The following is a 72,089-nucleotide window of genomic DNA, read 5'->3' as shown; positions in this document are numbered from 1 at the left end:
ACATATTTGTTTGCAACAGAGGGGAACTATTCCGATTGTTTTGACTATCTTGCATGTTTGTTATTTTCTTAAGTAAACCCTATATTAAGTTCAACTTGGGCAGATGAACTAGTCAGCAAGCTTTCGTTTGAGTGTTAACGGTGTTTTCTCGACAGACAGAGTGAGACATCTGGTGCCCATATGATCAATGAGCGAACTTTCAACTCTTATCTCCTAATTTTAAAATTGTACATCAATTAGCTTAGTATATGAAGATTTGTTTTTAACAACTAAGAATACTTAGGCATCGATTATTATTTCTCATATATTGTGCAGTTATCAACTCTCGTCATAACCAGGTAAAGCCCGACAAAAGTTAATATCATGATAAGGAGACTGATTCTCACAAACAGTAGTCAAATGTCCGCGAATAACATCCTTACACACTGTCGGAACTTCTAAGTCTGGTACTACCATCATTAGTACTTTATGCATAATGTATATAAAATTGTTACTTAAGCCATGTGTGGCTTGAGTACTATATTGCTTGAGTCATAAGTGACTTCTATTTTTTTCTCTCTAGTAATTAGTTCATGGGTTACGGTAGTTGGGATAGAGGGTGTGTCACATGGTGCTCGACGATCAGTTACATAATACTAGTTTTGAGGTTTCCCTTCGTTTTCGTGAAATGTTGCATTTAGAATAGCTTGTTTCGAATAGTATACTTGCACGTATGCACTGATAGAATTGTGGTGAGTCTACCCTGCAAGATGCATACGTGAATAAGAAACACAAAATCTGCTTCATAAAATCTCGGTCATTTCAGAGATTTAGCTGTTTTCCGTCACTCTTGTCACCTTTATGAAAACCATATGTTGACGCCATTTTATCTAACCAACAAGTTCAACTGATCCATAGATGTCTACAGATGGAGTAGCTCTCATCAATAAGATATTAGATTATTTTCTAGCGTTCTTCGGCAAAGGCTTAAGAAAAAGACCCAGATGAGCTGGGCCATTTAAACAGTTAAATATTAAAAAATATGGAATGCGATTGTATGTGCACCCTAAGAATTATAGATTTAAGAATTGTTATATTGTATATTCGAAATAAACAAGTTGCTGCTTTTAAAAACATCCCTGCTATAAGTCTCTTCATATTTGATTTAAGATTATTGACAATAATTCAATTAACTTGAAAATACCTATTGTTAGCGTTTTTGTGGCCGCTCTTTGAGAGAGAGAGAGAGAGAGAGAGAGAGAGAGAGAGAGAGAGAGAGAGAGAGAGAGAAGTGGAAAGGGAGCTTTTATTTCTGATAAATGGCCATAAAGTCCATACTGTTACAAAGACTCATAAGCTCGCCGAGTAAAAGGACAGTAGTTTTTTATCGGAGTAGTGGCAAGGTAAACAGAACGATAAGGTCTGAAAATCTAGCCTTGCGTTCCTGTTTTGATATATTTATGTTTTTCACATCCTTTCATCCGTGGCTGACCTTACTAACTTTTCTATACATGAAATAACCGTTGTGTAGCCGGGGAAAAATAATTCCTGCACTGCAATGGCAATACGATACTTAACAAAATATATACTAAGATGATTGGAAGTGATAGCCAAAAAGACCATGATAAAAGGCAGAGTGCAGTACATGTATACCCCTTCATGTATCTTGACGGTTCGGGAGCAGTTTGTGAAGCATAATATTAAAGATTAGTGCGTCAACGTTTACTGCGTGTGTCACTTTTTAAAATGAATAAAACTTGTAATTATAATCATTTTTCATATATCATTGAGGACAATGACTTGGCCCACTCTTGCTTTAAATGTATAATCTAAATTAGGAACCAGCACCTGCTCGATGTACTAGTACTACTGCCAGTCAAAATAAAATCGTCGCCGATATCGATGAATTCGTTAAAAGTTAACCTTTAACTTCCGTTCAGATATATTTTTTCTGCCCTCGCTTGGCAGGGCACAACAACCTTTTAAGACCAAGATGCCGACAATGCTGTGAACAAATTAAAGTCACCTAATATAAATGTCTCTAAACCTTTAATCAATCAATCAATCAATAAAAGTGTCTTATATATGGTCAACCAGACCATTCTTGTATTGAATTGTCTTAGTAATATACAGGTGCAGCGGTCGTTGTGTATGATGGCGTTGAAAGAGTAAATTGACGAAATGCTGTTTGAGATCATTCTATTTTCTACTCAAGTGAACAAAAATACAACTCAGTAATGCTGTCAAACAAAACACACACTGAATAACAGTGCGGAATGGCAAAGATATCGTTAATTTTTACTGTATCGCATTCCAAAAATTTTAACTTTCTTTCATATCATTGTTTAATAATGTAAAGTTTTGTACATTTTTAAAGTTTTCCAGATAATCCTAGCCTTGTTTGAGAGATTATTCTCACATCGGCTCATAATATGAAGCATAGAGAGTGAATGACATAAACACTCGCATAAGTTCAGCAATGGCTGAAATGAAAGAAAATTCTGCTCAGACAAGTGTATGTAAACTTCGTAGAATAAGACTTCAACTCGAGGGAATGTTTGTTGTTCTCCCAACACATTAACTCCCAAGATGACCTTTAACTTTAGGCACTAGATATAAATGTCTCGTCACCGTAAATTATTGACTGAAAATTTGTTGTATCAGGGTCAACCTGTCCACGGCAGTCTAGGCTTTTCTAAGTAGTGTCAGGTGTTGTGGTCGTTTTATAGGAGGGCCTCACAGGAGTAATTTAACGCTATATTTTTTCTATTTCAATGCACAACATAAACATTAGAGTATATATTGTCAAATAGTGCACCTATTGCAGAACAGTGCGAACGGGTAACAATATTTTGCCTTATTAACATCGCATTTAAATAGTTTCTATTCAACTCTTATTACATTATCAATTCTTTATCTAATTCAAGTCTTGCAGACTGTTTGTAAGATATAGTTTTGTCAATGAACGGAAATCCGGCATTATAGCATAACGATTCGACCAGAAAATTTAATCAAACTTAAAACAATGACTGAAACGAAAGTAAGTATATGCAGATAATCAATGTCCACTTCGTGCAATTGTGGCGTCAATTAAAGGAAATGCTTGTTTTTCTGGTATCACGTGAAACTCCCATGATCCGATAGATATGTTTGTTGCTCAGTGCACCTAATTATCCATAAGTTCCATCTTCAGTCGAGTATCCAATCGGCAGAAGAATCCCACAAGCTACAAGAGATTAGTATCAGTCGCCGTGTTTTTTTCTTTTCCGACCATCTATGGTTTGTACACGTTGCAGATTAATAAGTTTTAAATCATCACCAATTTATTGTAATGAATTTCCTCAGCTCATGGAATTTCCCACTGTTTGTAAGGTCATGATAACGTTGATATAGAAACCGACAAACAAACACCCATTAATATTAGTCAAGCATTTGTAAGAATGGTCAATATGCACAACCCTTGAGTGACCTATCGTTCTCTTAGTAATGGTTAGTATATCAACAGATCAAATATGTCGCTATATATTGAGTACCATGTCATAGTATTGAAAGACAACGAAACCGGAATTTCAATCATGCTGCGGTAGTTCTTCCTCCAGGGCTCTACAATATATCTGTTAATTAACATATAAAACAGGGAACTTGATGCAAAATTATAGTTCATCCTTAGGATCGTTTTAATTAGGTCATTACGTAGTTGAGAAAAATTGGCATGTTGTGTTAAATTCTGTAGCCCCTTCGCTGTGGAATGAATATTAACAGCATGAATTGACATAGCATTCTGTGTGCCCACCGCTTTATCAGGCGAGCGTACCGCTTACAGGAAATTGGTATCTGCTCGGTCATCGAAACACGGACTGTAACTATCACCAAAATGTAATTCCTTACATGGTATGTTTATCTATTGACAGCATTGTCGGTAGAAGATGATAGCGCGCTATCCACCTTCAGCTGATAAATTATGGCCATTAACGTTGGATAATTTTGGCATTTGTTATGGTTCATTTTAATGTATCGAGAAAGTCGACAGTAGTCGAAAAAGTGACCCTCCCTATTTATCTAATTCCAGATCGGAGGTACAAAGTTCTATGCGAACGAGAACAAATGTCCCCATTTTGCATGCGCACCATCCGTAAATCTCCCATGGGTGTCACATCCAACATCAATAATATTTTATTTGACATATGTTGAATGAGGTTCAGGACATGACGCCATCAGATGCTCCATCCCTCTCCATCGACACTTGTGTTTAAAAATGTATATAGACATGTTCGTGAATTTGAGGTCGAAGGTCAATCTTGGTCAAGTGACATTATAGCTGAAAACGTTGCTCATGTAATCATTCCTGTCTACCACAGATTCAGACCTCTAGCTCTATTGACTAGCGTATAATTATATATCTGCATTTTTCATGAGGTACAGGATGATATGAGGGTCTAAGGTCCGTGGCAACCCCGAAATATAGGTGTGCATTTTGATTTTAGGATAAGATATAGCTATAGCTTAGCAGCAGAGGTATAGGGCAGGTCAAAGGTTATAGAATTTTCGAAAAATAATGCTTTAAAAATCTTCACCTCAAAATAGAAGTGTTTGTTACGCATGAAAATTGGGTAGGGTCACTTTTTCTTTCGCAAACACTTTTGATGGGTCTTATTTTTACGTGCAGCGTCATTTGAAAAACACCGTACTCCCTCCCTGTAGTTTCTTCCAAGTCCCTTGGCCACGTCATAGAGACACTGTAATAAAGGGACAATGGTGAAAGCGAGTAATACATCGAATCGACCGTCTGTTTTGCTGTTCGTCTGATATATTTCTTTCTATATATTTCAGTTAAGTATCTTTATTTCTTTATTAATGTATATGGATTTCTCTATTTTCCGGTTTCTTTATTTCTTCATTTCACCATTGCGCCATTTTACAGTTTCTCGATTACATCAGTTATAATGAGCCCTAAAACGAAATCAAAGTCTGCTCAGATAAATATATGTAGATTTCGTAGAATTGGACTTCAGTTTGATGGAATGTTCGTTTTGTTTTGCCTACACATGACACTCCAATGACCTTTAACGTTTGGCCACTAAAGATCAGTGTCTCGTCATCTTAAATCATTTCCGCAACTGAAACGTGTGGTATCTGGGTCAACCATTCCCCGACTGTCCTGACTTGCCTAACTCGCGTACAGGCGTTGTGATCATTGTGTATGATGGCCTCACAACAGCAAATCGACGCCACATTGTTCGATATTTTTTTATATCTAAAATGCATAACATAAACATATGTATGATAATATAAAGCACCTATTGCATAGCGCTGAGAATATATATCGCATGGAATTTTGGTCAGTTAAAGGAAATGTTTGATTTTCTCTCACACCTACATAGCATACAGCAAGTGAAAGTTCAGACCTGTACAGATTCACCAATGACTGAAACCATAGAGAAAGGAAAGGAAAATGAGTTTTACCGTTTTAAAAATTCCTCTTATATTTTTATGAATATATAATGAGTGTATTTGAACCAAATTTGAAAGTCTTTTATCGATACTGTCTGGTTTTACTCAATGGTTTACGGTCAGTCATACCGTCTTTTACACGTGCGTCAAGGAAGGACATGTTTATGAAACTGCTGGCGTGTTATGTTTTGATTGGCGTGAAGCAGTGTTTCTGGCCTGAGAGCTCACAAAGTAACTATGGTTGCTACGCCACTGGCAGTACGATGCCATCTCGTCGTATTTTTCGCATAATCTCGTGTAATTATCAACCACAAACAAAGCCTATGGATTTTTAATACAAGGTATTTATTTGATACTTACTATAACATCAATGTGATACTTACTATAACATCAATGTGAGTGAAAATTCATTCATAAAATTATTGAACGTGCAAGCGCTAGGAGCGGGACGTGGCGACACTCAGCCGCAGCTACCGAGAACGGGTTATTTTTGTCAATATTCGAACATCGTTCAAAGAATTCAGTTTTGCAAAGTTTATATGAAACTTTCAAAATTACCAATTATTATGTTTTACGAAATTATCTATTATATGTTTAATATTTTACGAATAAAATGAGCTTGTTTAAATATAATGAAGAACAGTGTTCGGCTCCGACTCAATCGGTAAGACTGCGAGCAACGAGTCTTCTGAGCTCAGACGCAAGACGACGGAAGTTCAACAGCACGGTACAATACAATGCGATGCACAATATGCATACACAAAGCAATAGCTTGCACCTTTAAATGCACTGATAACCTCCTGAACTCGTCGCTCTTGAAAAATAAAATAGCGTTTCTTCTGATGAGTCTCAAGTCCGGAGTATCGTCATTGATGTCAGAAATGATGAACGCCCTTCTCTTCCTCGGCTTGACCCGGGGGCTCGACTCGTTGACTGCCGCGGCAGCATTGAACGTGATGTTGAACTTGAAACCCGTCAATGTTGCTTCAGAAAACAGTCTTACTGCTGCAGGGATGATTGGTATGTGTCTTGGATTATCGGCTATGTTTTTTTATGTTGTTTGATGGACATCGACAGGGGCTCTTTTGACGAGGTAGACAACACATAATGCCGGTAACATATGGTGTAGAAATCAAATGTTTCAATTGCAAATCATAATAATTCTAGTATCGACGGTATTTTGTATTTAACACATGTATTTTAAATAACTCCATATTTCCTTATGCTTCATTACTCTCCCACGTTTGCATTTCAGGGATTTGAAAATAAGTTCTGAACGGCTGATTTTTTGTTTACGTTTTAAAAGTAGTCCGGGTCCCATATCCACCACATGTGGAATATAGATTCATCGTAGTCATATACCTATAGTGTGACGTCATACTATAGGAATAACTGGGTCTATGTATGTGATAAGACGCGGTATCGCCCAAACTTCGTGTAATAACCCCTTTATCAAACATGCATGCTTTGGTTATGACTGTTTTCCTATGGACGTTCCGAAATTAACGACGAAATCCACTGAAATCGACCTTGCTTGCTCATCGCTGTACTGATAAAAAGTTGGTTGCTAAGGAGTGATGACAACCGTATCAGTTCTTGATATTATTCCGCTGTTAGGCCATTCCACTTCAAAAGGAGGGTTTATGGCACACTTTTGAAGCGAACAATTTAAATATTAAGATGTCGACACAGGTTTTCACACTTTAAAGAAGATTTATTTTTAGCTTGAAATGGCGGTTGAAGTAAAAAAATAGGCTGGAGTGTGTAAAATGAGTGTGTTTTCGTGTTTTGAAACACACACTCATCCCTTCGCGAAAGTTATGAGGCCGGCCAAAATCGGGTCAAAATACTCGCGCCACGCCAACGTTCGATTTCAAACTCGATCGAGCAGCTGATCAGCATAAAGCGAGCAGCTCTGCGACATCTATGAATGCACAGTGGATGTTATAGCCGTACAAGTCAGTTATCTCCAAGAATTATACATGTCCTCAGTCGTAAAATATGCCGAATTTACCATCTTAGAAAGGAATTTGTTAGCGGATTAGGGAAAACGTGAAGTAAGTACACTGTAAGCTGTAGCGTCGTAACTCGTTCGTGATTTTGTTGCTGTACGAATAAAATATTTCAAAGGTATTTTCATCGTCTGCTCGTATATTCTCGTTACTAGCTTGCCTAAATAGAACTAATTTTCTTTAGCGACAATGTAAACGAAAGTTTTACTTTCCCTAGTATCTTACATTGTCTCCGAAACCCACACCGGTGTCACCGGGCACAATCATGACCTGTGAATTTCACTGACAGACCTGTAAAAATCGGCAATATAATATGTGCACATCGATTGTCGCGAGTATATGCAGTGGGGTTGGATTTTTGTGGCTCATTTATGGCAGTAAACGATGTAATTTACCACTCAGATACTTAAAATCGTCAACAGGAAACTTTTCATATAGCGGTTCTGTCAACCAAGATCGTAATCTTCGGCAGCACAGAGTAGACGACATGAAAACACCACCGTACGGGACTGGCCGTGAAAGATGACAGGTGTCGGGTCGGCAAAATATACACATTTTCAATGCGTTCGTTTGTATGTTTTTGGTACAACTGTACTTGTACCTAAGTGCAATAACCATGAACTGACTGCAAACAACAAAATTGTGATCATAATCACATTCACAATGACGTTTCGGACTGTCACAAGTTTATTCGCTCAGCAGTTTTACATGTATGTGAACATCCCAGTGAAGGTCACGCGTACGCGTAGCTGTAAGTAGTTCGGTTACAGTGAAAATATAATTCGTATTTTCACTAGTTAAAATACGGGTTCATATTAGTACCGTCTAAACAATAGAAAAATGGCAATACAGGCATAGCATGTATGATAAGTATTGCAAAATAATATCTATATTGCACAACAGTTCGAGCTGGTAAAAATACTTTTTGCTTTTATGAGTATCTCATTTTCATAGTTTTTACTCAATTCTTCTTGTAAATATCAATTCAAGAATATTACTTAACTCAAGAATGACTGGAACAAAAACAAAATCTATATAGACTATTAATGTGTACTACGTGGCATTGTTGGTCAAACTCTCATGATATACTAACTTTATCCTCTAAATATTATTACTTTGTAACCTTTAACCCGATATGCATCAATCAGGCTTGTTTGTGTCAGTAGCTTATAGGTGCAGTAGCCGTCTATGAAGGACTTATCAGACTGAACGGACGCCATATTTTTAGATACCTTTCGTTTTATTAAACTATTTTTCGACACAAAGGTATTGTCAATCATTGCTTCTATTGACAAATAATGCAAGCTTGTTAACATAATATTGACTTTGCTATATTACAGTTTGAAAATATTAAAGTCAATGCTTATTTTATGTTCAATCAAATAATGTATATATCAAAATTTTAGTACAATCAAATCACGCAATATTACCTATATTAAAAACTTAAAAATTAACGCTGCCTTTGCGTTTATATCGTACAGGGAAAAATGCGTTTATATCGTACAGGGAAAAATAAATTATTTCAATGATTTAAAAAACAACAAAATTCAGCAATATTACAAAACTCAACTACTTGTAATTTTCGAATAAAGAGATGCTCATAATCCATATTTACAGCAAGGATATTTATATTCAAAGCATTTTTTACTTTTTTGTGTAGTAATATTTCTTAGTTATTCCAATTTTGTTGCTGACTAATGGCTGATTGTATTTGAAATGACTTCTTATTTTGAGTTTTGTTTTCCATTGACATAATGTGTGTACTCAATGAGTTGTCATATGAGCCGACAACAGGTGGTAGACGTAAAATAAAAGGTAAAATTTTAAGAGCCTTCATATTATGTATGTGAGACGTATACTGGAATGAGAAAAAAGTGCATTCAGAACTCGAGCGTACGGTCCCTCAATTTCTTCATATGGTACTGACTGAGTACACAGGTGCAAGGAAATGTGATCAATTTGCCGAGGTATCAAGTATAGCCTCCTGTAACCTCTTACAGATCTCATCCTTTTCTATTGATTAAAACAGCAAACAAGTACACAAGTAATTAATAGAAATAAATAAATAAATGAATAAATAAATAAATAAATAAATAAATAAATAATAGTAAATAAATAGAAAATATTGGTAAATCGGTATCATTATGTATGTATGTATGTATGTATGTATGTATGTATGTATGTATGTATGTATGTATGTATGTATGTATCTATCTATCTATCTATCTATATATGTTAGGATACGGGACATTTGAGTGAAAGACAGACAGGTAAAAGTCAAATTAGAGTTTGATCGGTACTTCGGAAGGGAGAGAGAGAGAGAGAGAGAGAGAGAGAGAGAGAGAGAGAGAGAGAGAGAGAGAGAGAGAGAGAGAGAGAGAGAGATTACTTACGGTCAGAAAATGATTGCAGGTTCTCTCCATCGTCTTCCGCGTGCCTTATAGAAGCAAACGCTAAAATGTGCATAGAGAAACATTACAAAAACTAGTTTAAAAACATTAAGAGTATGATGTCAGAAAAAAACATGTTTTGCATTCATACGTGCAACATTTAATAAGCGAAACAAGAATAAGATGCTTGTTCGGCATAACTTAACAAACAGTGATAATGTTTACTCTCATATTCCGAGCAAGTTTGATGATGCTGGCATTAGACAGCAGTGTGTTCGCTTATTTCAGAAATATTTTTGATTGTACTTTTTTATTTTAAAAGTCTTTTGCCATGTTTATGATATGAAGGAAACTATATTTGACGTATTGCCGGTTGAAAAGTGACAGACGGTAAAATTTTTGAAATTCATATATATCTTCGTGTTAAATATTTTGTTACGTGCAGAGAAAACGAACAAAAGGGTGAACTCAGCAGTTAACGTTTAAACAAAATTTATTACGAAAATAAAACTAATTGCTAAGTCAGGGATAGAGTACAAGCTTTAAAAGTGTACAGACTACTTATCTCAGCTGGGACGGCAAAGCTCCAGTCTCAGAGTTGTAACAGTCAGTCGGATGAATGAACAGTCCTTGCAGGCTTGCAGCTGCATAAAGTCCACAGTATAAATCCAGCGTTGACAGTGAAGGTCTTGAAAAGTCTTGAGAATGACTACTGCTGGAGTTTAGTAACACACAAGAGACACGATCCCAAAGTCTGACTGGAAGCTGTGCACGTCCCTTTTATAAAGGCATATAAGAACAATCTAGAACTTTTATTGACATGCTAATTACTGTTCTAAAATTATCTCCCTTACACAACTAATCAACTTTCCAGAACATTCCAAACATGACTAATTGAATTCAAGGTTGTGAGGTCACTGAGGGTAGTGACCTTGAGAATGTTCTAGACTAATTGAACTCAGGTCATGATGAGTGTGGGGGAAATGACCTACATAACACACCCCCTCTTCAAAAAAAGAAAATTTTTCAAAGAAAAATCTTTCTTTTACAAATGTAGTCTTGAAAAGGATTTAAGTACTCAAATTTTGTTTTACTCTAAAGTAAAATTTCTTGAAAGTGAACAACAATAAACTCTAAATACGAGAGAGACAGTCTGCAATTAAATTGTCTCTGCCTTGATATGTCTAATGTCAAGATTAAACTCCTGTAACATTAAACTCCATCTTAGCAATCTCTGATTTTGCCTTTAATTTCTGCAGAAAAACAAGAGGGTTGTGATCAATATAAACCACTATTGGCTGATTTGAAGAAGTAACATAAACTTCAAAATGCTGTAAAGCTAATATCAAAGATAAACACTCTTTTTCAATTGTAGAGTAGTTTCTCTGGGATTTGTTAAATTTGCGTGAAAAATAGCAAACAGGATGATCTACACCATGACTATCCTCTTGCAATAAAACAGCACCAGCAGCCGTATCACTAGCATCCACAGCTAATTTGAATGGCAAAGTGAAATCTGGTGCAGACAACACTGGAGCACTTTGCAGTATGGCTTTAAGTGTATCAAATGCCTGTTGGCATTGCTCTGACCAAACAAACTTTACTTTCTTTTAAGTAAGTTAGTCAAAGGCTCAGTAATTGTGGAGAAATTTGGACAGAATTTTCTGTAGTAACCAGCCATACCGAGAAAGCGCATCAGTTGTCGTTTGCAGTTTGGTATGGGAAAACTTGAAATGGCACTGATTTTGGCATCAACAGGTTTTACCTCACCCTGTCCTACAGTATGTCCGAGGTAAGTTACCCTAGCCCAACCAAACTCAGATTTGGCAAGGTTGACAGTCAACATTGCTTTGCTCAGTCTCTCAAAGAACTTCCGCATGAGCTTGATGTGTTCCTCCCAGGTATCAGTATACAGGACGACGTCGTCAACGTAGGCTGCACACCCGTCTAGCCCGGATATGACGTCGTTGATCATCCGTTGGAACGTTGCCGGAGAGTTCTTCATTCGAATGGCATCACCTTGTACTGGAACAATCCGTCTGGTGTAACAAAGGCGGATATTTCACGAGCACGATCCGTCAGAGGGACTTGCCAAAATCCCTTCAGTAGGTCAAATTTCGTCACATACTTGGCTTTTCCCACTCGGTCGATGCAGTCATCAATCCTCGGGATTGGGAAAGTGTCTGTCTTTGTTAAAGTGTTGACCTTCCTAAAGTCCGTGCACATACGATAACTGTGATCTGATTTGGGAACAAGTATGCACGGCGAACTCCAGTTACTTTTACTGGGTTCAATAAAGTCATTGTCCAGCAGGTATTTGACTTCTTCCTGGAGATATTTCGCTTTTGTTGGATTCAGTCTGTATGGATGTTGTTTTACAGGCTTACTGTCCCCAACATCAACGTCGTGATAGATGACGTTTGTCCTCGTTGGAACATCTTTAAACAGGTGTTTATATTCATGGAGCAGTTCTTTCACCTGTTGTTGTTGTTCTGGCTGGAGGTGTGCCAACTTTGTAGACTCCAGCTTCTCCAGGATTTCTGAGTTCTGAAGCTTGACCGAGCCCAGCTTTGAGTTTAGAGTATTTTCACTCAAGTCAGTTTCAGTATCACTATCTTCATAATGGTTTGAACTGACTGCACTGACAGGCTGAGTTATAGTAGGATTATCCCTATCCAAATATGGCTTAAGCATATTTATGTGACATAGCTGTTTTTGTTTTCGCCTGTCAGGTGTTGTTATGATGTAATTTAAATCACTCAATTTCTTATCAATTAGATATGGCCCAAAGTAACGAGCATGGAGTGGTTTGCCAGGAACGGAAGTAGAACAAGAACTTTTTGACCTGGTTCAAACTTCCGTTTTGAGGTGATTTTATCGTATTTGGTTTTCATTGACTGCTGAGATGACTCAAGATTTTCTCTGGCTAATTCACATGCTTTAGAGAGTTTTGTACGAAAATCTGACACATATTGCAAAATATTCAGACAATCATCATCGTCTGATAGGAATTTCTCTTTAACGAGCTTAAGTGGGCCACGGACTGTATGTCCAAATACAAGCTCAAATGGGCTAAAACCAAGAGACTCCTGAATTGACTCTCTAACAGCAAAGAGCAGAAAATGAATTCCTTCATCCCACTGCTTCTCTGTGTCAAAACAGTAGGTCCTAATCATGTTTTTCAAAGTTTGATGAAATCGCTCAAGAGCACCCTGACTTTCTGGATGATAGGCGGAGGACCTATACTGTTTAATGCCTAGCTGATCCATTACTTGTTGAAAAATACCAGACATAAAGTTGGAGCCTTGATCGGACTGGACACATTTAGGGAGGCCAAATAAAGTGAAAAATTTGACTAAAGCTCTCACTATAGTCTTTGTCTTTATGTTTCTCAGTGGTATGGCTTCTGGGAACCGGGTTGATGTACACATAATTGTCAACATATACTCATTTCCTGATCTTGTTTTTGGTAGGGGCCCAACACAGTCTATTAGTATCCTACTAAATGGTTCTTGAAATGCAGGAATTGGTTGAAGGGGCCTTTGGAATGGTCTGATTTGGCTTTCCTACCATTTGACATGTGTGAAAAGTTTTACAGAAATGTGCTACATCCTGCCTGAGATTAGGCCAATAAAAGTGACTGAGAATTTTATGATAAGTTTTCCTGACTCCTAAGTGACCAGCCCAGGGGGTTTCATGGGCCAGGCGCAATATTTCAGCACGGTAGGGCTTTGGAACCACAATTTGATGTTTTATAGCCCAATCGTCATCAACCAAGACATCTGGAGGTCTCCATTTACGCATGAGAATACCAGATTTTGTATAATAGGAAACAGAGCTATCTGAAGTTTTATCTTCATCATCTACCCTGTCAAACAAGCACAAAATATCTGGGTCTTTGTGTTGTTCTGCAATGAGATTTGATCTAGAAAATGTCTGACTTTGGTCAGCAGAAGTTTTACTGGAAGTTTCAAATCCACGAGGGATAACGGAATGATCCGTGTCAAACACCTGACTGAGAAAGGTGTCATTTAAGTCAACATCTGTGACATTATTTTGAGAGTATTTTGATTCTCGGAAGTTTTCTTTGACATGGCTCGAGTAATGGCACATGAAGGAAATAAATCGGGTATCTCTTGTTCAATTGGCTCTGGATCCTGATCTAAACTAGGATTATCAGTCACAAGTGGATTAGTAATGACCTTGTCCCCAGCAAGGTCGTTTCCAAGAAGAAGGTGAATCCCTTCAAAAGGCAAAAAAGGCCTAATACCTAAAGTCACAGGCCAGAACAAAGTCCGAAGACAAATAGACATTATGGAGAGGAACAGGAATGTAGTCATTACAATCTACCCCTTAATAAGAACTTTAGAACCTGAAAATGACTTTTCAGAAAACGGCAGGGTATCTGCCAACAAAAGAGACTGGGAAGCCCCGGTATCTCTTAAAATTTTGACAGGGGTAGCGGAAGAGAAATCACTAGAAAGTGATATAAAACCATTATGAATAAATGGCTCGAAAATACCCATAATGCTATCTTGAGAAGAATTGACCTTGACCTCATTAATTGGGGATAAGAGGGGTTTAACCTCAGAAAATGTGTTGCACACATTATTAGACTCTAATTGAGTTGATGAAGAAATAAAGCCGGTTGGCTTAGATCCACTTTGACCACTTTGACCTTCACGTTTTCTTTTCAATTTGAAACAATCTGACATTAAATGGCCGTCTTTCTTACAATAATTACAAGAAAGTGTACCAAACTGTTTGTCAGAAGGAGATTGAGACTTGGGATCTGATGATGTGGAAGTGTTACTTGAAATTTTGTGAACTGTTGTCATTTGATTTCCTACTCTCCTTTGAAAATTCTTGGATGAAAAGGAGGTTAAATTTACCTGCATTGTTTCTGTAGGAAAAGGACTGGGATGGTTTGCTGAGAAATGAAGATTTGTGGGTCAATGAATAATCATCGGCCAACGTGCAGCAACCTCCAATGTATCTGCCTTTTGTTCATTGATAAATGTCTTGATGTCACTCCGGATGCACCTTTTAAATTCCTCAATCAAAACAGAGCTGTCGTAATTGTCATAATTCTGACTGACCTTTTCAGAAGAACACCAACGATCAAACAGTTGTTCTTTTGTTCAAGCAAATTCAACATAAGTTGATCCTTCACCTTCTCACAATCCCTAAATTTCTGACGGTGAGCCTAAGGCACCAACTCATAGCCCTTGAGAATTAATTCCTTCACAGAATCATAATTTGAAGCCTGCTCTACTGACAACTGAATGTAAATTTCTCTGGCTTTACCCACCAAAGCACTCTGCAAAAGCATAGACCAGGACTCCTTAGGCCAATCCAGACTCTGAGCAATTTCTCAAAATGAAGGAAATATTATCAACATCCTTTTCTTGGAAAGGGGGAACTAACCTGAAATGCTTAGTGATGTCAAAACTGTCTGAAGGGAAGAATTTTCCTGACTTTCTAAGCTCTAAACGTCTCATTTCTAACTGCAGTCGGTGTTCTGCTAATTCTCTTTCTTTTTCTTTTTCCTCTCTTTCTTTCTCCCTTTGTCTTTCTTCCATTTGCAATTCTTTTTCTTTCATTTCCAATTCCCTCTCTTTCTGTCTTTCTCCATTTCTAATCTTTCCTGCCTATCTTTCTCTCTCTGTCTTTCTTCCATTTGTAATTGCATTTGTATTTTTCTTTTTCTAATGCCTGTCTCTCTTTTTCCATTGTAATTCTAGTTTCTTGATCTCCAAATTTGTCTGCATTTCTAATTCTAATTTTCTTAGTTCAAAGGTAGACTCGGGCTCATAATCTTTCAAGGTGGATTCCTCAATTGGCCTAAATTAACTAAATGTTTTGCAATGTGGTACTGTATTTCCCGCTTGCGCATAGATCTTTTGACATCTACTTTAAGGAAATGGCCAGTGCAATGAGGTTGTCTTTTTTGAGGGAATCAAATGCGTCCTGATCAAGGTCATCCATAAATTCGTCTGGCTTGAATTCCGCCATGATTGAATTTTGCTGAGTTCACAGTATACAGTAGTTTTGAAAAGGCAGGCAAAATGTTGTCAAACGGCTCAAAATATTCGGCTCCGGACGAGCCCCCAATTTGTTACGTGCAGAGAAAACGAACAAAAGGGTGAACTCAGCAGTTAACGTTTAAACAAAATTTATTACGAAAATAAAACTAATGCTAAGTCAGGGATAGAGTACAAGCTTTAAAAGTGTACAGACTACTTATCTCAGCTGGGACGGCAAAGCTCCAGTCTCAGAGTTGTAACAGTCAGTCGGATGAATGAACAGTCCTTGCAGGCTTGCAGCTGCATAAAGTCCACAGTATAAATCCAGCGTTGACAGTGAAGGTCTTGAAAAGTCTTGAGAATGACTACTGCTGGAGTTAGTAACACACAAGAGACACGATCCCAAAAGTCTGACTGGAAGCTGTGCACGTCCCTTTTATAAAGGCATATAAGAACAATCTAGAACTTTTATTGACATGCTAATTACTGTTCTAAAATTATCTCCCTTACACAACTAATCAACTTTCCAGAACATTCCAAACATGACTAATTGAATTCAAGGTTGTGAGGTCACTGAGGGTAGTGACCTTGAGAATGTTCTAGACTAATTGAACTCAGGTCATGATGAGTGTGGGAGAAATGACCTACATAACAATTTGATAAACCAAATGTCTAGAAATATCAACAATATAGTGTGATTGAGAGATTTAAATATCATAAAACGTTATGACAAAACGTGATGGGAATGCCATTCTTATGAATTATCATCGAGAAGATACATAATGATGAACACTTAAATGAAAATCCAAACTTTGGGATTATAAGATCATATCCCTGTGTGGTTTCTAGGGATCTCCATAAGAAACAATTTATCATGCGGTCTTACACAGAATTTATATGCCTCCTACCTACAGAAATCCCATGTCTTTTTTTAGCCCTGCTACAGTATGTCTCAGTGTTGAGAAGGTCGTATCGATGTCATGACGGCTATCAAAACTTGCATACAACTCTGACGGTGAAACCAGTTGTCAATAGTTCACCAAATTTTTAAGTATCACTAGCGACCATTATACATCTTTCCTTTGGTATTAAAGGCGTGCAATATTCACATCAAATGACTAGAAAATTTTCCCTGGTAGTCCCAAGTGGACTACCAGGGGAAAAAGTTAATTTAGAGCCCTACATTTGTGAAACAGAATATTTCTAGCGTATGTACTCGATGATAAGGTACGCGCTGAAACGTCGCACTGTATTCTAGGACGCAATAGCGGGCTATATCAGTGCATGCGACCCAGCATCAGTGCGCGCGACAGGGCTATCACACAAAGAATTAACGGGCGACGCGCTGACCATTAACGTTTATTTATTGGCAAGGGCGAGAGGAAAGCCAAAAATTAACGGGCGAGGCTTGCTGATCCCGTTAATTTTGGCTTTCCTGGAGTTCGCGCCCATTTAATAGTCAGTGTGGAGTCTATTATTTCAATTATAATATCAACGAATCCAACTGTCAAATGTTACGAAAATTCCCATGCGAACGACACCGGGGCCCCTGACGACACTGACGATGTGGACTGTGGCACTGTGAACGTCGTATTAGGTTAATGGTTGCAAAATTTATCGAAGGAGAACGTTGGTAATGAATGCAGGTGGCGTCACTTTCTTTCACCAGAAACGTTTTTTCTTATCACCCAAGCACGTTGTAATTCCAAGCTATTTTGAAATTCACTGTAAAATGCGATGGACAGGGCATGGTAATATAATGTTTTGTAACTTTTTGGTCGATATCAGGGACTAAAACTCAGCCAATCACAGTATTTGAATAATACGTGAGGAGTAATAAATGTGACAGCGACATTATTATGCATCCATAGTAACTATAAAGAACGTACAGTGAGATATAACTGCCGACCGTGATACTGACAAATTGTGATTATTTAAAACGTTATAACAACTCAATTAATTCCGAATAAACAAATGAGGCGAGGCAGTGTTTGTTGAGCCAACGTCAAAGGCAAGTTTTTACCACAACTGCTTTCCAAACTTCTCCCCAACCGTTACCACAACAACGTATATTGAATAAATAAATAAATAAATAAATAAATAAATAAATAAATAAATAAATAAATAAATAAATAAATACCTTGTTGATAGCCTGCATGGCAAAGATGCATAATGTACATATGCAGGAACCATTTATCATCAGTTTTGTGACATTCGAGTATGTCTGCTAAGTCATCATAATATTCTCGATTATCACGTTTAATGAATTTTTTCATGATCGCTATCATAGAAATTTTGTCTTCCTCCGTTTGAGGTTTATCTCCAGCAAGTACTGGTAGCACTTCAAAGGGCATGTTTGTGCTCTTGGAATCTGTAACGATAAATACCACCTTGCTTATAGAACATTCCTAAAAATCAACTCAACATTGCTACATATCATGAAATGTAAAATACTGCATTGTATATATCTCTTATTATCTCTTATTATCTATTTTTTATCTATCTATTTTGAAAAGCTTTCCTTCCAATCGTCCACTTCAGTACGTATATTTAACAAATTTAAGAAATTTAAGCTCTCTAGAAGACATATTAAATAATTCTTACCAATACTGAACTGTTGCACTATATGAAAACGCAGTGTTTCCTGATGACTGTATATTTCTTGAAAGCTAGAACCTTCTTCACAGAGGAGGAGGATACGATCGAATTTCGGCAAAGTGCTGCCAGACCAATATTTGCCTAAATCGGAAAGTTTATTGGAGAAATAGCGCTTGACACCAGAAAATATCCCCCATGGTGTCCATTTACCAGGAGGCTCGTTCCCAGTCTTTTCTTTGACTCCTTGTCTGATAATTGAAGAAGTATCTTCGTTTAAGTAATGAAGACTCATTAAAAATGTTCCACTAGTCGGTTCTTGATGCGCAGGCCGGAATAACTCGTCTACGGAAACCTTCCTGCTGGTTATGCTGAACTGAGATCGCAGGTGAAGGAAAGGGTGGCGATTGAGATCTGCACGAAATCTCTGTATATGCTTATCGTTTCCAACGACGAGTACATTATGGCTCGAGTTAAGAGTCGGAAAGAATGCAATTTCATTCATGTAGTTTCTCAATGTTCTCTTCTGTAGGTCATTGAACTTTCTACTCAAAGAAAAACACCGGTCTTGTAATAGTGGATACTCTGCGTGCTTATCATTGAATTTGAAGACTCTGTGCCATTTCTCATGAAGGACTTTGTCTTCCTCGATATCACTTGAAGTATCGTCTCCGTATATCACGACAATAATTGATCCTAAAATGAACGTAAAACATAAAAATTAATTTTCCTAATGATGCACTCTCTGACTCAGACGTCTTTGCAGAATATTGAACACATTAGGCGAAAGGAGCAAAGCTGTGAAATGATATTGAGTAATAAATACAAATTGCATGCTCCGTAATAATTAATCACGTTCTGTTTGAAAAGTATGAATTTTATGATTAAAATTAATATTTACATTATCATAATGTGTACAAAAGAGTTGAACTTTCACATTATTGGTAGAGATAACTTAGTAAGAAATAAGTAAAATGATCGCATTAATTACACGCACCCTTAGGCTTCGTATACTTGAACAGCTTTTGTATTTTAGCCCATAGATTCACAGCATCATCTTGTTGTGTCGGAAGATGGAGCTCAGAAATTTGTGCTGAAGTGAACACAAGCACCGCAGTTTCAGTTTGATAATGAACTCGGGGCCCTTTTGTGTCTGTCCATTTCTCGATTGATACATGTCCATTGTCTACTTGAGTCTTGAAAACACCACGCAACAGCTTTTCGACCTCACCAGGCGCTTGGCTGTAGGAATCTGTCTCTGAAAAGATCTTGATTAACTGCTTCATGGCGAAACAAAACGATCTGAGATAGAATCGGAAACGTTACAATTACACAAGTAAACTACATGGTTTTTATATGTCTGTACGTTTTTAAACTTCTGACGGCGATACGCTATGCGCGCTAAGGTATTACAGTGACAAATGTAAACACCACCTGTTTACATGACCGCCCTTAGCAGGGCGAAAGGCCGTACTTTCTGTGACGCAGTCGTAAATGCTGACAGAGGTTTCGACAAAAGTAGTTGCTCGCCACTGAATTTCAGATTTGTATATCTAAAATATTCAAGGTGAACCATTACGTTTACCTGACTGTTGCGCAGAAACCAAATTTCTTATCTTAAATCAATCTTAATTCCAGTTTTATTTTCCAATCAAGGTATCAACAATACGCTATAAATTCACATGACTTAACGTTCAGTGAAACGGTGTAAACATTATCTATCATTGGCTGGCACTTAAATATTTGATTTCAGTTATAGTCAAGTGTGTAATTGGACAAAGTCCAGTCGCCCAGGCTGAAATGCAATATTCAACACTTTGCAGTTAATAAAAGAGAATGCTGACAAATGGATAAAGCCATTAAAAGAAAATTCTTTGTTTGCCGTCCTTCTTGAAAACATATCAGCTTGCCAGCAAAAATAAAACACAAATAAACAAACACAGGAACAACATAGATATATCCCATAAACCTTTACTTTCCAATCGGTTAATTGGTTAAAAGTGTGAAAACTGAAGTATTATATTTACAATGCAGTTTTTATTGTGCACTTCAAGAAGCAAGTTTAAAGCAATGCTTTGAAACACAAGTTGAACTTGTGTACGAACAACAAGCATAGTTATGGTTAGGTGACTGTGACTCGGAGTCTGAATAAAATTTCCATAATAAACAATGGCAATAAGCAACATACCAGTGGATACCAGTGTGACAGTCCACAACTGGTTGTTTTGTCAAACTCTACACTATGCATTTCAAAATGTTAGGTAGTACAAAAGGTGTTCTTTCAAACACTAAAAATGTCAAATGTTACACTGTGAAAGTAACTGAGTTATGTTGAAAGTATGTAGTCGACACTCAGAATACAAATGCCAAACATATTGGTAAAAGTTGAAAGTACTATCTCTTTCATACAATTGCAATTATTGCAGTAAGGAGAGAGGATAGCTGAACAAATGATAACAGCCATGGGTGCAAATCCTCGTTAATATTGTAAGTGTCTCGAGAGTCAAATAGTTCTACTCCTGAGAACAGTGTCTGTTAAGTTAAATGCTCCATTAGCTGTAACGTTTGGCTAAGAGTGAATTATGAATTCTGCGTATCGACAAGTTTGTTATCCTTCTTCCCGTTGGTTGGATACCATAAACGTATAAAAGTATCCTGTTTGTCAAGACAGCCTGTGCATGTGTAATGGCCATTGATATTTTAACATCTGAATTCTAATCCAGACTTATAAATGACCCGATCGTTTGGCAGCAGAAAAAATGTTCAAAGTAAGAGCAACTTAAACTTCGTACGAACTGTTTGGAGCATTCAACAACGAACATTTCACTGTACCTGCTTTCCCTGCTGCAGATCCAATATCGTGATTAGTCGCGGATACTGACAACGCGGATTTTGGTATCCAAAGGGATTGCCAAAAGTGTCTTTAAGCAATTTTTATTGAAGCGATTGTAAGACATTTGCGTTGCTTTTGGTTTTTTGCGACATTTCAGTTAACTGCTAAGTGATGGCTCTCTCAATGTGTCATCGCGAACAGAGAAAGGGCACAAAGTTCCACATTATCCAACATAGGATTTGTGGTTTTTTTCAGATTTCGCCTGAAAACCAACTAGCACGCGGACGGCAAACAAAAACATTTTTTAAGGTTATCATCTAAAGATCGAGTTTTGAAATTCCGTCATCATGATTAGCCGGAAAATAGTCACATGATTTAAAAGCCTAGTGATAGCACAAGGCTGTGTAAACTCATGCCTTTTGATTACTAATCGAGTTAAGAGCGTCTCTGAGCATAATAAATTATCGCCATTTAGTCACACTGGTTGTTGTACATGTACAGTCGTGCAGTCACAGATACTATTTAATTAGATAAGATCAGCAAGATAAGATCAGAAAAGCATGTCTAGGGCTAGTTACAATAACAGCTGTTTTTTCAGAAAGATTTCAGATGGCAATTTATGGCATAGTTTTAACGTTTAATTCGCCAGCCCAACTTGATTGCACTTAGTAAATTGTATTTAAATGGTTACCTATTGTTAAACGTGAACTCTCATTAGAGCTACCTACCAGTTTGGTACTACGAAATAAAATGTGTTGATTACATTATCAACTGTCTTACATTTTAGCGCATCTCATACTTCGGTTTTCCTTTCAACAATACTATTGTAGTGATAATCATTGTGAAAATAGCCCTTGCCTTAGCACACAAGCAAAGATGTCATGTTCGGTCTAATATCTTATTGATGTAATTAGTTAATATGTTCTATGATTCTTAGGAAGTGACTTAATGCTGTAAGAATCCCGACAAATGAATAGCAAGGAAAGGGATAGCAATTTGGAAACAAGTTACCCACAAATGCACGTAACATAAGCCATTCCGAGACCTTTGAAATGTAACATGTGGTCTCAAGCTGATCACAGAATATATTTTAGGGCTTACCTCAGTAGTTCTGTACAGTAACTTGTTTTTCACAATAGAACAGCAATTTACTTGAATTACCCAACAGACGAATGCGTCATCTGTAGCACGTGATATGTGATCATGTCAACCAGTATGGCAGCTTTACATGTAAATGATTAACTCAATGATCACTTGCATGGTTATCACATGAGGCCATGCATAAATGAGATAAGGAGTACACTGAATTGTTCGGATAAAAGTATATATAAATTCCTTATTCCAAAGTTTGACATGAGCAAAAACATATGCGACAACGCACGGGGTCATTTGTTTTCTATTTGGCATTATGGAGCTTGAGTGAGAGATACGTAATAAATCTATTCTAGGCATACTTCGTAGAAACAGAACAACTCATCGCTTCCAAAATCATATTAAGGACTACTCAGCCTCTGTCGCACAAACATACACTAGTAGCCACGTTAAGGCTTTTTAAGTGAGCATACTTTGAATGTCTACTCTGAGACAGGTAATTTAGAATAGTTTATAAGCTGTACAGGCATTTTCACTTTGAATTCCTCGAATTCAGTTATCACCTAACATCAACCAATTTTTAATCCTGGTGTTTTATGCGCATGTGTATTGTGTAAACCCTGTCAGTTATTTGCTGGCTATCTTTTGTATCCTTCGGAATATTCTCAATCTCTCGTGAGCCGACCTAGGTTTTTTGTACCATTCATTGCATAGACCATTCAACACAGACATTCAAGCTATGACTAGAAAAAATAAAATTTACGTGCATCACGCTCGAGTCATGGGAAATATCCTGCCATTGCAATGCCTAAAGATCGACACCGTCCATGAGCTAGTAGTCCGTGGGCTGGAGGGGCCCACCGTGCACCCCCCCAATAAACCTACTACATGGGTATTTTTTTGTTCTTTGGGATCTGCTGAACTAGAAAAAAGATGTTAACATTGGATATTTTGGGATGCACTACCTGTCTGCACTGGTTTTTGATTTGTATGTACTGCAAAAAATGGCGAAAAATGGGTAGGGGTAGGGGGTACTATATCCTCCCCTAAATTGAGTAAACTAGCATGAAATAGCACAAACCTTACATTTTGGAAAGCTCAGATACTGCTCTTTCTGAGGAACACCAACTTTAGCAAAATTAATTTGTGTACATAGAATAGGACGACTTTAAAATGAATTTTTTTGACAATTTTGAAATTTTTTACCCAAAATACCATGTAACAATTGTGATTTACTTTTTATTAAGCAAAATTTTCACAACCTTAAAAATATTTAAAAAGTAAATTATAAAAATAGACAGTCATCAACAATCTATTTACTTTAAGGAGAAAATGGCAATATGACTATGTGTGCGCATTTTAAAGTCTTCTTTTTAAGGCTTTGCATTAGTTCATTGCATAACAATAAAATGCCCATTCACGATATACCAATGTAGCAAAACTTGCAATTTTAGTGAGTAGAGACAATAATGCATTGTAAATACCCAATTTTAACATTCATTTTCTTCTTCAGCACATTGCAATTAGTAAATAACATCCATAAATCTGTTCGATTTGCTTCATTGGGAGAAAACAATAGTAATCGTATTTTCTTCCGGTGAAAAATGCTGAATTACCAGAAAAAATCGATTTAAAGTTATCCAATTCTATGACGTCATATTTTTACTAAAACCTTATGCATTTTAGAAAGACCAGTATCTAAGCTTTCTAAAACTATAAGGTATATGGCATTTCAAGCCAGTTTACTTCATCAAGGAAAGAATGTTGTACCCCTACCCCCAGCTTTTCCACATCCCATACAGATACACGCAATTCAAAGTTGACTCTAGATAAGTATAGTTAAATATCTGATGTTAACACTTTTTTTTTCTTGTTTAATATGTCAGAATAAATAATTTAAACACAAAAAGTTGTGAAAATTTTGCTTAATAAAAAGTAAATCACAATTGTTACATGGTATTTTGGGTAAAAAATTTCAAAATTGTCAAAAAAATTCATTTTAAAGTCGTCCTATTCTATGTACACAAATTAATTTTGCTAAAGTTGGTGTTCCTCAGAAAGAGCAGTATCTGAGCTTTCCAAAAATGTAAGGTTTGTGCTATTTCATGCTAGTTTACTCAATTTAGGGGAGGATATAGTACCCCCTACCCCTACCCATTTTTCGCCATTTTTTGCAGTACATACAAATCAAAAACCAGTGCAGACAGGTAGTGCATCCCAAAATATCCAATGTTAACATCTTTTTTCTAGTTCAGCAGATCCCAAAGAACAAAAAAATACCCATGTAGTAGGTTTATGGCGGGGGGGGGGGGTGCACGGTGGGCCCCTCCAGCCCACGGACTATAGCACAAGCCGTAAAAGACAGCGCTGAATTATTCCACCTCAAGAGTGAGGGCATCAATATAAACGGAACTCGCCTCTTCTTAAGAGATGATATAGATGGGCCTAGTATAGATCAAAGGGGAAGTCCTGTTGATATTGTACCAGTTTAAGAACAAATGCCATTAATAAAAAAATCTTGCTTTTGTTCTTGGAGTACCATGATTGAAATCAACAGCCATTGCTGTCATCAAGACAGGCATGATCAACGGTATCAAACGCTTTGCGTTAATCAAGAGCCACTATGCCAACCATCCTACCTGAATGAAGCGCAGCATGAACTCAGTCTTTGTAGATAAGATTGAGTAGAATGATTGTTTTCTAAATCGTAATTGGTAAGGATAAAGTATATGATTATTTTTTCATACCATAGTCATATACGTGGTTGTGAACATAGCGTTCTAGAAGCTTACAGATCACGGGCAATACCGATATTTGGCGATAATTTCAAAGTGTCTGTCTTAAGCCTTTCTGCAAGATTGCAGAAATTCTTGCAGATTTCTATTTCTAATTACACGGAATGTCGGCGATCGCTAGAGAAAGGATAAAAAATAGGTAATAATGTTCGAAATGGCAGGAGTTGATATTTGTGCCCGATAGCTGTCTCGACCGGAAGCCTTATTCATATTTAACAGACGCAAAATGTCTTTGTCATATGGTGAGAGAGTTTCAAAACAGAACCAGGTCACTGGGCTTGTAATATACCCATCCAGATAGTTCATATCAAATTTTGAAGGGGATTGGGGAGCAGCTGCTAGGTTTACACCTATTCTTGTAAAAAATTTATGAAACTCATGAGCAATATCAGAAGCAGTGGTGTGTATGTTGATGTTTATTTCAATGCTTGGGATGACAGTATTTTGAATTGCACCAGGAACAAACTCATTAGTAACATTTGACATTGATCGAGAGTCCCAAGCATATTGACTTATGTTTGAATGAATGTGATTTTTCTTCTGTTTTTCCGATAAGTGATATCGATGTCGCCTTCTTTTAAAGTTTTATGTCCACTGCTCAAGTGATTGTGTCATCTATTTCAAACGATATTTGATATTTGGAATTTCTGCAATCTTTGAGAAAGGCTAGACACAGGAACTTGGAAATTATCGCCCAACTAAATTGCTTCAACTTAGCAATCTCTTCACTATACCATTTACATTGCTTGTTTGGAGCTCTAAATATATCACTGATGCATGCATATTAAATTATATCATTATAAGACACTTCCATACTTGCCAAGCATCATCAATGTTGTCAATGGCCTCAATGACATGCCATGGAACTAGGTTTAGATATTCAACTATTTTTTCAGCATTTACTTTCTTTAATTTTTGTTTAGTTATATATTTGTGGCTATGCTTTGATGGGCGTTCGTCCTAAATTACCACTACTACGCCACTCAATGTTGATCAAATAGTGTTCGTGAAGGTGAGTCAATAATAGTACTAGAGTTTTTGTTACATGTGTTGAAAGCTTGATTATTTGAGAAAAAAAAATAAAATATAATAATAATAATGATAATCATCATCATCATCATCATCATCATCATCATCATCATCATCCTGATGACAATCACTTCAAAACCAGGGGACGAGGTCGGGTTTTGAATAGCTCAAACAAGGTCATCGATATAGACCCAAGAAGATTCGAGTTTTCTGATACAAACAAAATAAATGGGAATCATAACACTTGGTTGGTGAACACGTTGTTTTCATTGAAATTGTTATTATTACACAACATTGTCAAATTCTAAATGTTGGTCTCCTGATCAAATGCTATTCGTTCATGTGTCTTCTTATTTTAATGTTCTAATTTCGATGTCAAGTGATGTTGCTGACTTTATATTTAAGTTAAATATTCGCTGTCGTGTTTATTCAGCTTAAAGGTTACAGATTTTGTTTGAAATTGTTACTACCGAAGCTATTATGTTATTTGTAAGTTACTGTTATCGCTTTTATTTTCAGATGACATCAAAGAAAAGTGTGACGATGTGAACATTGCTTTCATCGGAGCGCCTCGACACGGTAAATCATCGACAATCAATATACCATTGTAAAAGTAAGTCAAACTGCATTCATTATCAGTATTATTGATTCTTATTTTATGTCACCAGTTACTGTGAAGAAGGCATCGTATATCACATACCATGATCTGGATGCCCAGTCTATGCACAGAATTTAAATAGTGGCATATGTCGGTAAAATTAGTATTGTACCTCCAGCCCGCTGCCAATGGTCACCAGGATGATTACGCTGTACTTCATTTGTCATTTACTGGGAGAGTAATTTAGTTCACTATTTCCATAAAGGAGTCAAAGAAGAGTAAATCAAATTTTGAAATTCGAAATAATATGAGTTCGTACTTTACGACCATAGGACATAAAATTCATTTCACAGCAATGTTGCATGGCTGCATCAATATATTTTGAAATTAAAAAAATGTGAAATATCAGCATGCATCTTGCAGTTTATGTTTTCTGTTTATTTCTGCCTTTTTATGAATATCAAACATAAATGAAGAATCTTTGCTCTTTTGCATTACTTTGCAGACTTCATTGATAATCAATTGTACACTATAACAACAATACTTTTGTCTGCATACACGGGTAATGAACTACGGTGGCCAGGGGCTAGCATGAGAGCATTTGCATCCCTTATAGGCTCTTTATCGATACATGTCCATTTGTTTTCAGGAGCGGCTACCCTCTTACTGTAACGTCAACATAAGGTTATTTTTCCTGTATATTCATTTCCACCATATCGACCATTATGTATCTTCTTCACAAATGCACAAGTAACTGTCGTAAATACTGAAAGAAACAATGGCACAAAACACAGTAAGTTGATATGACGTAGTTTGTCTGCTCTAGGCTTGTCTCGTCTTCACGAGCATTTGGCTTCAAGGTGGAAAGGAGCAGCGACAGATACAGCCGCCTTCAAATTAAAATTGATGTCAACGGAAAGAGTTTCACGTGCATCGATGTTTCCATCGTTGGTTAACCAAAGTTTCAACGTAAAGTCTCGGACAGGTAATTGAAAATAGTTTCAAATGCAGGTAGTCCTGGCATTTAAGTTTGGAATTCCCCGAAGTCAGTAATCAACTCGCATCAGTCAATGATTAATATGGCGTTTTTATGAGCATCCTAATGTATTAACCAAGCCAGTCGTTTGCTGGCTGTCGCTTATATTGTTTTGAATGTTGTCTAGCCCTACTGGATGACGTGGTTTTTTTGCAGCACCGCGATAACGGTGAAACATAGACACAGCTATGAGCGGAAAAAAGAAAATATATGTACGTCACGCTCGAGTCAAGGGAAATCTGCTGCCATTGCATTGTCTAGAGACTGACACCATCCATGAGTTGGCACAAACCGTGAAAGACAATGCTGAATTATTTGACCTTAAGAGTGACGACATAAAGATCAACACGATTTGCCTGGTACTAAAAGACGACAGGGGAACTTCTCGAAAATTAGAGTTCTTTGAGCCGATATCAGTCATAAAGGAGAATGACAGGGTTGAATTAAACGAGGAACAAGAAGGTAGTAAGTCCGCTAACTCAAAATGCTGGATTTTCATGAATGTCACACAGTCATATATGCCGAATTGTATGCTATTGCACCAGCAGCAAGTCAGTCAATCCAATACCCTACAGTGAGAGAAATTATGTTTCTAATTTAGTAAGATATACACACAAGAACACACATCAGACTTACCAAAGAGGTCACTGAAAGGGCATAACAAGATGGAAGTGAAGTGCAGATAGTTGACGAAAATGAATCAAATTTAAATTCAAATATAACAGTCCGTAGCTTTGAAGGCTCAGGTTTCGCTTTCAAAATGAATTTAGATCTTGATGCACGGGCGAATATAATGCATCGATAAAAATATTGGAATGGTTTTCGCTATCTCTATGACGTATTTCTATTTCACGCCGTGCAAAGTTGATACTGCTTTCATACAGGAGAGGACACATGGTCAACAGTTTATATTAATAACAGACAACCCTGGTATTCCGAGTGCTTTTGGTAGCTAAGAACAACTTTCAAAAATTCAAAACTTTTTAAATAGTTCTGTGATTTTATAGTACAGCAAAAACTTATTTCAACACGCCTTTCCTAAACTCACATGATTAAAATCAACTACATGCCAACCGTTTCTCAGTCAACTGTCGAAGGTCCAACCAATTTTTATACATTTTCTTATGTGCTTGCCTCACTGATAACTCTGTGTACATACGTCCTTTACCGAAGCACTGTACAATAATCATTTCAAATTTGGCTCCTTGAACTATTCATACGAAGGATCGAAATGAGGCTAAGTTGATTTTGTGCTTTGACACTATTATATGCAATGGTTTAGTAAACGGTTTAGGGTCAAGTTCTGATCATTACTCTTTATCTAATACAACAGGAGGTAGTTTAGCAATGTTTTATATGTCTAAGACACAAATGTCACTCGATTCTTTTCATCAAAACTCCATAAATAATTCTAATCTACATGAACAGGAATCGAAGTTTTCATCAAACACAGACAGACGGCCGCGCGTGTTCGATTCAAGTGCTCTGATAACGATAGAGTCTCTGATGTCCCTGATAAGATACGACAGCGATTGGAGGATTTCCGTCTGATCCAAGATCACGTCGAAGAGATCAAGAAGGCAGACAATTATATCATCCTGAAGCCTATAGCCAAGAAAAAAGGCGACTCGAGTAAAGTTGTAGATCCGTCCGTAAAGATCATCGATATAGAGGAAAGAGAGTTTGAATTTGCAGTGCAAAGGAGAGTAACACTCGGTAGGAGACATAGACAACTTTAACTTCTTAGGTTACCGTTAGGGTAGAACGCGCCTTGCGGATAGATATTCGGACTCCAAATCTTTTATTATCTACCGCTTGTGGGGGCTTTATGAAAATCAAAAGTTTTATGACTCCCTTTAGAGTTAACATAATTATGGCGGCCATTTTGAATTTCAAATATCTCGAAATTTTAAGAAACTTGTCTCTCTGGAAACAAATTTCGTACGGTGACCCTAACTTCTATTTTTGAGTTGGTAAAACAATGGCCGAAAGCTTCGTTGAGGAACGTTTGATCAAACGTTTAAGTCTTTCACTTTCGAAGTGCATACTACCTTAATCAAACAAAGTCACGTTATTTCACTTTTGAACTGTTGTTGCTATGCCAGTATATTTATATCAGAGTAAGAACGCAAAGGAGTTTAATGTGTAAAGTTGGACTTCAAAAATTACACTTCTACTCATAATCAGTGTGTATATGTTTTTCTCTACCTTTCATTTTAATTCACATCTTCACTGTTAAATGAACTTTCATTTGCTTTCAGATAATATAAAGGCCAAATGTCATGGTATTAACATAGCCTTTATCGGGACACCTGGACATGGAAAGTCATCTACAATTAATACTATCATGAGAGTAAGCGCGGTATAATGTTTGAAGTGTTTGTTCCGTATATTTGAGCTTATGTTACTGTCTTCGTAAAGTAAATCAGACATACTATTTGTTTCTTTCCCTAATAACTTGATGCTTTTAGGATTTATCATAAAATCCTCACCGAGCATTTGTCGATCTAGGTGAATTTATTCTGCACAACAACTCTGAAGCGGACTTGTCATATGTATTTAAGAAGAAATCAATAGTGTTTTTACACAATCAAATATGGCCGCCATGTCATGTGACAAATCGACGTGTCAATTACAAATATAACGTACTCTCTCACGATCGGCGTTAAGGCGCTCTGATTGTCAAGTGGGCTTGGGCCTACATAATTAAAATGCGTTACACATTAACAAACAGAAAGGTGAAAGCTCAGCACAGAAAAATGAATAGATTTAAGAATTTGACGGAGGCCGGGTTTTGAGGGTTCTACCACCTGCTGTTAATATTTCTTCAACCATTGCAAGACATTTATACGTGCGTCGTAATAAGAAAGCATCGGATATCTGCTTGCAGAAGTACGTAATATGAGTTTTCTTTTGCTATTCACACACCCAATAAGAGGAATCACAAATACAGATAAAATTGTCCTCCTGTAGGGATACACTTTTAACATGATAGGATGGTTTTATTATGCTATTCATAAAACTTCAATTGTAAGTGAAATGCATGTATACAAATCTCTTCAAATACATGTCATTAATTACAAATTTTATGACAGATTACTGGACTAATGCACACCAATGCTTTTTAGGTGACCTTTATTTGTTTTAAATCAAGTTTATCATTAAAATATTTTTTCGCACAGGCTCTATCAAAGCTAGATATGTCGATTGCTTCCACATGGACGGGAGCAACAACGGGCACAGTTTCATTGGCTGCCTATAAAATCAACGTCAGAGGAAGCATCTTCACATGCATTGATTTTCCCGGTCCAAGGCTTCAACGGTATTCATCCGAAGAAGGAAAGAGCAGAACATCTAGGTTAATCAGAGATATTTTTGATGGCAAATATCCTGCAAACGAACTCTTGGATTATTTTCACTGGTACTCACCAATATCATGGATAAAGAGCTTGCCAAGATTTAGTACGGGTGCAGTTCATACCGTGATATATGTACACAAGGGCAATGCAGAACAAGACAGACTTTGCAGCACAGTGATTGAAATTGCGAAGCAAAAAGGTTATAGCCATATTTCAAATTATAAATGTTTTTACAATTCAAACTGTAAGTAGTTAACAGTAATATTTTAGCAGACTTTTTCTACTTGTTGCAACTAAATGTTTTGTGAAAGTATGCGTTTCTCTATATGCTTAGGCCATTGTCATTCTATTCATTAGAATTCTGGATTAAATCTTAGCATAATGTGAAAAGTAAGATCTAACAAAATCCACCACTGAATCCCTTAAAGAAAATATTATAATTTCTTCCTTTAGGCCGAGAAATCCCAGTGCTTGTGATCATTACTCATATCGATAAAATGACCACACGGGAAGCCGACGAAGAAGTACAGAAGTTATCAGCTGCTACTGGAATAGACCGCAGCAGGGTTTTTCGATTTTCTAACTTAGATCATGAAGAAGGAGGGGTAGAGAACACATCAACTTCAGATAAAAGCATGTATGTCCGGGAAGCACTTTTTAAAATATTGACAGTGGCAGAGAATTTCAAGAACGGAGGTATTCTGAACATATAGTGAAAATAGTCTCAAGAGCGAAAGCGTAAATGACGGTCATCAAGACTTGCCTCAACGGCACTGCAAATGGTCTATCCGAGTTTAAAAACCAGTTTTGACGTTTCGGAGCTTTTTGAAATCTGCGTTAGGAAGAGAGTTGAATATGAGTATCATAACCAAGCTTTATCGTGTAATTATCTTTGGGTACTGCAATATTGTCAATTCATCTATGTTTTTCAATTCATATTTCAATAATAATACATTCACTGTAATTATAGTAATTTCGACTTGAGGTTTCATTCTCATTTTTATTGCCGTTTTTAGAGTAAACGTTTTTGTTTACGTATTCATTTCGATGTGAATTTGACGGTAATTGTGTTTTTTGAAGTAAAATTAATTTTCACAATTTTCATTTTTAATTTTGTTCTTAGTAAATATTAAAGTCTTTTTGGTTTTTATACTTGTTCTGATTTTCGTTTCGATTTGTGTTTTCAACATATATATTTATCGTTCTTTTGATTTTCATTATGATTTTAGCTTTCGTTTGATTTTGTTTATCATCCGAAATAAAGTCCAGTTTTATTTCGAGTTTCATTATATTTTCGACTTATCTGATAGTGTTATTATCACATGATATAGTTAACCCTATTGAACTTGTTTGAATAAATTGACACATAAAATTTATAAAATTTCTGCCAGACTTCTATGGTGACGTTGTAACTTGTATTGTTGCTACTTTAGCCACTGTAAACTCATAGTAATACCGAGGATAGGAAAACCACTGACACACTACTCACTTTCGTGCATGTACATTAAATCAGAAAGCGGACCTCCCTAAACGTGAAACAATATAGGAAAATCCAGTACACTTTAGGGAAAGTCAAGCGTACGGATGTTTTTGTCACTCTTTCTCAATCGTTAGTCTGTCCATGGTTTCCGATGCATGCCTGCCTGCCCTATCCACGACCTGTGTTGATTGCTTCAACATTGGAGTTTAAGTAGACAATAGCGAGATTCATGAGCAAACTGTAAAACTTAACTCCATACTTTGAAAACTAGGACATTTGATGTCGATAATATCAGAAGGGTTTGCAAATGGAGATAGTATTTCTCGTCAATTATTTATGATGTCACTTACTAGAGTCCCGTAGAGACTTAATAGTTTATGTAAGAAAAAATTACCGTTAACGCTTAACATCTGTTGTTTGTCACATCTCGTAATTTTGAAGATATAATTCGGACGTTTCTGTATACTTAACCTGCATTTTACCTAGTTCACTCCCAAGAGTACCGCGGAAATGTGCTAACTATGCGACGCTGCTTAACATAAATAACTAAAATGGAAAAAAAAGATAATACGGCGCGATTTCTTTCGCAAATCGCAGTCGCCAATATGCTCCATACTATTCACGCATGAGTTTGCGAAGTCATAGTGCACTGTGAATTTGACTTACGTATCTGAAATGACAACGACCAGGTGACCTTACAGTGTAAGCAGTTGTTTTATTTATTGTTTTATTTATTTTATGGTGTTTAGAGAAAAACGACCAGCGTCAATCAAGCGATTTTGATGTCTGTAGTGGTTGTTTTATATTAATTTCATTTATCCAAGACGACTATCTATCAGCTGTCAGCTCGATATGGTCTGAACATTAACTTTTCACTGCAAACGCAGCGTTATTTTGCATGCCACATTCGCTGATTGAAGCCATCTCAGCTTGACACGTTCCATAGTTACCGTGACAGCATATACCTAGACCCGACAAGTACAAAAAAGCAGCAGCATGTGAAGTCAACACTTCGCCTTTCAAACAATGAATTCAAATAACATGAGATCTGAATTTAATGGCTCTTTTGAGGTCACCATTTAAAAAATATGCACTTTATTCTAAATTCGATTCCGTGAGATATGATATCTCGTGAATACGACACAAGGTGGCAACAAAAGATTCGTACAGACATATCTTTCAAAAGGGTCAGTCGAGTCGGTATCACCATGACTTGATAATCTTGAGAACTGCGAGGAAAATCGTTCTCCATATTAAAAGAAGAAACGGTTCCCTCTCGCATCTAAACCCTTACGATACAATTGGAAGTTCGCGTGTCAATTTTCACTTTGTACTTCACGGTGTCCTCAATTTACATGCAAGGACGTGAATTCTTAACCTCATGGTCAGAATTTTCCAAATAAACGTTTGACTGAAATGCTTCAAAATTACATTCTTTGTTTCATACAGACATGGTGTATGGAAATAACATCGGACATGATACCACAACATCAATGTCATCACAGTGCTTTGTCTATAAATAACACTAAATAGAAATATGGTGAATCACTGAGACAAAGTCAATAATAATGTGAAATATAGGCACCATAAATATAGGACATGGTGGACTATTAAGACATTAAATCTCTCTTCATAATGATTAACATTAATTTAGAAATACACCAAAGGTTTGTCTTAACAGCGATGTCATAGCTGTAAGTAAAATTGCACTGTAAATGAAGGGTCGCAAATGCTGAAATTGCCTAAAATTCGATCACAAACGTTTTCCAAAATGTATGATATCATTTCACAAGATTCAAGAATGGACGAAGTTTAAGTATCAAGTTAATGTTACGTTGGCAATATCACTATAAATCTCTGATCAAGGTTTTAGTAGTCTGCATAATGACATGCTTATGCAGATTCACTACAAAAATATGCATCATTTCGATCTGAACGTACTGGTCACGCTTAGCATTGTGCAACCTGTAAAAACATCAACACCAAAAGGCAGCAACTTTTGAGGTCAAAGGGTCGCCCTAGAACAGAACAAACTATAGGGCTTGACTTGGAACTTCAAAATGGCGACCGCTGACGCTGTAAGCATATGTGTACGATATGTAGACGGAGGTCTCGGCTATGTTCCAATTCAGTGTTGTCAAAATGACCGAGTTTCTGATCTTGCAACACAGTTGCAGAAAAATGCTCACTATTTTGGCCTCAGTAGCGAGGATATTGATCTCAATTCATTAGAAATTTACCAACTGTCCGCCGACGAACAGAAGAAGCCGTTGCATTTTAGGACTCCTCTCCGTGAGATCGGAAAGGCCGTTGTAGAGTTTGATAACAATTCGTCTAAAGGTACGTTTACTCTCAAAGGGCATTGTACTGTACATGTTCTAACATATTCAGACCATTTCAAACACTAATATTAATGTGACACTATCCTAATTCAAGTGAAAACGTACATATGGGGAAGCACTTACAACTAATTTGTTGTCTCGCCCGTTGTAATTGGTATCATGACACAGGCCGTCCTGTGGCGTTGCGTTTAACTTCATAAATTGCATCACAGCCACATGAATAGCACGTCCTATACATATAAAGGGCAATAATCAATGTGAAATGTCCAAACTTCCCAAAGTTCTTTAATTAAACCCTGGCTTGTTATATGTGCCCCTTTCCCATCAATCATAATTACCTATATTTGACATATCAGGAGCTATATTAACGGTCGAATAATTGTATTTCGAAGTTGATACGATTATTTCATTCACTTGTATCCATCAAAAAAGCGGTATGTTTTAGTTTTTGTTTAAAGCCCCAATAGCTGGAAATTTTATGCATTATTTTCATGATTTTACTTTCAAACCAAAGTTGGTCAGTGTAAATGTTCTAACTAAGGAGCACGTATAGAAGTATCACTGCTCACTGATTTGGACCATACGTACACGTTTTAATAGGCTCAGAGACAAACATAGACAGACTTGTAACGGGTATTGTTTAAGGCGTGAAGCGGTTACATAACCCTTCCATGTTCGCCTCGCCTCAGGCTGCTCTCGCCTCTCTTTTCTGAAGAGTGCCGACCATGCATCCTTCGGTAATTTTTGCCAATTGATAGGCGAAAGTATGTTCGGCAAAGTTTGTGTTGTTGTTGTCGTGTGGTGCTGAGTGGAATTGACGTGCTGGCGAAAACGGGGGTGTTTTGAGCTTCAGGAAAGTGAGTTTTACCATTTTAAAAATTCCTCTCATATTTTTATGAATATATAATTCGTGTGTTTGAACCAAATTTGAAAGTCTTTTATCGATACTGTCTGGTTTTACTCAATGGTTAACGGTCAGTCATACCGTCTTTTACACGTGCGTCAAGGAAGGACATGTTTATGAAACTGCTGGCGTGTTATGTTTTGATTGGCGTGAAGGAGTGTTTCTGGCTTTAGAGCTCACAAAGTAACTATGGTTGCTACGCGACTGGCAGTACAATGCCATATCGTTGTATTTTTCGCATAATCTCGTGCAATTATCCACCACAAACAAAGCCTCGAAAAAGTTTAACAACTTTGAAGCTCATTTTAATATGAAAAGCCAATAGTCTACCGAGACGACCATGGAACAAAAGGCATGAGGCGTTACAAGTCTGTCTATATTTGTCTGTGATAGGCTGAATAATAAACGGGTGCCGCACTCATAAATGGCGCCCTCACGGACAAGTACAGAAAAACAGTATTTCCTGCACGTACACATGGTGATCATACCAGAAACAAGCATGGAGCCATTATTTGAATGCACAATACACGATGGCTAACATTTTGCTGTTGTAATCTTTATTTGCTCTGTCATATGATTAGTTTTTGAAAATGGCGGGAAATCTAAAATGAAGTTAAGCGTTTGAATTTACATGTCATCTTCGACACTTATGACAGTATTATACACTTTTTTCAGTCTTTAATAGGTCTTATTCAAAGAAAACTCTTGAAAAACGGGGGATATTTTGAGATCCTTTTATTACAGATTTACAGCTATTAAGGTACAGTATCAGGTAATAATTTATTTGTTGTACTCCATTAATTGTAAGCATTTCAAAAACATATCAGTATTATTGATAAAAATATTTTACTCAGTAATACAAAGTGTATACATTAATTCACAGGTTCGAAATTTCAAGCCTGGATAGTGAATAAGATTTGGAAATTTGTCATAACAATGGTTAGACTATGGCAGGTCATCGCTTCAATTATATCTGGCAACATCTATGTTCTTGTTTGTCATGCCGGTAGCTATGGAAACGCGGTTCCATTAAGGTGTCGAACAAGTGATACTGTATACGATATAGCAACACAAATCAAGAAACAAAGCCATTTATTCAATATTTCTGCTGATCAAGTTTCTTTAAATGACGTTAAATTATGGGAATGTGATGATGATTGGAATTGTAGACGGCGACTGGAATTCAACAGTTTGGTCGTTGAGAAGGACCTCTGCATGATAATGTTTGAAACATACCAAGGTAAAAAAAATCATCCATTTCAATTTGAATAGCTGTAATTTTATTACGGTTAAAATGCACTATATCTTATGCCGTAATCATATGACCAATTCTTAGGCTAAAAGAACTTTTCTTATTATCCCTTCTTTCAAAAAGTGGAACGGCGACGTACATGTGTTTTAATTAATTTTTTTCTGTTCAGGTCATCCAATCTGCTTTCAAATAATATAGTGAACAGTCAATAACCGTACGTTGCCACAAATCTGGTTATTTGGATACTTGACAATGAGTATTTCGCGGAAAGGACACCATCTTAAAACTTGAATATTTTGTTTTCCCCATGAGCTTCTTCGAATAAAATGTACAATTAATTATTTTACACGAGGGGGGTTATTTCCCTGCTTACTTGATTATATAATATGTTTTAAAAATTCCATTGCTCTACAAGTGTCACAATTTAGCGGTATCTTTAAATTTATATTTCCATAGTCAGCCTAGATGTACTGTTTCAATCAACATTTGTCCAATGTGTTTGTTCTGACAACAGCTTTATGCCCATGTGATTTCATTTTGCTGCAAGCATAGAGTACACTTGCTTTGTAATATGAACGGTAGAACATTGTTTGGTTTTGTTATAAAATAGAAACATTGCCTGATCTTCGTATGTTAATACCTCATTTGTTGTTTTCTTGTTCCAGTTTTGCGTTTATCCTTCAAAGATATTGCTTCTACTTTCGAGGTTTCAATCGTTTGTAGAGATTGTCACACTGTGCATGACGTCATAAATATTGTGCAACAACACATAGCGGAAAGCAAATCTCATAATCCCGTCAGCAATATCTCCCTAGGGGATGAGATACTTCTCTTACAGTCGTCCGACTCCGTCCCAAATAGATTTTCTTTACTCCCCTCGACGAACCCAATGAAAGAGTTTAAAGACAGTGACTTGTATTTCTTTGTAAAATCCAACGACATGAACCTGAGACCAAGTAAAATGTGTAAGTTTCATGTTAGTTAATGTTTTCGCAAGATGCCAGTGGTGTGAGACGTAAATGTATGTATGTATGTATGTATGTATGTATGTATGTATGTATGTATGTATGTATGTATGTATGTATGTATGTATGTATGTATGTATGTATGTATGTATGTATGTATGTTTGTTTGTTTGTTTGTATGTGTGTATATGCGTATATGTAAACTATCATGTGTGTAATTTTATTTCCAAATTTGCCATAGAGCTTGCATATGTTTACGTTTCTACTTCCATATTGTAGCCTTTTGTATTGCATGGCGTCTTTCTATTACGAGATAATGACAGGCTAATTTTATCTTCGTAGATATATTATCTTTTTTAAACAAATTATAGTCATCATATTTAATTTCCTCTTGCTTGTTTCACAAAGACTTTTCTGTAACGGTGAGATACACAACAGAACGCCAAACCGTTCAAATATTACTATCAGAAGAGGACGAAACCTTTGACATGGTGGAAAAGATACACTTGTACCTTGACAAATTCAAACTTTCATCTGATATCATTAACGAGGTGTACACTCATGGTAATGAGATAGTCATCAGCGAAGAAGGCACGACAGACATACTTGAATATGATCAGAGGATTCAGGCTCTGGACAACACAAAGTTTACTTTTAGTATCATCACAAAGGCTATGAAAACAATCTCGCTAGGTAAGTCTGTCATTGCTAAAGCTTATAAAAAGCGTTCGAAAATACAAATTTTACGTGAAATATTTTGAAAAACGATATACGATATAAAATACTTTTAAAAATTCCGTTTGTTGTAGGAAACATGTTGCTTTGAATGTGCATAAATTTAGTAATCGTTAGGATGAAAGATAATTGTTAATGCCATTTCATATACTCATTATTCGATCTGTTTCATTTTCAGATGATGTTGCCAGTCAGGTTAACGATCAGATCATTGCCTTTTTTGGAGCACCTGGACATGGTAAATCTACCACCATAAATTCGATTATTACAGTGAGTATGTCTTGTCATTCATCTCGATGGAATTTTGGTTGTTCTATTGTCAGGTTATGGGGACTAAGTGATGAGTATAAAGTATTCTCTCATCTTTGATCATAGGCAGTTAGAAAGCATTTCGTCATAAATGTGTAGACAGCAGATAAGACATCAATATCTATAAACCACTAAATTGAAGTTATCTTTAACACAGAAGGAAGAGAGTCATTTTTACAACGTTGTAATATTCCAGTCGCTTGCAGGAATTTATCAACCAATAGCGCAAACATGGAAAGGGTCATCAACCGGGACAGCTGTAGTCAGCACATATCCAATCAAGCTTAAGAATAAGACATTTACGTGTCTTGATGTACCTGGAAATGGTCTTAAGAAACTGTCATCTGGTGGTGATGTGAATCACGCACGGGAGGTGATCAGTTTGCTCCTCGATGGCAAATTTCCTAAGGACCAAAAACTCGACTACTGGTCGCTGCTATCCATGACGTCGATTTGGACCTACATGACGAAACCAAGTACAGGGCGTGTGGATGTAGTGATGATAGTGGCCAAATGTGACGCAGAATTTGACGAGTTGAACACTGTGGTAATAGAGGAAGCTAAAAGAAAAGGTAAATTTAAACGTCGTAGTACTCAAGTGAAATATGTTTTTCAATGGCAAAGTCCTTTGAGTGTTCAATTGTATACTTTAGAATCACTGTTTCTAGAAAATCATCTTTCGTATTCTTTTCAAAAAGGGGTTCATATTTCTATTGATTCTTATGAAATGACACTGTCCAGACAAGCTTTAAAAACTTTACTTAATACGGACTTTGATTGTAAATCCAAGTGGTATTGTCGAAAGATAAAGTTACTTAGAATCTGTTGCTTTACACTTATTATTGAAGATTGTAAAACCATTTTCACCAATAAATTACTATTATACCAAGGTTGTTTTCAGTATTATGTACGGAAAAATGACTTCCATTCACTAATGTCCTCGGTGTTGTTTTTCCTTACTGATATTTGTTTTTCTGTTATTTCTTTCTGCATTCAATAGAACGTACTGTGCCCGTATTCCTGGTTTTGACGCATATTGACAAGATAGACCGAGCTCAACTGCAAGATAAGGTCGAGGTTACATCGAAGAAATCGCAAATTAACAGATCGAGAATTTTTACGATCTCGAACTATGGTCACAGCAATCATGAAACTATCGAAGATTCCAGACAAAATTATATACTTTCTGCTTTAAAAACGATTTTACACATTGCGCAATGATTATTTCCTGGCATAAGGGAGGAGGAAGAGGGGGGAGACAGAGAGAGAGGGGGGAGGAAGGGAGAGCGACAGACAGACAGAGAGACAGACAGACAGACAGACAGACAGACAACGGATGGAAAGATGGAAGCGAGTGTGTATGAACTTGATGTATATGATCCTAAGTTCAAGTCAGAAGGCAACTAGTTTGAAAGCCTTCGTTTAAGATAGGGTATTTCCTCGACAGACAGATGGAGACATCTGCAGGTGCCCATAAAATTAAGTGCGAACTTTCAACCCTTATACCTTAGTACATGTAGATTTTGTTTTTAACAATTAAGAATATTATTTAAGTCATATGTAGCTTCTATTTTTCAGTTTGTCATTTAATTAATGCATGGGTTACCTTATTTACTGCTCAGATACTTGTCGTGTCACAAATCCAGCCCAACGATCAGTTACATAATACTAGTTTTGAGGTTTCATTTCCTTTCTGTGAAATGTTGCGTTTAGAATAGCTTGTTTCGAAAAAGTATCTTGCATGTGTGTCCAGAAAGGATTATGGTAAGCTTAAGTCTAGCCTGCAAGCCGCATACAAAAAGAAGAAACATAAAATTTGCTTTGTAGAAACTTAGTCATTTAAGCTATTTAGTCGCTTTCGTCACTTTTGTCACCTTTATGAAAACTTAAATATGTTGACGTCGTTATAGCTACATGTGAGAAGCAACGTTCAACCGATCCGCGCTGGTCTACAGATGGAATAACTCCCATCAATAAGATATCACACAACTTCCTCGCGTTCGTCGACAAAGGCTTAGGAAATATTAACTCAGATTAACTTGACCATATAAACAGTTTGTATAAAATCTTGAATAGGATTGCATCTGCACCCTAAGAATTTAAGATTTAAGAATTGTTATTCTGTATATTCGAAATAAACAATCTGCTGCTTTTAAAACACCCCTGCTATTACTCTCTTTATATTTGATTTAAGGTTATTGACTAATTTTAATTAATGTGTTATGCGAAACTAACTTATTATTATATTGTTAGCATTTTCGTGGCTGTTCCCTGAGAGAGAGAGAGAGAGAGAGAGAGAGAGAGAGAGAGAGAGAGAGAGGAGAGAGAGAGAGAGAGAGAGAGAGAGAGAGAGAGAGAGAGAGAGAGAGAAGAGAGGAGAGAGGAGAGAGGAGAGAGAGAGAGAGAGAGGGGGGGGAGGGAGGAGAGAGGAGCTTTTATTTCTGATGAATGGCCATAAAGTCCGGCTGTTATACTGTTACAGAGACTCATAAGCTCGCCGAGTATAAGTCATTAACCTCTACGTTGTGGTGCCAGTCACAGGACAGCAGTTTTTTATCGGAGTAGTGGGCAAGGTATACATAACGATAAGGTCTGTAAAGCTAAACGAACGTTCCTGTTTGCATCCCTTTTACACATTTCACATCCTGTCGTAACGGTCCGTGCCTGTCCTCGACCTTACTAACTTTTCTATATGTGAAATAATCGTTGTGTAGCCAGGGGTTAAATTATTCCTTCGGTGCATTGGCAAAACTTCAGAAAATATAAACTGAGATGATTGGAAGTGATAGACAGAAAGACTATGGTACTATTTAATCTTAAACGCAGCATGCAGTGCATGTATCCCCCTTCATGTATCTTGGCGGTTCGGTTACCAAAATGCAAGCATTGCCCTCTATTTCATTGCCATTTGGTGACGCAAAACATAATATTAAAAATGAGCGCGTCAACGTCAACTGTCATGTATCACTTTTTAAAATGCATAAACTTGTAATTGGAATCATGTGTCAAATAACACGGAGAACAATGACTTGGCGTATTCTTGCTCCGAAGGTGCAATCTAATTTGGGAACCGGCACCAGTTCGATCTACTACTATCGGTCAAAATACAATCGTCACGAATGTAGATGAATTCGTTGAAAGTCAGCCTTTAACCTCCGTTGAGATACATTGTTTCAGCCCTCGCTTGGCAGGGCACAACAACCTTTTAAGACCCACATGCCGACAATGCTGTGAACAAAATTTAAGTCACCTAATATAAATGTCTCGAAATCTTTAATCAATCAATAAAAGTGTCTTGTATATGGTCAACCAGACCATTGTTGTATTGACTTGTCTTAGTAATATACAGGTGCAGCTGTCGTCGTGTATGATGGCATTAAAATAGTAAATCGACGCAATTTTGTTTGACATCTTTCTTTTATAATTGAACAAAAATACAACTCAGTAAGTGCTGTCAAACAAAACACACACTGAATAACAGTGCTGTATAGCAAACGTACCGTTAGTTTTGCAATATCGCATTCCAAAATATATAATTTCAACTCTCTTTTCATGTCATTGTTTAATAAATGTGAAATGTTTGAATTTTTCAGATTTAAAAAAAACCTAGCCTTGTTTGAGAGATTATTCTCCATCCTCTCGCTAGATACAGCATACATAGAGAATAACCTGAACACTCGCATAAATTCAGCAATGGCTGAAATGAAAGTGAAGTCTGCTCATACAAATGTATGTAAACTTCGTAGAATTAGACTATAGATCGATGGTATGTTTGTTGTTCTGCAAACACATTAACTCCCAAGATGACCTTTAACTTTAGCCATTAAATATCACCTCAAAATATCGAGTGAAAATGTGTCGTATCTGGGTCAACCTCTCCACGGCAGTGTAGGCGTTTCTAAGTAGTGTGAAGGTGCTGTGGTCGTTTTGTATGAGAGCCTCACAGGAGTAATTTAACGCCATATTTTTTTCCATTTCAATGCACAACATAAACGTTAGAGAATGTATTGTCAAACAGTGCACCTATTGCACAACAGTGCGAACGGGTAACAAAATTTTGACTTATTAACACCACATTTTAATAGTTTCTATTCAACTCTTATTACATTATTAATTCTATGTTCACTATTAGTACGAAGATTCGTAAATTTTATTCAAGTCTTCCTAGACTGTTTGTAAGATATATCTTTGTCAATGGACGGATATCCTGGCATTATAGCATAATATTTGACTAGAAAATTTAATTAAACTTAAAATGACTGAAATGAAAGTAAATATATGTAGACAATTAATGTCTTCTTAGTGCAATTGTGGCGTCACTTAAGGATGTACGATCGGTAAAATTAAAAGTAATGTCATTTCTCTAAATTGTCAATTTTTGGATTCTCCTTTGTAAGTATTATCAAAATGTGTGATAAATATAGGGGTCACCGCGCTCGTTTTTGAGATAAATGATCATGAATTTTGCCATTTGTGAGAAAAAATGCTGAGTCAGCATTTTTTCACCAATGCATTTTCTATGGACGAAATAATTCAATGCTGTTTATCTCAAAATTTAGCGCGGTGACCATATACTTTTATTTGATCAGTATTATTTATTTCTCTAGACTGAGCTTTTTGCAAATTTTCATGAAAATGACATTAGTAGAAATTGATTTTCCAGCAAATTTCAATGTAATCCTATGGGAAGTGACAAATTCCACGCGCGCGTACCGCTCGTACATCCTTAAAGGAAATGTTTCTTTTTCTGGCATCATATGAAACTCTCATGATCTGATAGTCATGTTTGTGTTTCAGTACACCTAATTATCCATTAGTTCCATCTTCAGTCAAAAAAATTTGCAGAAGAACGCCATTAGCTACAAGAGCTATCCCGACCATCTGTGGTATGTACACGTTGCAGATTAATAAGTTTGCAATCGTCACGAATTTATTGTAATTAAAACCCTAGCCAAATGTAAATTCCCACTGCTTGTAAGGTCATGATAACGTTGATATAGAAACCGACAAACAAATACCCATTAGTCAAGCATCGATACGAAGGGTCAATATGTGTGACCCTTGAGTGACATATCGTTCTCTATCAGTCAGGATGTCAACAGACCAAAAATTTCGCTATATATTGAGTACCATGTCATAACATTGAAAGACAACGAAACCGGAATTTCCATCATGCTGTAGTAGTTCTTCCTCCAGGGCTTTGCGACAAATCTACTAGGGAACCTGATGCAAAATTATAGGTCAACTATATAGTCTGGTGCCGAAGCACAAAACCCAAAAATTTCGGCCCCACAATGGTTCTCGGTGGTTTCTGTATCTTCAAAGCCTACTGAATCAGGATCTGCATGATGCCACCCTGGCACCCTTGGGCATTTTAATATATTCAAGATGGCCGCCAAGATGGCCGCCAAATATGTAAATGGTGATATCTCAGCTCTGTGAAATGTTATCAAAGTGATTTTAGTGTCGTATGCCAGGTATACAGGGCCAAGGAATTCGTTTCCTTCATTGCCGAACATGTGCAACCCTTAATTTGCATAAAAATCCAAGATGGCTGCCAAAATGACCTCGAAAACAGGTAAAATGCCATATCTCAGCTCCATGAGAAGTGTTGGAGTCACTGTGGTCTCCTTTGCCAGGCAATTGGGGCTAAGGAACTCATATCTTTCATTGCCTGATATGTACAACCCTTAATTTGCATAAAAATAATCCAAGATGGCTGCCAAGACGACCTCAAAAAACAGTTAAAATGTCATATCTGAGCTCAATGACTAGCTGTTGAAGTCATTTTGCTCTCCTTTGCAAGGTATATTGGGTCAAGCAATTCATATCTTTCATTAGCTGACATGTGCAACCCTTAATTTGCATAAAATTTGCATAAAATCCAAATATTTGTTTTAGTGTGTAACAAGTCATATCTCAATACACTATGCCACTGATTTTGGTGTCTTTCGGCATGTTTTACGGGTCAAAGAATTGGTATCTTTTGTTATATTTGCTGTAAAATCAAACATGATAATCTAAAATTGATATTTACAATCCAAGATGGCTGCTCAGCTGGTTTCCACAACAAATATCAATTTATATCTTAGCTGAAATTGCTTCCTAGAGACTAATACATTTAGGGTTCAAGGCAGAAGGATAAGTTTCTTTCGTTATATAAAATGTAAAATATTTCAGCAAAAATGCACAAATGAAAAGCAAAAAATGACCACCCAGTATCAATTATGGGCACACAAATGGATGCCACAAAAACATTGAGTCATATCTTAACCAACCAAGCAATCTTGAGACCTATTTTGTTGTGTTTGTTCAGGTTTTATTGGTCGCAGGTTTTTCATTACTTGTTTTCTGAGCTGGAAAAATCTTACTTCTAATGGAAGGATTTTATCCCTTATTGCCGCTATAATGGTTTCATAAAACATTACAACAAGATTTATCTAGCATCTTCGACACAAGGTTGTATGTGTGTGGATCCGTTTGAGAGGTCATGAATTCACATTTTCATTCATATAAATTGTCAAACCATCCATTTAAATTGAATTATAATGAACTGTACCTTTGCATACAACGTGAAGGGTCATTTTATCATTTGTCAATCAACCACAATAAATGAGCTTCAGTTATTCGAGGCGACTTTGCTGAGCATGCTTGTGCACTTGCAGTGAAGTGACTTGTTTGGTCATCTTTGAGCAATCCTGACTAATCTGTCTCGTTTATCTTTGCACCAATTTAGTCACTCAGGTCAATTTCAGCAGGATCTTTAATATTGCTGCCCTTTAGATATATGACTGCAAGTGGGTGTGACAGAGTCATTCTATGGATACCTTTATCACTGCGGGTATGGTTTTCTGATTTGACAATGACGACCAGGTTTCATGTCATCCATCAGACGTTGTACCCTAAGCTTTGCAACTGTCATGCTGCAAACAAGTGTCTAGTTTCTGCTAAAGTGTCATTCATAGGCAGCAGGAATACCAACCTCTTGCATTTGGCACCAATTCAGAGCACTTTGAGCGGTTTAATTGCATTACAAACACCAATGTTAGATTTAGTGAGGTGTGAGTTGCATCTTTGCCAATCAAGCATTCTTTAAGACCTATTTTGATGAGTATGGTCATGTTTTATTAGTCGCAGAATTTAAATCTCTTGTTATCTGACCTGAAAAAAAACTTTCAAGAACATTGCAAACAGGTAGTTTACTTTTAATGCTTATAATGGTGTCAAAAATATTACATCATGTCTCTATTTACCAAGTACCTTGCGAGACCAAGTTTTGCGTCTTTGGATACATTTTAAGGGTCAATTGTATATAATACTTTATGTTCAATGCAACTTATATATCAAAAGTGAAGTCAAAACATCATCGATGCCCTAAAAAGAGTTGCAAAACAGGCATGTAGCCTTAACGTATATTATCATTGCTCATCTTTGAGATCGATTCTTAATATTTGGCGGCATGCTAGGTATCGAGGAACTCACTTTTCCCATTACATGAACTGTTTACATACCATTTATCAATTCAATGAAATATGATCTCCGGAATAGCTGCCATATCAAATAATATGTAATACTTCAGCTGACTGAGTATTTAATAAATTTATTTTGGTGGCATTTGGTGGCACGTTTATAATACTTATCTGTAACAATGTACCCAAATACTAATTTACAATTTTTCGACCAGAACTGTAAAATTCGGTAAGATTCTTGCACAAAATCATCCTTCATCGCTTTTGTTATTAGCAGGGCCATTATTATTGACAGTTGCTCGTTATCCTATACTCGTAGAAAATACAGATGTCACAGCCAGTTGAGTTAAAGAGCATCTGTAACTTCCTGTGGAATATGAAGGGTATACCAATTTGGATCTTGATCATAAAGTAGAATAAAGATTTTGCAAAATCAATAACAAAAGAGTATTAGATAAGAGATAAATATGAATATCTATATTGCGGGTATTAAATGTTCATCAATATTTTACTTTTTTCATTTTTTCTTGTCTACGTTTATATTTATGAGTGTGCCAGTTGTTATGCCCGTTATTTTTGCAGTTTTAGTGTGTTGCGGCTTCCATGGCTAGCATGACTAGGCCACTGCACCATAACAAGGCCACTGCACCATAACAAGACACAGCATGGGCACCTAGCAGTTGTGGCTCGTTGTATGCATACATTTTGGTTGTTGGTATGTTTCTTATCATAGTCCAATAAAGCTGGCACAAGCCATCAAAACAGTACAGATTAGTCTGCAATCCATCTATTGGAGAAGTGATGTGATAAGAAACACGTCAGCACTGTTATGTACTTTCGGTTTCATTCCCAGACACAAGGAAAATTCCACATGCTTATCAGTGTCAGGTAGTGGATTTGAACTGGTGATGAAGATTGCTTTCGGAGGAGCAAGGTGTCTATATGTTTAATTATAAAAACAACAACAATTCAATTAAAGATTGGATAATTTGACTGCAATTAAACTGTTAAAAGTGCCATGGATGGGTGTCAAGTGCAAAACATTCATATTCTTGATGCCCCTATGGCAGAAACTATAAAATTGTTTGCAGCATGATGATTACAAAGCTAAGGGTACAACTCTAGAGGGATAACATGAAAACAAGAAATGAAAACTCTGCGACCAATATTGAAATGCATTAGTCTCTAGAATGCAGTTTCAGCTAAGATATACCTTGAAATTTGTTGTGGAATAAAACAAAATAGGTCTCAAGAATGCTTGGTTGGTTAAGATGCGACTCAATGTTTTTGTGGCATCCATCTTTGTGGCCATAGTTGATATTGGGTGGTCATTTTGGCTTTCAATGAAATATTTTACATTTTATATAACGAAAGAAACTTATCCTTCTGCCTTGAACCTTAATGTATTAGTCTCCAGGATGCAATTTCCGCTAAGATATACCTTAATATTTGTTGTGGAAACCAGCTTTGCAGCCATCTTGGATTGTAAATATCTATTTCAGATTTTCTTGTTGGATTTTACAGCAAATAGAACAAAAGATACCAATTCTTTGACCCGTAAAACATGCCGAAAGACACCAAAATCAGTGGCATAGTGTATTGAGATATGACTTGTTACATACTGACATCTTGGATTTTATGCAAATTAAGGGTTTGCACATGTCAGCTAATGAAAGATATGAATTGCTTGACCCAATATACCTTGCAAAGGAGAGCAAAATGACTCCAACAGCTAGTCATTGAGCTCAGATATGACATTTTAACTGTTTTTAAGGTCGTCTTGGCAGCCATCTTGGATTATTTTATGCAAATTAAGGGTTGTACATATCAGGCAATGAAAGATATGAGTTCCTTAGCCCCAATTGCCTGGCAAAGGAGACCACAGTGACTCCAACAGCTTCTCATGGAGCTGAGATATGGCATTTTACCTGTTTTCGAGGTCATTTTGGCAGCCATCTTGGATTTTATGCAAATTAAGGGTTGCACATGTTCGGCAATGAAGGAAACGAATTCCTTGGCCCTGTATACCTGGCATACGACACTAAATCACTTTGATAACATTTCACAGAGCTGAGATATCACAATTTACATATTTGGCGGCCATCTTGGCGGCCATCTTGAATATATTAAAATGCCCAAGGGTGCCAGGGTGGCATCATGCAGATCCTGATTCAGTAGGCTTTGAAGATACAGAAACCACCCGAGAACCATTGTGGGGCCGAAATTTTTGGGTTCGACCAGACTAATAGGGCCAATACAATTAGTGCATACGGACATAAAGAATCGATTAGAAAATTTATCAAACTTAAAACAATGGCTGAAACGAAAGAAAATATATGTACACAATTAATGTCTACTTCGTGCGATTGTGGCGCCAATTAAAGAAATGTTTGTTTTTCTGGCATTACGTGTAACTCTCATGATCTGATAGTCATATTTGTTGTTCAGTGCACCTAATTATCCATTAGTTCCATCTTCAGGCGAATATTCAATTGGCAGAAGAATCCCATTAGCTACAAGAGATTAGTACCAGTCGCCGTGTCGCCGTCACATCCAACATCAATGATATTTTATTTGAGATATGTTTAATGAAGTTCAGGACGTGACGCCATTAGATGCTTCATCCCTCCAAATATGAAGGTTGTAGCACTTGTGGTTACTTATGTATAGACTTGTTTGTGGATTCGTGGTCGCAGGTCAATCCCGGTCAAATGACATTATGGCTGAAAACGTTGCTCATATAATCATCCCTGTCAACCACAGATCCAGACCTTTAGCTCTATTGGCTAGCGTATAGCTATATATCTGCATTTTTCATAAGGTACAGGATGATATGAGGGTCAAAGGTCATTGGCAACCCCGAAATATAGGTGTGCATTTTGATAATACGATAAGATGTAGTTATGGCTTAGAAGCATAGGTATATGATAGGTGAAAGGTCATGGAAAATTCTGAAAAATAATGCTTCAAAAATCTTCTTCTCAAAATCGACATGACTAAAGTCCTTGATATTTGCAATGTTGCAACCTGGCCAAATTGTATACAAAGTTGGAGTACAGAATTTTGATTTTTAATTGTTATGCAAATGACGTCAATTTTACAGTTAAAATCCGAGATGGCCGCAAGAGAAAGGATCTAAATATCATTGAAGTTGACTGTGACACGTAAGAGAGAGTCACTGTTTGTTACGCATAAAAACTGAGGAGGGTTTTTTATGTGCAGCATCATTTGAAAAACATCGGTCCTCCCTCCCTGTAATATCTTCCAAGTCCCTTGGCCACGTCAGAGAGACACTGTAATAAGGGGACAATGGAGAAAGCGAGTAATACATCGAATCGACCGTCTGTTTTGCTGTTCGTCGGATATATTTCTTTCTATATTTTTCAGTTCCTTTATTTCTCTATTAATGTATATGGATTTCTCTATTTTCCGGTTTCTTTATTTCTTCATTTCGCCATTGCGCCATTTTGCCGTTTTGCGATTACGTCAACTATAATGAGCACTGAAACGAAAGTAAAGTCTGCTCAGACAAATATATGTAGATATCGTAGAATAAGACTTCAGTTCGATGAAATGTTTGGTTTGTTTTGCCCACACATGAAACTCCTATGACCTTTAGCGTTTGGTCATTAAATATCGGTGTCTCGTAACCTTAAATCATTCAGCTGGTATCTGGGTCAACCTGTTCCCGGCTGCCCTTATTGCCTGACTCGTGTAAGACGTTGTCGGCGTTCTGTATGATGGCCTTACAAGAGTAAATCGACGCCATATTGTTTGATATTTTTTTTTAATTTACAATGCACAACACGAACATATGATAATATAGTGCACCTGTTGCAAAACACTGCGAACTGGTAAAATATCGTGGGCGTTTTATCAAATTGAACTTTTGGTCAGTGCAAGGAATTGTTTGATTTTCTATCATTGAAATATCATGTTTATAACGCATTAATTCCATTGTTTTCTCATGTCACTGTTTAGTACTGTCAAGTATTGTGCTTTGTTCAAATATTTTAAAATATTCCTATTCCTATTCCTACACACCATGTGCAGTATAAAGAGTGAAAGTCTATGCTTATGCAAATTCACCAATGACTGAAACGAAAGTAAAGTCTTCTCACTCAAATATATGTTCTAGGTTTCGTAGAAGTGGACTTCAGTTCGAGGAAATATTCATTCTGTTGCTCAAAAATGACCTTTAACCTTTTTTGCCAGATAGCATTGTCTCGTCACCTTAAATCATTCAGCTGAAACGTGTGGTATCTGGGTCAACATGTGCCCGGCCGCCCTGATTGCCTGACTCGTGTAAGCTTACAGCCGTTGTTGTCGTTTTGAATGACGGCCTCACTAGAGTAAATCGACGCCATATTGTTTGATGTTTTTTATATTTGCAATTCACAACATGAACATTTGTATGATAATATAGTACACCTATTACACAACGCTGCTAACTGGTAAAATATCTTTGGCGTTTAATCGCATGGAATTTTTGGTCAGTTCAAGGATATGTTTGATTTTCTATATTGCAATATCGTATTTAAAATGCATTAATTCCAAAATTGTTTTCTCATATCAGTGTTTAGTACTGTCAAGTATTGTGCTTGTTTAAATATTTTAAATATTTTGGAAATAATCCTGTCACACCTACACACCATATACAGCATAAAGAGTTATCCATACTTGTGCAAATTCACCAATGACTGAAACGAAAGTAAACTCTGCTCAGAAAAATATATGTTCTAGAATTCGTAGAATTTGACTTCAGTTCGAGGAAATGTTCATTTTGTTGTTCCAAATGACCTTTAACTTTTTTCGCAAGGTATCTGTGTCTCGTCACCTTAAATCATTCAGCTGAAACGTGTGGTATCTTGTTCAATCTGTCCACGGCTGTCCTGATTTGCCTAACCCGCTTAGAAGTGTTGCGGCCTTTCTGTTTGAGGGCCTCTGCGGAGTAAATCAACGCCATGTTGTTTGATATTTTATTTTTATGTCTAAAACGAAAAGCATAAACATACAGTATATATTGTCAAATAGTGCACCTATCGCACATCAGCTCGAACTGGTAAAAATATAGTTGACTTTATGAAAATTGCATTTAAATAGTTTTTTTTTCAATACTTATCGTATGTATAAATACAATAATTATTACTCAACTCGAGAATGACTGAAACGAAAGTAAAGTCTGTACAGACAATTGATGTGTACTTCGTGGCATTGTTAGTCAGTTCATGGGAATGATTGATTTTCTATCTTCACGTGAAACTCTCATGATCTGCTGCCTTTATCTTGTAACCTTTAGTCTGATATATAGATCAATCAGACCGTGGCTGTCTTGTTTGTGTCAGTACCTTTTCGGTACAGTAGTCCTTTATAAAGGCCTTATTTAACTAAACTGACGCCATATTGTTTTATACCATTCTCTTCGTCTTACACGACAAAAATGTATTGTCGATCGTTGTTCCTATCGGCAAACAGTGCGAACTTGTTAAAATACAGTTGATTTTGCTATGTCAAAGTTTGAAAATGTTGAAGTCAATTTTAATGTTTAACCAAATAACTTAACGTTTGCTTCAAAAGCTTTACAATTTACCAAAGACTGAAACGAAAGTAAAGTCTGCCCAGATAAATAATGCCAGTTTCGTAGAATTAGTGGTCCATGGACGAAATGTTTGTCGTTCAATGCACATTATACTCCATTTGTCGTATCTTCTAATATCAAACTAGCTACAATGTGTTATCACTTACAGGATCCTGAGTCGTCGTTTTTGCTTTTGTCCGACCATCGTGTACACTTTTCAGATTTATACGATTGCGATCGTCACCTATTCATTTACAATTCAATTGCGAACCCATGGCATTGCCACCAACGGTCAAAGCATGATTACGTTGATATAGAAACTGACAAACAAACACCATTCAAGCATAGGTACGAAGGGACAATACGCATGATCCTTAAGTGACCTACCGTTCCCATAGTAACCGCTACAGTACGGATTCCAACAGTGCTACGTTGTGATATCGAAAGAGAACGAAAGTAGAATTTCCGTTTGCTGCAGTAATTCTTCCTCTAGTGCTCTGCATATATTTATAAATTGACATATTAAACTGGCAACCTTTGGCAAAATTATAGGTCATCTATAGGGTCGTTAGAATGATTAAATTAAGTAATTGATAATATTTGCCATTTTTGGGTGAACTCTGTAGCTCTTTTACCGTCAAACCGTTATTAGCGATTTTACATGCCATTCTATGTTAGCTCCGTAATTTTTGTATTTTCATCACTTTATCTAGAGAGTCTCACTTAAAAGAAACTGGTATCTGCTAGATCATCTGTACACGGTACATTTAGGTCATTAACTTTAATTTTCACCAATATTTTATCCCTTCTATAGCATGTCGGTAGAAAACAATAGCCCTTAATTGATCGACCTTTAGTTAATAAATTGACAAGATCGATCGATAATTTTGGCATTTATAAAGGTTCATGTTAGTTTCCTGAAAAATCAAACCTTAAACTGTGACAATAACTCGTTTCACGTCATATTTTAAATTGATGCCATGCATTGAAGCGACAAAAGTCATTTCAAATAATGCGCAAATATCTCATCTTATTTTAAATTCTGAAATATTTTTTTTATTTCTTAACCAGACAATTGCACAGTGCGTCGGTATATGATTGTGTTAGATATTTCGTGGAGAGCTTCCCGCAATGGAAAGAAAGACGTTAACATAACATAAAGCGGATGCCACATTTTATGCACCAGATTTACATTGTCTCATTACTATAATGACGCTTTTCCAAGTAAACACTACGAGTTGCAAGTACACATTAAATATTTAATATTTTTGCTATGGGAAAGCTGAGTCACGTAACAGTGCACCATCACCTTAATATTGAACAAGAATGTTTTTTCAATCTTATAATTGAGTAATTGTTGCAGGTAGATTACACCCGTGAGTACATCATTAAAACGAAGAAAGGGAAGAGAAGGTGTTCAGTTTTAAATGAAAGTGTCGGCTTGTTTGCACATCCCTACAACATAACCATACTCTCCATTCTCAGTAAACGATACGTTCTCCTGATAGAGGGCGATCATTCACAAAATGCAGCGACCGTCTGGTAACATGAGGTCGTAGGCTTAGGATAGTTACAATTGTGGTCTTACCTTAGGAATTGCTTTTCTTGTCTTTCTCAATATAGCAATAGCTTGCCTGAATAACTTACCCTGCATATCAAATAAGAATATACGAGTGCCCGTCGGTACCACGTAACATGTGATCATGTGTAACAATATGGCAGCTTCAAATGATTGCCAGTACGAACAATCACATGAATTTCATGTGTGGCCTTTTATATCTGCCATATTGAAAGCACTGGAGTTTTCATTAAAGGCAACTTATTAACTTTTCTAATCCCATGATTGTAACGTATAATAACACAAGAAAGGATACTTTTGTATTTTTCATCATTACCATGACTGCTTTAGTGGAGGCTCGAGTAAAAGACACAAGTAAGTAAACAATGACTTCTAACCACACTCCCTCGATTCAGGACAGTTTATAGCGTATAAAATTTATCAAAAACTGTGCAGCCACTGCCGCCACAAACAAACAGTAGTATTCACGTTTATTCAGTTATCTATATCAATATGTTATTGTTGAAGAACTTAACATTTTTAGTCCACCAAAATGTGAAGGGTAAACCCTCGGACTGGTAATTGTAAATGGTTTCTCATGCAGACAGTCCTGGCATTTTTGTTTTGAATTCTTCGAAGTCAGTAATTACCTAATATCAGTCAATCATTAATTCCGGTGTTTTGTATGAGCATGCCTAGCATATTACCCAAGCCAGTTGTTTACTTGCTGTTGCTTACATTGTTTTGAACGTTGTCAAGCCCTACTGGGTCACGTGGTTTATTTGCAGCACCGCGTTAACGCTGAAAGACAGACATTGCAGCTATGAGCGGGAAAAAGAAAATATATGTGCGTCACGCTCGAGTCGACGGAAATCTGCTGCCATTGCCGTGTCCAGAGTCTGACACCGTCTATGGGCTAGCACAAGCCGTGAAAGATAATGCTGAATTATTTGACCTTAGGAGTGACGATATCAAGATCAACACGATTTGCCTGATCCTGAAAGATGACAAAGGAAATCCCAGGAAACTGGAGTTCTCTGAGCCGATATCTGTCATACAGGAGAATTACACGGTTGAATTTAACGAGGAAAAAGAACATAGTAAGTACACGAACTCATGACGCTAGATTTTCATGAATGTCACACACTCACATATATCAAGTTGTGTACCATTGTACTATCAAACAGCAAGAAGTTTAACTGTTTCCGTTCTTTTACAGTGTATGGTACTTCTGTCACGTATATCAAGTCAGTCAATGCAATAATAATATCCTACAGTGAGAGAAATCTTGTTTCTGACTTAGCAAAATAGCATACAAGAAAACACTTCAGTGTTACTCGCTTCGATCAATCGGCAAAACTTGTTAGTTTTGGCTGGCGAAACCGAATTTCACGTCAAAAGTTTTATCGCAACTGTGAAGAATCGTTTTAATATAATTTTTGCTGCATTCAAGTATTTACCGCATTTTGCAAATGTTGCGAGCGTTAGCGTGAACACAGTATGATACTAATTATGTAAGCGGAAACCCTATAGGTTAAGCTTACTGCCCTTGGGAAGCTTACGAAGGTGTGAAATACTTACTTCCGGTTATAAAATGCGGCGTCGGACAAACTTCGGAAAGCGAAAAAGGATGACTTGATAGGGTTGAGGAACACGCCCAAATTGCATTTTTCCTTTGCCATATTTAATAATCACGTGCTAAACGATAATACAAACGAAGATAACTTTTCTATAGATCTTCAACGTTATTTCTGTGATTTTGCAACATGGGCGTTTCACCAGACCTTTTGAATTGCAATTACAAAATTTATCATTTGCAACCATGAAAATTTGATAAAAAATGGGTTAACCAAAACTAGTATTTTTGAGTCAGATTAATAAAATTTTCAGATATGTGAAACCATTACACAAATGAGCGATTAACATTGAAAACAATAATTTATTCTCAAAATATACATATTTTATGCAAATCGAAATACCCAGAGCGTTTTAACAAAACTCAGCCGTTGGTGGCGCCCTTTCATACTATTGAATCCAGATCATGTACAAAAAGACTTACTACATCAATTTTCTCAGATGTTGGACCTTTAAAGCTGAGCGTAGGACCAACAATGGTAGTTCAAAACAACTTTTTTTGAAAGTAAATACTTTTAATTTGCTTATCTAAGAAAGTGACAATTATCAATGCTGTCTTTCTTTTTCTGTTCATAAGGGTGTAAAAATACCTTAAACAGGCATTACCACCGTGGTCTCCCTCATTATGTGTTTTCTTATGTGCTTGTCTCATTGATGGATCTATGTGCAAGCGTGCTTTATCTCAGCACTGTACAATAATCATTACAAATACAAATTAATTAAGGTCCTTGAACTATCTATTCGAAGGATCGAAAGCTTACGCAGTTAGCTTTACGTTTTCTACGGTATTAAATTTGACACTGTTATAAAATGCAATATTTTTGTGCTGGATCAAGTTCGGATTATAATTCTTTATATGATTGCATTACTTAATACAACAGGATTTGTGTTCATAAAATACGAGACGCAGGTGCACCCGATGCGATTCCAGTACTCTGAAGACGATAGGGTATCTGATTTGGCTGAAAAAATAAAGGAGAAAATTGCTAATTTCGATCTTACCGATCATGACGCAGCGAATTTGAAGAAGAAAGGAAGTGAAATCATACTAAAAACCACTTCTGAACAAGAAGATGAAACAGGCTTTTGGACACTTCTGAAAAAGTCATCGATTTTGACTCAAGAAGATTGGAGTTTTTTGTACAGACAAGACAAATGAGGATCATAAAACTTGGTAGGGCATGCTAATAGCAAGCAATCCAACGTATTTTTCAATCCATTAACCGCTGTTTACTAGTTTTGTCTATTGGTCTCCTGAAAATTCGTTTTTTTATCGTGGTAGTGAAGTTCTAGTGGTGACGAAATGTTACTGACTCCAGTGTTTTAAGCTAAGTTTACGTAGTATGATCTATTTAGCTAGAATGTTGCAAATTTGCTTAAAATTTTCCTTTTAGAAGCTACTGACTAGTTTCTCAGTTTGAGTTATTTCTTTTCATTCCAGATGACATTAAAGTAAGTGTAACGATCTGAACATTGCCTTCATCGGAGTGCCTGGACACGGCAAATCATCTACAATCAATACTATCATAAAAGTAGGCCAAACTGAATTCGTCGTCAGTATTATAAATTTTCATTTTTACGTCAAAAGTTCTGTTTAAGAAGTCATAGTATCGTAGTGTAGCGGGTAAAGGAATGATCGTGATTTCGCGACCTTAACACGAGCATAGTATCGAACCAATTGCATTTTACCCACTGCTACAGTACGAAGAGCTTGAGCGGCGAGAATTCCGCTATGTCCGTTTACAAGACATGTTGCATTTAGATTTTAATTACATAAATGCCTCGATCCGGATGCACAGTCAATGCATACAATTTAAATCGAGGTCTCAACGGAACATGACGGTCGAATGAGTATCGCAGAGTAAGTTGCCGATGGTCACCAGGACGAGTAAACAAACGACTCAAACTTCTTTAGTGAGTGCTTGAGAGAGTAATTCAATATTTTCATAGGGAAGTCAAGGAAGAGTAAATTAAATGCCAAATTTGAAACAATCGGAATTCATACTGCACGGCCATAGTACATGGAATTTATTTCACAGCAATACTTCATGGCTATATAAAATATGGAGCTTGCTGCTCCACTTTTTTAGTTTGTCTACTTTCTGTTTTTCATGAATATCAAAAAATAAACAGAAAAGTCTTATACGTGTGCTGTTTTGCGCTACTTTGCAGACTTCTTTGACCATTCAAAGGCTTGCAACAAAAACACATTTGTCTACATGCATGGGTTATGAAATATGATGGCCAGGAGGTGGCATCTGCATCTCCTACTTAGATACTGCATTCAATCAATGGCGTTTTTTTGTCGCAGGTCGTAGTTACTTCCTTCTGTAATTTCAAATGAAATAATTATCTAATTTTTCTAGTGCATTATTTTAATATAATATCAACAATTAAAAAATATCTTCTTCCAAATCCACAAAGTGCTAATGCAAATGAAAAAAAAAACCAATCAAGAACAAAACGATAGTAATCAATCTAACAGGTGACGTGCATGTATTTGTCTGCTGTAGGCGTTGTCTCGTCTCCATACGCCTTTGGCATCAACGTGGAAAGGAGCATCGACTGGTACAGCCGCCTTAACAACATACAAAATTGATGTAAAGGGAAAGAGTTTCACGTGCATCGATATTCCTGGTGGCACACTTGAACGATATAGTAAGGAAGATGGAACGAAAACGTCATCTCAGGTGATCAGTGATATTTTTGATGGTAAATATCCTGCAGACGAACCGCTGGATTACTGGGCGTGGTATTCGCCAAGGCGTGGGCCAAGAACACATTCAGATCCAGAGCTGGAGTAGCTCATGCTGTGGCTTATGTACACAAGGGTACTGCAGAACCGGATAGACTTGGTAACACTGTCATAGAGGTTGTACAGAAGAAAAGGTAAATAATTGTACACAGAATCAGTGTGCTCGGCCAACCTAAAGGTTTGATGTTGTGTTTCTTAGATTCGATCAATTGTGAATGATTTAGCATTTTGTCGCCAACTTGTGCTCTATGTAGACCAGTTGTACACAATGATCTATTACAAATTAAACAAAACGTGTTAAAAATGAACAGCACAAAGCTGAAATTCAATAAGTAACGTTCCTGTCGCTTTGTTTCTTGTAGGGCGTGGAATTCCTGTGTTTGCCATTATCACACATATTGATAAAATGTCTGCAGAGGATGTCGACACAGCAGTCGAGAAGTTATCAAACACATATGGAATAGACAATAGAAAGATATTTCGTGTAGCTAATTTCGACCACAAGGAAAAAGTAACTAAAACCAAGGATACTTCAGAAGAAGATTTTCACGTGCTAAGAATTCTCTTTGAATTGTTGTCTGCGGGAAAAACTTACAAAAAAGGAGGAAAAGTCACCATCGAGTGAAATCAATTTCAGAAACTTGCAAACAAACAAACAAACAAACAAACAATTAACATATGTACTCAAGCGTGCACAAAGGTCCTTAGAGTTGTTCATGTGTTCTTAGAGTTGGAGATATTGTGAACAATGGTTGTTTTGATGAATTGAAATCACTTATGTATAATCCAGAGATCTTTAAACGGAAATTTGATCAATTTTTCGACATCGCTTATATGCGAATGTTCTCTATTATTTCAGGAGTACTATGGTAATTTTCGCCTCAAAATAGAATAAAAAATTTTTTTCTCTAATTTTCTTGAAGCAAACTTGTTTGTTTTTGGTAATAATACCATTGATATGTAACATTCTGATTCAGTTCAAATGTTATCCAAAAGGTGACTTCCTTTTATGAGGCAAACTTATGTTATGAGCAGAAACTTAACGATATTAATAGATCAAGAGCTCCTGTTTCGAAACTTCGTGCTCTGCACTGAGTGTTTGAGGAGTACTTTATGAAAAAGATGGTGCACAATCATAATGTAAGGGTTGCTGTTTCCGCTTTCCTGTCTTATCGCTGTTTTGACTGAGCCACCTTTCTTGACCTTAATACTTACCCATGTCAAGAGTTACATAAAGTAAACGATTTCCATGAACGATTTGTCAAGCAGTCTGTTTTATCTGTGAAGCAACACACCACAGGGCGTGAGGTGTTGCTTTCAATCGCAAAGAAAATGAATTATAATTATTTATATATATTTTGAACTTGCACTTCAAGACGTTTTATATGTCACAGAAGTGTAACTAACATACGCTCATGTATGACTGGTGCGCTTGGTAAAATTTGCTCAATAATCACATTCGAAATTTGATTAATTACGGAAAAAACCGTCTGAAATGCTGCTTTACGCAAAAAACGGCATATGACATAAAATTTCTCTTCGTTCGTTCTATACCGGAAATGATTGTCTGAACGTCATGGTAATAGCCTATTAGGGTGACTATCTGTTTATCACTCGTTTTGGGAGGGGCAAGTGTAAAGATTGATAATTCAGGGCCGACACTCACTGGTTGTGCAGCCGCTTCTCCAACAGTATTGTTGTTGTTCGTTTGATATTATACTATCATGCAAGTTTCTATGTGTCTGGACACGAGGACTTAGACCAAATGGAGGTTACAGAGGTATTTACTCAAAGAAGCGCTCAACTTTTTGGCCACCTCGAAAAATTGATGATATCCCATCCTCATTCATTCAAGATCTTAGATCTTAGTAAGAAACATTTGGCGGACACTTATTTAGTAGCAGTTCGGCGATTGAAGAATTCCGTTCCGTAAGAAATAGCGCGAGGAACAGTTTAAGTATAACCAAAAGGTTGCTGAAAGGTTGGAAGAAGCCACGCGACAAATGGATGAAATTAAAAATGATAATCCTAACTTGACTGCGGCAAGGGCTCAAATTGTCGAAGGGACGAAACTTATTTCACATAGACAGAAACTCATTCGTTTGGCTGATAATGAAGATTTGGGATGGCGAGTGGTTCACGAATATAAAACCCATAGACTTGCAGAAGACGGTGATGACGAAAAGAGGATTTACAAGGCCGTTGCCAGGGCGCACAGGAAACACAAGGAGGAGGTCAAGAAGTGCAACAATGAGAAAGTTTCTTTTTCAAAGGCAACCGTTGGACCCCGCACCCGGAGTCTGTGTCGACGTCCACTCGGACTGGAGGGACTTCTCTGGGGAAATTTTACGGTGGTGTGAGAAAACCAAGGAGGTGCTCTTCATGTGGAAAGACAGACCATTAGCACGTGGGTACAGACGGCTGATAAGATAATTAAGTATCCGTTTTGTTCAAAATGAGGTTAGTAATGGTTGTAGTGACTATTCATCAATTTCTGGGCTATAAATTGATGCTTTGGTTAGTACAGAGAAGGGGCAATCTATTTAGCAACCAATGTTGACGTGGATGTGGCGAACCAGCTTGGGGTCTTAGTTCTTGATCTTGCGTGTTGAGGCTGTTACCGAAAGTCCAGTTGTAGGGTTTAAAACGCTTGCGTATTTTTGTTTTCACCATATCCCAATCAAACTTAAGAAATAAGACATTGATGTGTCTTGATGTACCTGGAAATGATCTTAAGAAACTCTCAGGTGGTGGTGAAGTGAATCACGCAAGGGAGGTGATCATTTTGCTAATTTCCAAAAGACAAGAAACTCCTCTACTGGTCGTTTGTTTCCAAGAAGTCGATTTGGACCTACGTAACGAAACCTAGTGCAGGGCGTGTGGATGTAGTGTTGATAGTGGCGAAATGTAACGCTGAATTTGACGAATTGAACACTGTGGTAATAGAGGAAGCTAAACGCAAAGGTAAATTTCAACATCGAAGTACTGTAAGAGAAATGTTTTTGGTTTTTTTTCAATAATAATGTCTTGTTGCAAGGGATTATTAAATGGTCTCATTCATGTTTCTGTGTGTGCGATGATATTTTTCAGAATTACTGTTTCTTAAAACCATATTTCATATGGCTATCGATAAGGGTTCATATTTTCATTGATCCGGTGAAACAACACTTTCCAGATAATCTGAAAAAAATTCTACGTCAAACAGATGTTGATCATAAATCAATGTGGTGTTCTGTCTAAAGATACAGTCACTCACGATCATTTGTTTAACACTGATTATTGAAAGTTTTAACACAGGTTTCGCAAATAATTTACCATGATATTCATGATCACATTTGTACTACGTGGAAGAAAATAACTTTCATTAACCAATGTCCTCAGTATTGTATATTCTTACCCATATTGGTACTACTTTCTGTTATTTCTTTCTGCATTCCATATAACGTCGTGTACCTGTATTCCTTGTTTTGTCGCATATTGACAATATAAGCCGAGAGGATACAGAGAAGGAGACAGACAGACAGACCACTGCATGGAAGGGTCGAAGTGAGTGTGTGAAATCCTTGTATATGATCATACGTTTAAGTTAGAAAAAGCAAATGTCGGCACTCTTCAATAAGTGAACATATTTGTTTGCAACAGAAAGCAACTATTTTGATTATGTTCACTGTCTTGCAAGTTTCTATTTTCATAAATAATCCCTGTATAAGTTAAAGTTGGGCAGATGCACTAGTAGCAAGCTAGTTGTTTTCCGTCACTCTTGTCACTTTTATGAAAACCAAATATTATTTTGACTCCATTATATCTGACCAACAAATTAAACTGAGCCGTGGATGTCTAGAGATGGAGTAGCTCTCATCAATAAGATATTAGATTGCTTTCTAGCGTTTGTCGGCAAAGCCGTAAGAAATATGGACTAAGATTAACGTGGCTATTGAAAAAGTGAATATTAAATATTGAATGCGATTGTATGTACACTCTAAGAATTGTTGTTCTGTATATTCAAAATAAACATGTTACTGCTTCTAAAATAGCCCTACTATTACTCTATTTATATTTAATTTAAGATTATTGACAATAATTTAATTAATGTGTTATGCAAAAGTAACTATTGTTAGCGTTTTTGTAGCCGTTCTCATTCATTCAATAAAGTCTAGCTGTTATACTGTTACAAAGACTCATTAGTATTAACCTCTACTGCGCAATTTAGGCCGCCGTGCCAGTCACGGAACAGCAGTTTTTTATCGGAGTAGTTGCAAGGTAAGCATAACGATAAGGTCTGAAAAGCTAGCCTTGCGTTCCTATTTGGATACCATTTATGTATTTCACATCCTTTCGTACCGGTCCGTGCCTTATCTAACTATTTTTGCTACATGTGAAGTAGCCGTTTTGTAGCCGGGGTAAATAATTCCTGCACTGTATTGGCAATACGTCACAAAATACATACTGAGATGATTGGAAGTGATAGCCAAACAGACCATGATACTATTCGAACTTAGCTTACAGTACATGTATACCGCTTTATGTATCTCGACGGTTCGGTTACCTAAATGCAAGCACTGTTCGCTACTTCATTGCCACTTTGTGAAGAACACGTAATATTTAAGCTGAATAGTCAACGTAAACTGTTGATGAACGGACATCCTGGCATTATAGCATAAAGATTTGACAAGAAAAGTTAATCAAACTTAAAACAATGGCTAAAATGAAAGTAAATACAATTATGTAGACAACTAATGTCTTCTTAGTGCAATTGTGGCGTCACTTAAAGGAAATGTTTCTTTTTCTGGCATCATATGAAACTCTTATGATCTGCTGATAGTCATGTTTGTTTTTCAGTACACCTAAATAGAATATAAAGTCGGCAGAAGAATGCCATTAGCTACAAGAGCTATCCCGACCATCTGTGGTATGTACACGTTGCAGATTAATAAGTTTGCAATCGTCACGAATTTATTGTAATTAAAACCCTAGCCAAATGTAAATTCCCACTGCTTGTAAGGTCATGATAACGTTGATATAGAAACCGACAAACAAATACCCATTAGTCAAGCATCGATACGAAGGGTCAATATGTGTGACCCTTGAGTGACATATCGTTCTCTATCAGTCAGGATGTCAACAGACCAAAAATTTCGCTATATATTGAGTACCATGTCATAACATTGAAAGACAACGAAACCGGAATTTCCATCATGCTGTAGTAGTTCTTCCTCCAGGGCTTTGCGACAAATCTACTAGGGAACCTGATGCAAAATTATAGTTCAACTATAGGGCCAATACAATTAGTACATTACGGACATAAAGAATCGATTAGAAAATTTATCAAACTTAAAACAATGGCTGAAACGAAAGAAAATATATGTACACAATTAATGTCTACTTCGTGCGATTGTGGCGCCAATTAAAGAAATGTTTGTTTTTCTGGCATTACGTGTAACTCTCATGATCTGATAGTCATATTTGTTGTTCAGTGCACCTAATTATCCATTAGTTCCATCTTCAGGCGAATATTCAATTGGCAGAAGAATCCCATTAGCTACAAGAGATTAGTACCAGTCGCCGTGTCGCCGTCACATCCAACATCAATAATATTTTATTTGAGATATGTTTAAATAGGTTCAGGACGTGACGCCATTAGATGCTTCATCCCTCCAAATATGAAGGTTGTAGCACTTGTGGTTACTTATTTTATAGACCTGTTTGTGGATTTGAGGTCGAAGTTCAATCCTGGTCAAATGACATTATGGCTGAAAATGTTGCTCATATAATCATCCCTGTCAACCACAGATCCAGATCTTTAGCTCTATTGGCTAGCGTATAATTATATATCTGCATATTTTATGAGGTACAGGATGATATGAGGGTCAAAGGTCAATGGCACTCCCGAAATATAGGTGTGCATTTTGATAATAGGATAAGATGTAGCTATAGCTTAGCAGCAGAGGTATATGATAGGTGAAAGGTCATGGAAATTTCAGAAAAATAATGCTTTAAAAATCTTCTTCTCAAAATCGACATGACTAAAGTCCTTGATATTTGCAATGTTGCAACCTGGCCAAATTGTATACAAAGTTAGAGTACAGAATTTTGATTTATAATTGTTATGCAAATGACGTCAATTTTACAGTTAAAATCCGAGATGGCCGCAAAAACTTCAAAGGATCTAAATATCATTGATGTTGTCTGTGACACGTAAGGGAGAGTCACTGTTTGTTACGCATAAAAATTGAGGAGGGTCACTTTTTCTTTTGCAAACACTTTTGATGGGTAACTTTTTACGTGCAGCGTCATTTGAAAAACATCGGTTCTCCCTCCCTGTAATATCTTCCAAGTCCCTTGGCCACGCCAGAGAGACACTGTAATAAGGGGACAATGGAGAAAGCGAGTAATACATCGAATCGACCGTCTGTTTTGCTGTTCGTCGGATATATTTCTTTCTATATATTTCAGTTCCTTTATTTCTCTATTAATGTATATGGATTTCTCTATTTTCCGGTTTCTTTATTTCTTCATTTCGCCATTGCGCCATTTTCCGTTTTGCGATTACGTCAACTATAATGAGCACTGAAACGAAAGTAAAGTCTGCTCAGACAAATATATGTAGATTTCGTAAAATAAGACTTCAGTTCGATGAAATGTTTGGTTTGTTTTGCCTACACATGAAACTCCTATGACCTTTAGCGTTTGGTCATTAAATATCAGTGTCTCGTAACCTTAAATCATTCAGCTGGTATCTGGGTCAACCTGTTCCCGGCTGCCCTGATTGCCTGACTCGTGTACAGACGTAGTTGGCGTTCTGTATGATGGCCTTACAAGAGTAAATCCACGCCATATTGTTTTATATTTTTTTTAAATTTACAATGCACAACACGAACATATGATAATATAGTGCACCTATTGCAAAACACTGCGAACTGGTAAAATATCGTTGGCGTTTTATCGAATGGAACTTTTGGTCAGTTCAAGGAATTGCTTGATTTTCTACCATAGCAATATTATATTTAAAATGCATTATTTCAATTGTTTTCTCATGTAAGTGTTTCGTACTGTCACGTATTGTGCTTTGTTCAAATATTTTAAAAATATTCCTATTCATATTCCTACACACCATGTGCAGTATAAAGAGTGAAAGTCCATACTTGTGCAAATTCACCAATAACTGAAACGAAAGTGAAGTCTTCTCAGTCAAATATATGTTCTAGAATTCGTAGAATTTGACTTCACTTCGACGAAATGTTCATTTTGTTGCTCCAAATGACCTTTAACCTTTTTCGCCAGATAGCAGTGTCTCGTCATCTTAAATCTTTCAGCTGAAACGTGTGGTATCTGGGTCAACATTTGCCCGGCTGCCCTGATTGCCTGACTCGTGTAAGCTTACAGGCGTTGTTGTCGTTTTGTATAATGGCCTCAAAAGAGTATAACGACGCCATATTGTTTGTTATTTTTTTAATTTACAATGCACAAACAAACATATGATAATATAGTGTACCTACGGCTGCGAACTGGTAAAATATCGTTGGCCTTGTAGCGAATTAAATTTTTGGTCAGTTCAAGGAAATGTTTGATTATATCGTATTCACAATGCATTAATTCAATTGTTTTCTCATGTCACTGTTTAGTACTGTCAAGTATTGTGCTTTGTTCAAATATTTTTAAAATATTCCTATTCCTATTCCTACACACCATATACAGCATAAAGAGTTGAAGTCCTCACTGGCGCAAATTCATCAATGACTGAAACGAAAGTAAAGTCTTCTCAGTCAAATATATGTTCTAGAATTCGTAGAATTCGACTTCAGTTCGACGAAATGTTCATTTTGTTGCTCCAAATGACCTTTAACTTTTTCGCCAGATAGCAGTGTCTCGTCACCTTAAATCATTCAGCTGAAACGTGTGGTGTCTGGGTCAATCTGTCCACGGCTGTCCAGACTTGCCTGACCCGTGTAGAAGTGTTGCGGCCGTTCTGTATGAGGGCCTTACAAGAGTAATCGACGCCATGTTGTTTGATATTTTACTTTTATGTCTAAAACGAAATGTATAAACATACAGTATGTATTGTCAAATAGTACACCTATTGCACATCAGTTCGAACTGGTAAAAATATAGTTGGCTTTATGAAAATCGCATTTCAATATTTTTTTTTTCAATTCTTATCGTAAATATCAATACAATAATTATTACTCAACTCTAGAATGACTGAAACGAAAGTCAAGTCTATACAGACAATTAATGTGTACTTCGTGGCATTGTTGGTCAGTTCAAGGGAATGTTTGATTTTCTATCATCACGTGAAATTCTCAAGATGAGCTGCCTTTATCCTCATTGTCTTATAACCTTCAGGCTGATATATGAATCAAACAAACCGTGGCTGTCTTGTTTGTGTCAGTGCCTTATCGTAGAGAAGTCCTCTATGAAGACCTTAATATTATATAGGGCTCAGCCCTTGGTGTCGCGCCAGGGGTTAAGATTGGCAATGTTATTTGTATTGATTCATGATAAAATGTAATTAATTGTTACTTCATAAACGTATATACTAGTATGACAACTATGCCCAGTTTCCCTCTGATGAAAGCAGTTCACGTACGTACACGCGCGGACGTCAAACCCTGCAGCAGTGCAGGTAGGCCTATAGATTTTCTGTAACGTGTAAAACTTTTGGACAAAAATCGGCAAGTTTTACATTGATAACAGCCTATTGCGTTAAACAAGGGACGTATCATGCAATCATTATCATTGCAATGGTAACCGCACTGCCCAACTTCCACTTGCAAGCTGAAAACTATAGCGTTCCGTCTAAAAACTGGCAATTTTTGAATTTAATTATTGACACTGGGGGCGCTTTTCTAAAATTCAATTCCAGCATTCTTTGCGTATGCCACCGTTCATATGCACGACTGTTTTTCTCCCTTTATCTATATTAACGATATTCTGTATCTGCGACAAGGTGCATAATAACATTTACTGGCTAATAAAAGAGGTATATTTTATAAATGGCATGTTATATAATAATAATTTGTTTCGTATTTGTTTATTTACGAGTACTAAAAAAAAAAACATGTCGGCGCCCACGAAAGAAGGGTACACTTCCGGTTACTCGCATAGTATATTATGAATAAGCGCATGCGAAGTCAGTAAGCCGCTGGCGCGACTATTAAACTAAACCAACGCCATATTGTTTTATACCATTCTTTTCGTCGTACACGACAAAGATGTATTGCTGATCCTTGTTCCTATCGGCCAACAGTGCAAACTTGTTAAAATACCGTTGATTTTGCGATATCAAAGTTTGAAAATGTAGAAGTAAATGCTCATGCTTAACCAAATAATTCACGTTTGCTTCAAAAGCTTTAAAATTTATCAAAGATTGAAACGAAAGTAAAGTCTGCCCCGATAAATAATGCCACCTTCGTAGAACAAGTGGTACATGGACGACATTTTTGTCGTTCATTGCACATAATACTCCGTTTGTTCTATTGTCTGATATCGAATTGGAAGAGGAATGGCACTAGTTACAATAGGTTGTTAAATACGGGATTCTTAGTCGCCGTGTTTGCGTTCTATTCGACCGTCTGTGTTTTGTACACTTTCAGATTTATACGATCGTGACCAATTCATTATTACAATTCAATCCCAAACCCATGGTATTTGCCACCGACGGTAAAAGCATGATTGCGTTGATATAGAAACTGACAAACAAACACCATTCAAGCATAGGTACGAAGGGACAATGCGCATGATCTTTTAGTGACCTATCGTTCCCATAATAACAGTACGGATGTCAACAGTACCATGTCGTGATATCGAAAGAAAACGAAAATAGAATTTCCGTCCGGTTGCAGTAATTCATCCTCCTGTGCTCTGCAACATAAACCTGCAAAAATTAAAGGTCACCTTTTGGGTCGTTATAATGATTAAATTGAGTAGTTGATAAAATTTGCCATGTTGGGGTGAACTCTGTAGCTCTATCGCCGTCAAACCGTCATTAGTCGTCTAATTTGACATGCCGTTCTATGTATTTGATAGCTCCGTAATTGTTGTATTTTCACCACTTTATCGAGAGAGTCTATCACTCAAAAGAAATGAATTGGTATCTACTAGATCATCTATACACATGGTGCATTTAGGTCATTTACTTTAATTATCACCAATGTTTTATCCCTTCTATAGCATTTAGGTAGAAAATACCGGCACTTTACCCTTCTTTTGCTGAAAAATTATGGTAAGTAATATTTCATGATTTTGACATTTATATTGGTTCATTTTAGTGTCTTTGGAAAATCAAACTTTAAACTGTGAATAATAAGTCGTTACACGCCATATTTTAAATTCATGCCATCCATTGAAACGACTACATTCATTTGAAATCATGCGCAAATATCTCATAAAAATTTTAAATTCTGAAAAATTTTGTTCATTTCTCAACTAGATAATTACACAATGCGCCAGTCTATGATTGTGTTAGATATTTCGCAGAGAGCTTCCCGCAATGGAAAGGAAAGTCGTTGACATAACATAAAGCGGATGCCACATTTTATGCACCAGGTTTACATTGTCTAATTATTATTAAAACCCTTTTACATGTAAATAATTACGAGTTGCAAGTACACATTTAAATATAAAGTATTGTGGCTATGGTGAAAGTTACGTCACGTAACAGTGCATCCATCTGTATGAGTGCTTTACAAGAGTAATCGACGCCATGTTGTTTGATATTTTACTTTTATGTCTAAAACGAAATGTATAAACATACAGTATGTATTGTCAAATAGTACACCTATTGCACATCAGTTCGAACTGGTAAAAATATAGTTGCCATTATGAAAATCGCATTTCAATATTTTTTTTCAATTCTTATCGTAAAATATCGATACAATAATTATTACTCAACTCTAGAATGACTGAAACGAAAGTAAAGTCTATACAGACAATTAATGTGTACTTCGTGGCATTGTTGGTCAGTTCAAGGGAATGTTTGATTTTCTATCATCACGTGAAATTCTCAAGATGAGCTGCCTTTATCCTCATTGTCTTATAACCTTCAGGCTGATATATGAATCAAACAAACCGTGGCTGTCTTGTTTGTGTCAGTGCCTTATCGGTAGAGAAGTCCTCTATGAAGGCCTTATTAAACTAAACTAACGCCATATTGCTTTATACCATTCTTTTCGTCGTACACGACAAAGATGTATTGCTGATCCTTGTTCCTATCGGTCAACAGTGCAAACTTGTTAAAATACCGTTGATTTTGCGATAACAAAGTTTGAAAATGTTGAAGTCAATGCTCATTTTAATGTTTAACCAAATAATTTCACGTTTGCTTCAAAAACTTTACAATTTATCAAAGATTGAAACGAAAGTAAAGTCTGCCCCGATAAATAATGCCACCTTCGTAGAACAAGTGGTACATGGACGACATTTTTGTCGTTCATTGCACATAATACTCCGTTTGTTCTATTGTCTGATATCGAATTGGAAGAGGAATGGCACTAGTTACAATAGGTTGTTAAATACGGGATTCTTAGTCGCCGTGTTTGCGTTCTATTCGACCGTCTGTGTTTTGTACACTTTCAGATTTATACAAACGTCACCTATTCATTGTTATAATTCAATCCCAAACCCATGGTATTTGCCACCGACGGTAAAAGCATGATTGCGTTGATATAGAAACTGACAAACAAACACCATCAAGCATAGGTACGAAGGGACAATGCGCATGATCTTTTAGTGACCTACCGTTCTCATAATAACTGTACGGATGTCAACAGTACCATGTCGTGATATCGAAAGAAAATGAAAATAGAATTTCCGTCCGGTTGCAGTGATTCGTCCTCCTGTGCTCTGCAACATAAACTTGCAAAAATTAAAGGTCACCTATTGGGTAATTATAATGATCACATTAAGTAGTTGATAAAATTTGCCATGTTGGGGTGAACTCTGTAGCTTTATCGCCGTCAAACCGGCATTAGTCGTCTAATTTGACATGCCGTACTATGTATTTGAGAGCTCCGTAATTGTTGTATTTCACCACTTTATCGAGAGAGTCTATCACTTAAAAGAAATGAATTGGTATCTACTAGATCATCTATACACATGGTGCATTTAGGTCATTTTCTTTAATTATCAACAATGTTATATCCCTTCTATAGCATTTAGGTACAAAATACTAGCACTTTACCCTTCTTTTGCTGAAAAATTATGGTAAGTAATATTTCATGATTTTGACATTTATATTGGTTCATTTTAGTGTCTTTGGAAAATCAAACTTTAAACTGTGAATAATAAGTCGTTACACGCCATATTTTAAATTCATGCCATCCATTGAAACGACTACATTCATTTGAAATCATGCGCAAATATCTCATAAAAATTTTAAATTCTGAAAAATTTTGTTCATTTCTCAACTAGATAATTACACAATGCGCCAGTCTATGATTGTGTTAGATATTTCGCGGAGAGCTTCCCGCAATGGAAAGGAAAGTCGTTGACATAACATAAAGCGGATGCCACATTTTATGCACCAGGTTTACATTGTCTAATTATTATTAAAACCCTTTTCCATGTAAATAATTACGAGTTGCAAGTACACATTTAAATATAAAGTATTGTGGCTATGGTGAAAGTTACGTCACGTAACAGTGCATCCATCTGTATGAGTGCTTTACAAGAGTAATCGACGCCATGTTGTTTGATATTTTACTTTTATGTCTAAAACGAAAAGTATAAACATACAGTATGTATTGTCAAATAGTACACCTATTGCACATCAGTTCGAACTGGTAAAAATATAGTTGGCTTTATGAAATCGCATTTCAATATTTTTTTTCAGTTCTTATCGTAAAATATCGATACAATAATTATTACTCAAGTCTAGAATGACTGAAACGAAAGTCAAGTCTATACAGACAATTAATGTGTACTTCGTGGCATTGTTGGTCAGTTCAAGGGAATGTTTGATTTTCTATCATCACGTGAAATTCTCAAGATGAGCTGCCTTTATCCTCATTGTACTTATAACCTTCAGGCTGATATATGAATCAAACAAACCGTGGCTGTCTTGTTTGTGTCAGTGCCTTATCGGTAGAGAAGGCCTCTATGAAGGCCTTATTAAACTAAACTAACGCCATATTGTTTTATACCATTCTTTTCGTCGTACACGACAAAGATGTATTGCTGATCCTTGTTCCTATCGGCCAACAGTGCAAACTTGTTAAAATACCGTTGATTTTGCGATAACAAAGTTTGAAAATGTTGAAGTCAATGCTCATTTTAATGTTTAACCAAATAATTTCACGTTTGCTTCAAAAACTTTACAATTTATCAAAGATTGAAACGAAAGTAAAGTCTGCCCCGATAAATAATGCCACCTTCGTAGAACAAGTGGTACATGGACGACATTTTTGTCGTTCATTGCACATAATAATCCGTTTTTTTTTCTATTGTCTGATATCAAATTGGAAGAGGAATGGCACTAGTTACAATAGGTTGTTAAATACGGGATTCTTAGTCGCCGTGTTTGCGTTCTATTCGACCGTCTGTGTTTTGTACACTTTCAGATTTATACAAACGTCACCTATTCATTGTTATAATTCAATCCCAAACCCATGGTATTTGCCACCGACGGTAAAAGCATGATTGCGTTGATATAGAAACTGACAAACAAACACCATTCAAGCATAGGTACGAAGGGACAATGCGCATGATCTTTTAGTGACCTACCGTTCTCATAATAACTGTACGGATGTCAACAGTACCATGTCGTGATATCGAAAAAAAATGAAATAGAATTTCCGTCCGGTTGCAGTGATTCGTCCTCCTGTGCTCTGCAACATAAACTTGCAAAAATTAAAGGTCACCTATTGGGTAATTATAATGATCACATTAAGTAGTTGATAAAATTTGCCATGTTGGG

General features: G+C 36.7%; 3 protein-coding genes and 1 long non-coding RNA gene across 5 annotated transcripts; 2 read left to right on the top strand and 2 right to left on the bottom strand.

The window, feature by feature from the left end:
• Positions 1-8,663: 8,663 nt before the first annotated feature.
• Positions 8,664-10,259, bottom strand: LOC139115429 (uncharacterized). The gene is made up of 2 exons (XR_011548119.1): positions 9,836-10,259; positions 8,664-9,455 (listed from the first exon to the last, which is right to left on the bottom strand). It is a non-coding gene; the product is annotated as an uncharacterized lncRNA (long non-coding RNA).
• A 7,651-nt stretch (positions 10,260-17,910) lies between these two features.
• LOC139116468 (uncharacterized) lies at positions 17,911-22,468 on the bottom strand. The gene is made up of 4 exons (XM_070679091.1): positions 22,388-22,468; positions 19,451-19,755; positions 18,463-19,149; positions 17,911-18,229 (listed from the first exon to the last, which is right to left on the bottom strand). Exons 2-4 carry the CDS (start codon positions 19,737-19,739, stop codon positions 17,913-17,915), a joined length of 1,293 nt encoding a protein of 430 aa, XP_070535192.1. The 5' UTR covers positions 19,740-19,755; positions 22,388-22,468; the 3' UTR covers positions 17,911-17,912.
• Positions 22,469-27,918: 5,450 nt separating this feature from the next.
• Positions 27,919-32,586, top strand: LOC139115428 (uncharacterized). Its single transcript, XM_070677533.1, has 5 exons — positions 27,919-28,298; positions 29,265-29,552; positions 30,098-30,189; positions 31,019-31,394; positions 31,649-32,586. Exons 1-5 carry the CDS (start codon positions 28,025-28,027, stop codon positions 31,906-31,908), a joined length of 1,290 nt encoding a protein of 429 aa, XP_070533634.1. The 5' UTR covers positions 27,919-28,024; the 3' UTR covers positions 31,909-32,586.
• Positions 32,587-34,522: 1,936 nt separating this feature from the next.
• Positions 34,523-41,342, top strand: LOC139115427 (uncharacterized). Of its 2 annotated transcripts, XM_070677531.1 has the most exons (7): positions 34,523-35,015; positions 36,805-37,161; positions 37,839-38,138; positions 38,547-38,831; positions 39,052-39,143; positions 39,379-39,754; positions 40,183-41,342. In XM_070677531.1, the coding sequence occupies exons 1-7, from the start codon at positions 34,736-34,738 to the stop codon at positions 40,401-40,403; spliced, it is 1,911 nt and encodes a 636-aa protein (XP_070533632.1). In that variant the 5' UTR covers positions 34,523-34,735; the 3' UTR covers positions 40,404-41,342. The 2 variants fall into 2 exon arrangements, with proteins under 2 accessions (XP_070533632.1, XP_070533633.1); XM_070677532.1 differs by lacking the exon at positions 37,839-38,138.
• The last annotated feature ends 30,747 nt before the right edge of the window (positions 41,343-72,089 follow it).

The sequence above is a fragment of the Ptychodera flava genome, chromosome 17, assembly GCF_041260155.1.
Source record: "Ptychodera flava strain L36383 chromosome 17, AS_Pfla_20210202, whole genome shotgun sequence".
Classification (NCBI taxonomy): domain Eukaryota; kingdom Metazoa; phylum Hemichordata; class Enteropneusta; family Ptychoderidae; genus Ptychodera; species Ptychodera flava.
The sequence above is the reverse complement of the archived record's forward strand: the minus strand, read 5'-3'. Positions and strand labels throughout refer to the sequence as shown.

What these genes read in the sequence shown, in the direction of transcription:
- LOC139116468 (XM_070679091.1), bottom strand. Translation starts at nt 19,739, where the DNA reads ATGAAGCAGTTAATCAAGATCTTTTCAGAGACAGATTCCTACAGCCAA. An exon ending in CAAGTATACGAAGCCTAAGG is followed by an intron (nt 19,150 to 19,450) that starts GTGCGTGTAATT and finishes CGTTCATTTTAG; the next exon opens with GATCAATTATTGTCGTGATA. An exon ending in AGTGCAACAGTTCAGTATTG is followed by an intron (nt 18,230 to 18,462) that starts GTAAGAATTATT and finishes TTATCGTTACAG; the next exon opens with ATTCCAAGAGCACAAACATG.
- LOC139115428 (XM_070677533.1), top strand. Translation starts at nt 28,025, where the DNA reads ATGAGCGGAAAAAAGAAAATATATGTACGTCACGCTCGAGTCAAGGGA. An exon ending in ATTAAACGAGGAACAAGAAG is followed by an intron (nt 28,299 to 29,264) that starts GTAGTAAGTCCG and finishes CTACATGAACAG; the next exon opens with GAATCGAAGTTTTCATCAAA. An exon ending in CAATTAATACTATCATGAGA is followed by an intron (nt 30,190 to 31,018) that starts GTAAGCGCGGTA and finishes TTTTTCGCACAG; the next exon opens with GCTCTATCAAAGCTAGATAT.
- LOC139115427 (XM_070677531.1), top strand. Translation starts at nt 34,736, where the DNA reads ATGGCGACCGCTGACGCTGTAAGCATATGTGTACGATATGTAGACGGA. An exon ending in TGATAACAATTCGTCTAAAG is followed by an intron (nt 35,016 to 36,804) that starts GTACGTTTACTC and finishes ATTAATTCACAG; the next exon opens with GTTCGAAATTTCAAGCCTGG. An exon ending in TATGAAAACAATCTCGCTAG is followed by an intron (nt 38,832 to 39,051) that starts GTAAGTCTGTCA and finishes TTTCATTTTCAG; the next exon opens with ATGATGTTGCCAGTCAGGTT.